General features: G+C 33.7%; 5 protein-coding genes across 6 annotated transcripts; 4 read left to right on the top strand and 1 right to left on the bottom strand.

Moving 5' to 3' along the window:
- Positions 1-3,142: 3,142 nt before the first annotated feature.
- LOC112688187 (intraflagellar transport protein 46 homolog) lies at positions 3,143-8,185 on the top strand. Of its 2 annotated transcripts, XM_025561259.1 has the most exons (7): positions 3,149-3,719; positions 3,795-3,913; positions 5,465-5,536; positions 5,604-5,832; positions 6,660-6,769; positions 6,913-7,028; positions 8,037-8,185. In XM_025561259.1, exons 1-7 carry the CDS (start codon positions 3,579-3,581, stop codon positions 8,165-8,167), a joined length of 918 nt encoding a protein of 305 aa, XP_025417044.1. In that variant the 5' UTR covers positions 3,149-3,578; the 3' UTR covers positions 8,168-8,185. The 2 variants fall into 2 exon arrangements, with proteins under 2 accessions (XP_025417045.1, XP_025417044.1); XM_025561260.1 differs by lacking the exon at positions 6,913-7,028 and having other exon boundaries at positions 3,143-3,719.
- Positions 8,186-8,969: 784 nt separating this feature from the next.
- On the top strand, positions 8,970-20,442 carry LOC112688188 (homeobox protein rough). Its single transcript, XM_025561261.1, has 3 exons — positions 8,970-9,299; positions 15,825-16,062; positions 20,020-20,442. Exons 1-3 carry the CDS (start codon positions 8,993-8,995, stop codon positions 20,060-20,062), a joined length of 588 nt encoding a protein of 195 aa, XP_025417046.1. The 5' UTR covers positions 8,970-8,992; the 3' UTR covers positions 20,063-20,442.
- Positions 20,443-29,116: 8,674 nt separating this feature from the next.
- LOC112688173 (angiotensin-converting enzyme-like) lies at positions 29,117-66,850 on the bottom strand. The gene is made up of 14 exons (XM_025561243.1): positions 66,363-66,850; positions 65,151-65,523; positions 58,214-58,372; positions 57,831-57,927; positions 57,577-57,720; positions 57,310-57,501; positions 57,137-57,234; positions 56,892-57,061; positions 55,978-56,102; positions 55,674-55,917; positions 53,414-53,512; positions 33,914-34,054; positions 29,890-30,056; positions 29,117-29,549 (listed from the first exon to the last, which is right to left on the bottom strand). Exons 1-14 carry the CDS (start codon positions 66,530-66,532, stop codon positions 29,410-29,412), a joined length of 2,319 nt encoding a protein of 772 aa, XP_025417028.1. The 5' UTR covers positions 66,533-66,850; the 3' UTR covers positions 29,117-29,409.
- Positions 44,481-48,153, top strand: LOC112688174. Its single transcript, XM_025561244.1, has 2 exons — positions 44,481-44,587; positions 46,060-48,153. The coding sequence occupies exons 1-2, from the start codon at positions 44,570-44,572 to the stop codon at positions 48,064-48,066; spliced, it is 2,025 nt and encodes a 674-aa protein (XP_025417029.1). The 5' UTR covers positions 44,481-44,569; the 3' UTR covers positions 48,067-48,153.
- On the top strand, positions 48,358-53,407 carry LOC112688175 (glycine-rich cell wall structural protein 1-like). Its single transcript, XM_025561245.1, has 3 exons — positions 48,358-48,600; positions 48,713-48,725; positions 50,590-53,407. The coding sequence occupies exons 2-3, from the start codon at positions 48,720-48,722 to the stop codon at positions 52,351-52,353; spliced, it is 1,770 nt and encodes a 589-aa protein (XP_025417030.1). The 5' UTR covers positions 48,358-48,600; positions 48,713-48,719; the 3' UTR covers positions 52,354-53,407.
- Positions 66,851-72,089: the final 5,239 nt, after the last annotated feature.

Below are 72,089 nucleotides of genomic sequence, written 5' to 3'. Positions count from 1 at the left end.
ATTAAAAAAAAAAAAAAAAAATACATGGTACTTTATACGAGAAATTGTCACGATCTTCCTTTTTATGATATTGTTTAATGTTTTTTTCAATTTATACGCCTGGATGTGTTTGCATTGAAGTTAAAAAAAAAAACGAATGTAAAGGTAAATACTATTGTAATCCTTGGATTTGTAGTTTAAATAATCGTCCGCATCAATAAAGTTAAATGTTTAACTTTCATCTGAGCTTGTTTATAACAAGTTTACAGTACACTTCTTATTAAGAGACGGTATGTATTATAGTAACCTATAGATGGTAAATTTTATTTTCATTTTGCACGCATTTAATTAATAAATTCCCTGTGTATTGTGCATATGCATTTTTATTAGAGATAACGAAGTATGTTCAATCTTTAAACATTAAATGTCTTGTGAACATTATTTTCTTATTGTGAAGTTTAATTACTAATAAAAAAGTTAAAGGTATGTGATACATACATATATTTATTTATTGAAACGTCACTATTGAATATTATTAACTTTAATGAATACATTTATGTTCAATTGTTAAATATTTATTATAAATGCATTTATATTTTGAAATGGCATTCGCCATAAAACACATCAATCACGAGATCAGTGTAAAAATATCTCATTACAATTTGTAATTATATAGTTTAGACCTTTGTGAACAAGTTAATTATATTAGGAATTCAATTTTATTTTAATGGGTCTGTACGAGTAAGCTGTTTGTTTCAATACAACTTAGAGTCTTGAACATTTCACTTTGTTTTGTTAATGAGTTATTTTTTTAACTGAGAAGCGAATAGTTTCGTCCATCGTTTTCTACAGATTTACATATTTCGAGCTGTTATATTTATTTAATAACTATTTTAAATGTAAATACTGTGAATGTAATTAACTTATGATTTAGACTGGATTGTTTTAATTTTAATAAATAAATGATAGTAATTCATTCTAAAGGCGCATTCACTCTATTCCTTAGCACCTGTTCTGCCATTTCTAAAAATAATTTTGACAAATTTAATTTTCTTAATTTGTTCAACTTTTTTGTAAAAAAAAAAAAAAAAATGAAATATGGATAAAAAACTAATACAGACGAATAATTCTTAACTATCGTCTACGAAATATTTAAATAATATGTACTCTCATAAGTATAAAATAAATAATTATATTCCTTACAACGATTTTAGAATATTTTAACAATGCGAATTACTGATATCACATTAAATACAATTTATCATTAAAAAAATAACTATGATTAATGATATTATAAAAATGTCAATAAAATATTGATGGTTATAATTAGTAAAACGTAAATCGAGTCAATGCTTTTACAATAAAGTAAATAAAATTTTAGTAACATTATTAAAATATCAGTTTTCCACATAAATATAGTATTAAAGGAGTAAGTTTACTACCATACATACATTTATAACTAAATATTAATTTTAGCTTGATTTATTCATTTCTTTAGTCGATTTACAAAATCATTGAAGTTATATGCATCATAAATATAATATATATTGTTAAATACTTATTTTAAATATAATACGGTATGTAACTGAGTACTTGTCAACACAATGTTTTTTATATTACAAATTAATTTCATCAAACGTATTTGTTCCTTCTGTTCATAGCGACAGCAACACAAGTAGCACACTAACAACAAGTGGCCACCATTTTATTACACTTTAATAATGTTCCCTTAAATATTGTATACCTTACAACTATTTATACATTCAAGTATATTGTGTACGTTGTACGTGATTTGAGCGCCTGTGGAATTGATATAAGTAGAGAGCGGATCTTTAGGTTTTTACATATTTTTATTGGGTTTATGCAGATTTACGAGGATAAAAAATGTGGACGATTTATCCATCATAGAGTTCGTAAGAAAACATTTATTTAGTATATTTTAGTATATTTTGGACATTAGAGAATATTTAGCCTATTTTTCATATTTTTGAATATATTCAATTATTGTTCATAAAAAAAAAAAAATATTTTATTAATTTCTCGAGTTGTGATATTTCTGGGAAAAAATATTTAATTGTTATATTTATATTCCCATGTCCATACATGGGATAACATAACTGTTATAAATTTTTTCCATTTAAATAGTTTATATTTTACCAAGAAATGGTGCATACAAGTTGTTCATTGTTTTTATTTGATTATTCTGTTTTAACTAAATAATTTTATTATATTTATACTCCTATGTATGAACTGTTTTAAATATTTATATTTAAATAATTTACCTGTTACTTAAGAAATGGCCCATAACAGTAATTTAATGTTTTAATTGAACAATTTAAGAAAAAAAAAATCATATTATCGCATATTTACAAGTTTAAAGAATATTTAGACAATATTTAAGAGTTTTCTTGGAGCATATTATCTGCATATTTACAAGTTTAAAGGATATTTAGAGATTATTTTAGGGTTATTTTAGAGCACATTAGCATCATATTTTAAGCTCTTAAGAACCTAAAATCCGTTTTTTAGATATAAGTTACGGTATTGATTATAGAATATACTCTAACCTAAACAAAATGTGTCTTAATTAATACGTGCATTTTACCAAAAAACTAAAACGCATAGTAATAAGTAAAATGTTATTTATTTTTGAATAATAAAAATTAAATTCGATCGATTAAAAGTAGTCAACCACCGACGAATAGTGAAATAATTCATGTAACCCGTTTCAATCGAATGTAATTGGTTATTGTCGACCAAATAAGGTATTGAAAACGTATACAAACGATGATTGTATCTTATGGAAAGGTGTTTTTTATTTGTATTACCGTACGTTTATGTTTACACGTTCGGTAACAATTTTTTACGATTCATTTACAGAACAGTAGTTATTAAATCTAGGTACGTAATTCGGTCGTTATGTTGCAGCCGTACAAGCGGATTACCTGCGACGGTGTACATTATATCTACTTCGTTATAGTCGATTATCGATGAAAAATCCTTATCGATAAAATTCTTTTGGTTTGTATTTATTTTCAATTTAGCAAAGTTATGCAATCCACGATAAGATAATATCATATTTAAAGTGGTATCGGGAATAATGCCATTACACTTAGACTTTCTCTATTATCTATTAAATCTGTCGAAACATTAAAAATCGGAATGCACTTTTCCTGAACGGTATTTGCCTACGAACGCAACTCGTCCGGCTATTTTCTACGGCAAACGAATTGTTTTGAAAAAAAAAAATAAAAAAAAAAAAAACACATAGGTCCTACAGGTCCGTTTGGTTCGCGGAAGCTCAAACGTTAATAAATGTCCGTCTGTACCGAAAATCGGCGGAAGACTTGTAATGACCGTCTAATATCACCGCGGACTAATATTTTCCCGGTCGAGAGTTGACGATTTGTCGAGGAGTACCGAAAACACGAGGCGATCGATCCACGACGGTTGTAACCAACGGCAACGGCCTGTCAAAACAATGCGGCCGACGACATCGGGCGGACGAGCCGAGCGTGGTCATTCCGGAGACCCTGGAGACCCTGTTCGCAGTGCCAGGGATACCGTACCGTGTTTAGTGAATCGCGCACGCACCCGTCATGTACGACGAGGAGATCGACGTCAGGGATGCCGAGGATGTGGACAGCGGCAGCGACGACAGCGGCAGCAGCAGCAGCAGCATCGGCAACGACAGCAGCCGGGACCTGAGGACGCCCAGCGCCAAGCAGCGGAAACTCCTGGTAAGGTCTGGTCCCAGGATCGACTGCCGGTAACGGTTTACGACCCGTGTGTTCATTTTACGCGTTCTGTCGCAGATGTCCAGCGGTTCGGGTCGAAGGTCACGGTCCAGGCTTCGGGCCGTCGATTGCGCAGACCCGGACGAGGCGGCTAAAGAAGACCCAGACGACGACTACGACGTGCACGAGGCTCAGAGGTTGAATGGCCAAAATCGTATTTTATCGTCTCCCGTCGGTTTATACCTTTTCCGGGAAATCGATTCTCGTTTTCGAGACGCGATTCCGAAACGTATAAAAAAATATCGTAAATCGTATTGCTGTTCGTTTTTCGCAAGTATTCGCAGTCATGGTTATCGGATCGGAAACACCGCCACCGCCATATGCGTTTTTCTAATAAAATATATACTGACATTTCGGATAAAAAAAAAAAAAATTAAGTAACCGAACGAGTTCAAACCTTATGTTATTGCAAAACTGTTATGACACACTTATTATGACGTTTGCATATATTTACTCCTAAACGGTGCACAAGAGAATTAAAAGTTGTAATTTTTTACGAGAATATTATCGTTTTTCCTTTGATTTGGTCTTACTGCATTGGCTTAGAAATTGATTTGTAAAACATTTATAATCGTGTAATAACATAGGCTGGTCTATACGTGAAAATAATTAAAAAGTTATATTTTCCGCTGGAGTTACATAGTTATAGACAGTTCGAACCTCTCCTAAAATTCAAAAACTTTAAATAATGTTACGCTGACAAGTCATATTAAATTTATTCAGTTACGTGTGTCTTATTAATAAATTACAATAAATGTATAATGTCGCATCAAGTTTCGCAAAATTGTTAGACATTATTTTATTTTTTGCTGCTTTATACATTAATTATACATTCAGTATCGTTTAGTTCATGTAAAACAGTCTTAAATATCTATATAATTAGTGATAATTCTTTCCTCAGCAATCTTAATATCATATAAAAATTAAAATATCTTATATAAACAGATATTGTCATGTATTTTGTTACGTTATGTGAATATTTGTAATAATTAAATTAATGAAGCATAATAATTTATGAATATAAATATTACAAAGTACATACCACACTTTATTATTAAACCATATTTTTTGGCACATTTTGTATGCATATATATGATGATGATGAGAAATGTAACTTAAACAAGTAAATAATGAAGTTATGGGTATAACTTAACTCATATAGTTGCGATTTGACTTCCAATAGGTACTTATATTAAATTGATATAAGATTTGAAATTTTATATAAGAGTAAAACTAAATGATAAAATTATCTTTTATTTGAACAATAATAATAAAATAATGTAGAATTATTTTCTTATTGTTAATTTGACCACATACTATATGTATAGTAATTATTTTTAATCCTTCATATGAAAGATAATTTACCTTTTTCGGTATATGATCATTTTTCAATCATACCTTTTAATTATTTTAATATATTAGTAGATTTTTTTAATAAATAGTTTAAACGGAATATATAATATAGCATGAATATATCAACTTTACATTTATTAATAATAAATTGATACGCATACCAAATATATTACCAATAAATATATGTTAAGATATATTTATTTATACGCTCATTTTGCTTTCGAACATGCCATTTGGAAAAAAAAAATCATGATCTGATTTAATAATAATAAGACGACAGTTTGTGAGTTTTTTCTGTTTTAGTAGATAAACTTTTACTTTTACCGTGTTTATAGGGATTTCAATAAGGACGTCGATCTCTTGCACTTGTCCCAAGACATTAAGGACGTATTCAAATACATATCAATGTAAAAATATACTCATCAATATTGTTCTCGAAAATGTTTTTTAACATACATGTCACGTGTCGTTCAGGTACTACCCTCAAAAGACCAAACTCGAGTTCAGACTTCAACCATTCGTACCGGACTACTTGCCAGCCGTCGGAGATGCCGATGCGTTCATTAAAGTGATCGCGCCCGATCCTTCTGTGCAAGTGGGTTTAGGATTGGAATACTTGGACGAACCAAGCCTCAACCAGAGCGATCCGTGCCTGTTGAACTTGCAGCTCCGGGCGTCGTCTAAGTCGTTATCCAAATCACTGGTAATGAAACATGACGCGTAACGACAACAAATAATAGTAATAATGTAAAATGTTATATTGTAAACACGTATAGGTAAGACCATCCAAAGGATTCTCAGGATCTGAGGAAAATTAATTCGGAGGCGGATTTAATAACATATTAAAATCAATAATGTGTAATGAGCAATGCCGAGTATTTATCGATCTGTAATCCAAGGGGCTCCCTTTAAATTTTCCTAAACTGGGTCCTTAGGTAAAATAGTTCCGTACCCCCTCCTCCCTGGTAACGGCACTGCCTTGTTTTTATTTTTTATTTTTTTTAATTAATGCGTGTCACATACATATGTGATTACTTCCAAAATTCAAAAACAAGACTCGTAAACTAATACCGATGCGACAATGTGCATCAGTTATATAAAATAATATGTCATGTTATGAATTAGAAATATTAATTATGTGCGTAGACACTTGACATTGTATTCATTTGTTTACATTGCTTACAGGTGTGTACGCTACCGTAGTCCAAGAGTGTATTTGTGTTGTGGCCATGGGGGGGGGGGGGCGAAACTAATTTTTCCTCAATACAAACTTAAAAATAATTTACAGTTCATTACCTACAGCTCATGTTCCTGTTATAATGATAGAATAGTAATTTATATTCTTAATTATTTGTATATTACATTTTTCAAATAAATTAATGTATTATATTTAAAAAAAATACGAGCCATGGGGGGGGGGGGTGGCGAATGCCCTCTTCGCCACCCTCAAATACGCCATAGTCACGTGACAAAAACCTACACACGTGATTTGTACTATGCGTTATTATGTTGGATTTTTAAACTTCATAGGTAGTGAAGCGATTAGAAAATGCCGAAAAGAATCCAAAAGTCGTGGAGCAGTGGATACGTGACATAAACGAGCTGAACCGTGGAAAGTCTTCGACGTTCTTCTATTCCAAGTGCGTACAACCAATAATCATTAATATTATAAACATAGCGCAGTTGTGTAAGTGCCGTCCGGTGTACACGACATCACATCACACGTATTGACGGTGCGATGCAATGTTCAAATGATGTATTTTCATTTAATGCGTGTCGACAGAAAAATGCCAGACGTAGAAACGATAATGGAGTCGTGGACGGGCGGCGACAAGCGGGACAAAGAAATGCCGGATTTCGAAAACGCAGATTTATTGACTTTAATTGATGACGTTTCCGGTACGTGATTCAATTATTTGCAAAATTGGTACACATACGAACAATAATCGTTGTACAACACAACGCGGTATTACACGTTATGGGTTCGCGTATTGCTTGTTGCACTGCGTACGCGTCAATTATCAGTATTCATTACAACTGCGAGAGGACAATAGAACTTTATTGTCCAAACAGGAGTATGTAGGACACGCATGATATTTAAGCTACCATATGTTGATGTAATAATTGTTTATTATTGAAATTTCTCGACCCGATAACAATGGTGAAGTTTTTGTTTGATCTTGCGAATAAATTGAAATATAAAAGAATATATAAGAGAAACGTATGTGATGATATTCTGTTACACGTATCGTACAAGTGTACACCCCTTGATCGATTTTCGTTTAAATTTAACTGTATTATGAAAATATTCCTTCCTTGTATACCTGCGTACGAATTTTTTTTTTTTTTTTTTTTACGACAACTATATTTAACACTTATTATTCCTCCCATCACATACATGAACCGTCATGGTTGTCCGGTTGAAGTATAAACGTTTTCCGTGAAGGCATTTAATATTATATAGGAAAATGAAATACGGTTATAGTTATACGAGGCAACTAATAGCCGTATGAATATGAATTTAGGTGTGTTCAAACTCGTTTCTCGTGTCAAAATATGGTTTCGCAGCTGGGACCCCGGGGAAATAGTAGTACGTTTATGAGTTTAGCATTCGTTGCGTAAAACTGAAAAATATATATATTAAAACATAATTTGCTAATGTACTTCTTTGATGTTTCGTTATCTTGTAATACTGCCGACCTGCTATTGGTTTCCACGCACCATAGGTATTCGTTAAAACATTTGGCATGATTTTATTTTCATATCTAGCAAGTCAACCGGAAACACAACGCAACGTTACCTGTCTTAATATAAAATTTATTTATTTTTTTTTTGCGTAGGTTTTCTTTTCGTTTCGCAATTCTCGGGTACAACGCACTAATTAAATCGAATGATTGGATGTTTCAGATTACTTTGGGATTCCGAGGACCGACACCAAAATCGAATCACTGCACCTGTTGTTTTCCGTTTACGTGGCCATCAAAAACTCTTTGGCTCAAGACACCACTGTGCTGGCGTCATCGGAAAGTAGTAGTTAATCACATCACACGCGCGCGCGCGCGCGTACAAACAAAATCACAAACACTCACGCGCGCGCGCAATTGAATGACAAAAAAAAAACCTGAACGCTGACAGCATATTAATGTAAGTGCTGGAGTGCATACAATCAGAAATATGTAAAAATGCATGTACTATATGCAATCAAATATACAAAATACTCAATTAGTACAATATTTGATGGTTAGAATCCTAGAGGATTTCGAGTTCCGCATAAGAAATTCAACTGCTCATTAGAAGTATAACCGTAGTGGTTGATCATTCACGGGATCACCAAATGGAATCGATTTGGTTTGAGAATATTTTACTCCGTAAAAAGCAGCCAAATCTAATTCAGAAAACATTACACGCCATGGAAAGTTCTATAAAACTGTAAATAAATGTATGTATATTAAAAAAATAAGAGCATAGTATTACGAGGGCGATTGCGAGAGAGAAGAAAAATGTTCCATTCACTTTGGCGTCCTCTGCTGCACGTAGTGTATCACGATCGTGTCGAGGCGTACTCGTGTGTAATACGTGAAACGAAATGGCACGGCGATGCGCATGCACGCGCAAAAACACGGGGCAGCACCGTGTGCACGAATGCACGAACACCCTTTCACCGGCCGTCCCTTGCCGGATCGGATTTCGGTCTCAACCCCCAGAGAAGGGGTAGGAACGCGGGACACGCCCATCGGTCAACGTAGGTGTCGTCGACCGCAGACCGCGTTGCCGCTGGTTTCCGCCGCGGCCAGTCCCTTCGGGCCCGTGCACGGTGCGCGCATCATATACCCACGCCGTGACAGCCGCTGCGACCTAAAACAATGACCGAGTGCGGAGCGGCCGTCGTTGTCCGTAGGCCGCTGTCGCCAAGAAAGTTTTTCGCCATGCTGTACGAGACGGACGCGGTGACGGACGTCCGTCGTCCTGGGGTCTGCGGTGACGAAGATCACGACGACAACAAGGACTGCGGCAAGCGACCGTGCTCGGGATCCAGGAAATCGCGGCCGCCCGTCCCTGCCACGGTCACCGCCACCACCGTGACCAATCCCGCGCAGCAGACCGTCGTCGTTGTCCGGCCTGCCGCCGCGTACGTCGAGCACACGTTCGCCGCCGGTTTGACCGCTTTCCGTGAGTATACTTCTCGTGTTTGCACGCGGTTGAACAACCGCAATCTTTAAATGCTTTAAATTCACGTATCGTAGTAAAAAATAAATGAAAATAAATCCCTGGGCGACCAAAAACGGATGGTAATTAGTAGTCTTAGATTTAAATTAATGTGTAAAATTACTTACTATTATCTTAATTCATTATCAATCACTGACTGCAATGTTATAAAAAATATCTTAAGAGAAAACATTTTTCAACACCCCCTCCCTCAAAAAAGAAAATCCTGGATCCGCCACTGGTCGTTTGATTGCAATATTATACCACCGACGATGCACCGATCGGTCCTGGCGGACGCGCGTAGATCTCCCGTGTAGTACGTTTCGGCCTATCTTCGGATTGTATCGAGTGGCCAACGACCGTCGACGCTGCGTGTTGCACCTTAAACGTTCCGACTTGTGTGAGCGTTTTAAATTCAGAGCCCAACCTGGACGCCAGTAGGATGAATCCAGCACCTGCTGCTATGGCGTCATCTAAATATCTGTACTGTTCGCCGGGTCGCTTACGGGACACGAACGGTCGGAAGATACTCCGATGCCGTTTTGTCCCCGGTTGTTCCGAGACCAAAATGGTTTCACTATGAACATTAGAAATAACGCGATTCCGAGTCGCATTACTCGCTCGAAAAATTCGACTCCATACCAGTTGACCCGAATTCAATATTTATGAGCGGATTTCCGAACACAGCTCAGCTGTATCTGTACACCATATTTTATTATTCGTTACGTATATGAAACAGTTTCTATCTCGAACGAATACCTACTGCGTATCGCATAAGCTTCCATGTCAACATAGATAAAACGTCCTTTCAAAAATCTAATATTATTTCATTCATCAGTTCTCCATCCTTATTAGACCAAATTTGTTGAGGATCTCGGTGTTCAAAACACATATTTCAAAAGTTTACGTGAAATCTCAGCGGCTCCTTTTGAAGCATAGGGTTTGAGGTATACAGATTTAATTCTATGATCTTTATAGTCAATAACCCGTCCGTAATCCCCGTACAATGTTAACTGTAAATCTATTTCGTTAGCTCGTACATCGAAATCCAACGATGTTATTGGCTTTGAAAAAATACCTTTATAAGATATTTTTCAAATTTCAGGTTATGTAAACATTTATGAATGACGATTACTCGAATTACTGTATGTGAAAATTTTTGTTCGATTTTCTTTAATAACGTTGAACTACATTCCGTTGACCATGACCTTTTACTTTATAAGATTCGTAAATGCTTTTGAAATCATTTTCACAAAATATTGGTGCGACAAGGATAACGTTTTAAAATACGGTTTGGATCTCAAAAATAATATACTCGACATTTGCTGCTATTAATAAATCATGTTTACGACATAAAAAATATTGGTTTCTTTTAATCATTGTTGTTTTGGGATTTAATTTTCCATATTTCATTTGATTCAGTGGTTTGCCTTAATCGCCCAGTGCCCACGAGTAGTTTAATATTGATCGCTACAAATTGAGGTTAGTCGTCTATAATATAATTTCGTATATTCTCATGGCTCCCTAGAACTATATTTCATATTTAAAGAATGTTAATCAACATACGATACTCTCAACTATTTTATAATTCAGTATACACGTACGTATAGTAAACGATTTGCACCAAAATATTTAAACCACTCAATATTACAAAAAAGATTATTGGTATTTAACATAATATAAAAATCCTCATTGTTGTATTTATATTTTCTATCGTCATCAATAAAAATCATAGGTGTATACCTAAGATTACACGATTGATCATGCAGTTGACACTAAAAATAAATATAAAACTACCATACATCAAATTTTTCCTACCTGCCATCGAAAATAATTTTAATTCTATAATAATTCATTAATGGTTACATTATTAATATATGAATTTGTAAACAACTCAAGTATTATAAATAATTTAAAATAATTACGAAACATTAATGATTTTTAAATTAATATCGAACAAAATATTTTTATTATTTATCAAATTTAAAAAGTCACTGAATTACACTTTCAAATTAAAAGCTAAGGGAAATTGTATAGTTATGTTAAATCGTGTGTAATAATGTCGATTATTTGCGTAGACATTTAATAAAAGCTTGATTTTACTACACATATTCCACTTTTACTATCTAATAATAAATCGTGTGAATATTAAATCAAGTAGAAATTTTTGAAACTATTTCTTTTATCAGTTGTTTTAGCATGATTTATTTTAGTAGCCTAGATTACTAAAATAAATCATGCTAATATCATCTGGCATCCTATGTAGATAACACCGAAACAGATTTTTATAATTTTTATCGTTTCAAATACAATTCAGTTGTTTTTTGGTAATTTATTCGAATTTCACATAATTCAATTACAACATAATTAAATGTTTATGATTACGTGAATATAACACTACAATCTTACTTTGTAAAAGTTTTAAAATAAAATATTTTTTTTATGTCGGCCTTATGAATTGTCAACTTATTGGTTTTCTGCTCATCGACCTTATTCCAACTAGATAACTGCATTACCTACATACATTATTATTGATATTTAATATCATGTGGGTATGACATTTCATTTTATTTTATAAAAATTTAGAATTTAATTTTTACAATAACTATTTGGAAATCTTAACAGTAGTTTTTCTTTAATGGTTAGTTCAGTGTAATGTATTCGTATAATTACGCAATTACGTATGTTATTCATTATATTCTTAAGATGGAATCTAATTTAAACTCATTGAATACTGGCTATTATTGAATTTTCAATTACAATACGGAATAATCATACCAGAATTAAAATGAAATCATGAACTTAATTGTGAATAGAGCAACCAGTTAAACAATGTGTAATCGGGACTAACACACTCACACACATACAAGCACGTTTACACGTTTGCTCATGTACATTTTAGACTAATTTGTTCTTTAAAATCATCAATCACCATAAATTGTATTTTAAAATAAAATATGCTCCAATTAAAACACAAAACTAAATGTTTTAAAAACTCTGTAAACGTATATATATATATATATCTATAGAATGATGAATGTATAAATACAAATATTGTATATGTATATATGTATGCAAGGCCATATCTAGAAATTTTTTTCGGGAGGGGTCCAAAGGGTCCAAAACATGTATATTGTAATTTTATTGAATTTAGATTTTAACTTTTGATATTTGGTTAAAAATAAGACAGAAAAAAATTTAATCTTCTTTTATTAAAATTAATACCATATTTTTATATGATATTATGTTATAAAGCTAAAAGCAGTAAATGGTTAATTTGAGCTTAAGTCATTTTTAACTGAAAATATTTATATTGGTATTAAAAAAAAAAAAATATTTTAAACATTCGTAAAAATATCGAAAAAATTTCGGGGGGGGGGGCAGACCCCCTGGACCCCTCCAGATACGGCCTTGTATGTATTCATATATTTATTGAATTATTATTCACTTAATACTTTTTTATGATTGAATATGGTTAATGAGCTTAAACGTATTATATACACTACCAAGTGTTATAAATTATGTTTCGAAGGTCTATATTTAAATGTCATCTTCAGTTTTTTTTCCGTTTCATAATATAGTATAATATATATTATTTACCTTCAAGTGAAAAGAGACTCTTTTTTTATCACCAAAATAAAATTTATGTACATTTTAAATTAGAATATATGTCATATGAAGCATCAAGTGTGTATAAAATTAATTATTCCGAAACCGCATTTTATGTTATGCAAAGTTCCGCATAATTATTATGTTGCACATCAAACCTAGGACGATTGTAACCGATGATTTATAATATAATATATAAAATAAGTTCTTGAGCTTTTATTCGTTGTATATTATCTTGTAGATATTAATAATAATAATACCATTCTCATTTCACTGTGCTAGTTTATTTTTTATTATTTTTCATTTAATAAATAAAACGATTTAAAGTATGTAGTAATATATTATGAAATGTCCAAATAATTATCTAAATATTATAATGTGCAAATACATAATGTGTTGTGTAATGTCAATAAAATAAAAAAAAAATAAAAATATAATATGAAGATATTTAATATTTAAATGTAGAAATATAACCATCGTTACATTAAATTGCTAGCGTTGTATTAAAACTATAGCTATAGTCAACAATATTAGTTCAGTTGTTTTCATAATTATTGTAAGCTAGCAATGTAGATTCTTGAAAATAAAACTAAAATAATAATCATAATAATAATTATAATAATTATAATAAATGCCAATTACAATAAAATTATATTTCACGAACGTGTGCTTACAATATTGTATTGAAATACTATTCGTTCGAGTTGAATTTAATTGTTCGCAAAACATCCGTGGGATACATTATACGATAATAGCGCGATACAGTTATTAATACCGAATAAAATTCTTTTGCCGTTGATGGTATCATTGAATTACACCCGTTCAAGTATCCGATTTATGTAATGAGAACAAACACATTTACCGTTTTCATGAAAATATCACGCTCGTTGTTGTGCAACGCTGCGTATTTGTACGACGAACACCTTCGTAACACATCGAGTACGTCACGTTATTATTCACGAGCATAATGACCGCTGTAGCAATGCACCATAATGGTCCGGTGTTGTAGTACAAACGTTTTCTCGTTTTATGTGCATAATACGTGCCCGTCAGTTTTTTCGAATTTTAATTTTTATTAATCTGTATTCCGCTACGTAAGATTAGGCGTATCTGAATGTCGGCAACATCAATGTTCTTGACTCAGCAGTAGGTAGTTATACATATTTAAAAGATTCGTGCAGGCGTTACCTTTCGTTTTCAATAATCTGTCAGCAGCATACTTGTTTAGCCCGTTCAATATGTTTTCTGTGATTCATATAATTTTACATTTTTTTTTTATTAATTTATTATAATACGTCATCGTATGTGTTTAAATAATCATAAAAATTTATCAAATCTTTAGTATTGCACGAATAACATAGCACACACAGTTATACTAACACATTTGAGGCGCAATGTAATTATATATTATAATGAATATATAATGTATAAATATAGATATAAATATGCAATAAAGAATTGTAAAAGTTTAACTGGCTAATAAACGTTTGGGTAAAAGTAATACCTATTCCTACGCTTCGTCAAATTTCGATGACAGCAGTGAAGTAGGTTATTTATGTTATTTTTGTGTTCGCAATAGTAATATACATGACATGGCATCAACAAATTGTAACCACATCAAGATAAATCATGTACGAGTAAATTATTTAGGCATTCGAATATTTGAGTAGGATTTTAACGGACAGACAGATTTTATGTGCATCCTAATATTTGAATGTTAATCTCTTCAGATTTATATAAATTACAATTATATTGTTTACTTTAGTCATTATTTATACATGTATTCACGGGTGATAATCAATCACAAATAATTAGTGCGTTTACCAATAATTCATGATAACTTAATATGTACACAACATTGATTTTTATAAAATTCTCGTAAAGCCATTGCAATTAATTATAAGATTATAAGATGGGTTAGAAGAAAAATAACCATATTGTAAATTTTGATGACTTAGTTAGGTATACAATACTTACTGCATAAGCAATGTCGTTGTTAGCGGGTAAACAACTTAGGCAATTGTCTAGGGCCTCGCACTTAAAATCAATTTGGCAGCCCACAATTTGCCATATTAGTATAGTTATGTTATAATAGATACAGAATAAATACATTTAGGCGTGAGGACATTTTACTGCTTGTAAAAGTGTATAAATTACACACGTCCATAAGTACTACTTACGACGTGTAGCATATTATTGTGAACACTGTTATTTTATTTTATCCCTTTGTTTTATATATAGTAAATCAACGATACTATATCAGTGATTTAAATGATACATTTCGTAAACTATCGCCATACGTAAGCATGCTTAAACATACTTATCGTAAAGAAAGGAAATCTTTCCGTTATTAACCCCAGGGCACGAACCGGCATGCCATCTTAAGTTTCTTAAATCACATCTTACAATGTACGGAACACGATACTCGGAAGTCTTACAGTAACCTCGGCCGACTGGTATGGACGTATAGTCTTTATTGACTAAGATACATTGTATTGTGTTACAAGTTGATATAATACACCGTTTGCAGTACGTAATGCCGCAGCACACGACAATCAACCCTCGTCTACTTAGCCGCCGAAAATATTTCGTAGGTTTCCTAATCGACTGCTGGCGAAAAACGTGAACGCGATCGCGCACCTTATTCGATTAAAATAAATACAGTACACGCATAGGATGCGAGCGTATTAGGGTTGCACACGGGATAGCAGTGGTGGTGTTACGCGTAGAACAGCGATTGCCACGAACCGCCAAATCGGATCGATCCCCTCGACCGGACACGGTACGACCGACGGCGCGCACTTGAAATCTTTTGCTATCCCTTGCGTCCGTCGATCGTCATTAAAACGCGCGTACGCGTATCATATTTTTGTCGTTTAGTGGAGAGGAGGCGACGAAAAGAAGGCCGAGCACCCCGTCGGCAGCGGACCACGTTCAGTCCGGAACAGACGCTGAGCCTGGAAATGGAGTACAGGAACAACGAGTACGTGTCGCGGAACAGGAGGTCGGAGTTGGCCAACGCATTGGACTTAACTGAAACCCAGGTGAAAATTTGGTTTCAGAACCGCAGGGCCAAGGACAAGAGGTTAGAAAAGACTCATTACGACCAGCAAATCAGGTGAGATCACAACGTTGTTACTGATAGATGATGGGGTAATATTTCTCACTAAATACTGAAAACGCGAAAAATTATGTGCATACGATTAGCAAGCGTTTTGATTTAACGTTACTAAACGATTTGAAAACGTGCAACTGATGTGTGCACAAAACATCTATTTAAATTAACATCCTGTTACCGACTTTTATAGTTTTAAATAATATACAATACGAGTATTATAGAACCCGACCACTTCATGAATATTTATTACTTATCTTGCAGCTTATACAGAAACGAATCAAAATGATAATTTCGCGATGGGATAAAAATTAGCTAGGTTTCACGTTATGATAAATTATTGAAAGAATCATTTTAACAACACATTTTTTTTCGGACACGATTACCGTACGCGGTTTTTATGAAATAAAAACAATATCGTTAAATCTTATTCTTGAATACCAACATATGGATGCTTAACATTATTATCTCTATAATACACGAGTAAAACACACCACGATAATTACCTGTTTAATTTATACAACTGTAATTTATGTATGTATATAGGTATATAAGACATTAATATGTTACTATAAAAAAAAAAATAAAAATATTATAGGTAATATTGAAACATACCTTACTAATAATTACTTAGGTTCAACGTTTTTCTAAACTATTAATCTGTAAAAATGTTAAATATGTATAGCTATTTTTTTCCGTATAATATAATTTTGATTTTTTTTTTTTATAGAAAATTTTTTTCGACAATTCATTTCAATTTTTTTTTTTTTTTTGAAAATTGTTGAGAAATTGAAAAAATTACTTTTTGGAATCGACAACTAAACAAAACTTTTTGCGTGATAAATAAAATTGATGGTGAGAGCAATAATTCTAGTCGAAATCATGTAGATGTTTAAAAAAAATTATAATCCATAACCAATCGAAGATTGTAATTAGAGTATCATAAGTACCTCGTAAAAAGGCTAAAGTGAGAGATTAAATGTATTTTATTTAATCATTTTAAATTACGAAAACCCGTAAAATGTGTATTCTACAACACGGTGTTCATTCGACATAACATTTTAATTTTAAATAAAACTAGTTAATTATTATTATTATTATTTATGAATAAATGGATGATTCGTAACCAATATTGCAGTTGGTTGCATATTCGTTTGGGACGACATTGTGTAAACTTAGTGGTTTTAACGTACAATATTAATATGTTTTGGTTGACAACACGTTCATAAGATTATTCGCTGTATAAATTACAACTGTATACGAGTACCTGTTTATCATACCAGATAGTACATATATGCACGACATACCTTCGAAGCGGTTATTTTGAAAACCATTTCGACTCCAATATTTACGTGCACTATTAGATAATAAAAAAGTAAATTAAATCAGTTTTAATGGTAGTATTGTGTACGCAATATTGTGTTGGTCTGAAACACATTTCTGTGACCCAAACAGTTTATCGGTTCTCCGCTCGACCAAAAATATTTCTTAAACAATAACAGTCACTGAACGTTGTTCCCGAATGGTCTGATGACACAAGCATTTTGGTCAATCCATAAACAGCCAACGTATATTAGAGAACTCGGAGTACAACTCACCAACATGATACTGTACATTCTGTAAAACGTGATAACGATTATAGATATGTAGTGTAATAACCCAAAAATACAAAAAATAAAATAGATGTAGGAGAAGTAAGGATGAGTGGGAAGTAAGATGGGGGAGATGGTATAAATGTGAATGGCGGTGAGGTATTAATGGGTTGTTACCTTCCTCCTTGTTTGAGGGAGGGCTTTCAGGGTTGAGAGGGTTCGAGAGCCGATCAGGGCAATTATGCAGTCTGCCAAGTTAAATAAAGCAGCACTTACTTATTTTACCGTAGACCTTCTGATGTCGATGCGAGGTTGAAAAAGAAAGGACAAATGCAGAATTTAATTGCACTAGAACCGGATACTCTTCAACACTCGTACGAAGAACATAAGTCGAACGGATTAAAATAATTTAATATTTTTTTATTTAAATTAAATTTAAATAAGTCAAAATAAATCGCATGTATAAGCTCGTCGTTGATCGGTGCGCATGCACTGACGACCTAAGATCAAGAGCTCTGTGAAGGGTGGTGTGTGTCCCTGTGATATAGGCACATGCGGCGGCATGGACCTTGGGCCTGTCCTTTGAATGTAGGGATGTCAATAGTATTTATTGTTCGACCCGTGTCGTTCGCGCGGGTACCGAAGATACCGTTATTTATTTATTCGAAAATGTTTAAAAATAACGTACATATGAATGGTATGCATAATATAATATTTGTGCCGTCTTTTACAGTCGAATGATGCACATCATTACACAGTAATCCTGTCATGTCCATCGGTTATAAGAGTATCCAGTACGACGGGAACGATTAAATAAACATCGAACTCGAAAAATTACGCGAAATCTGAATTATATCGCGTCAGTATTCCAAACGTATTCAGCAAAAACTGTAATAACGATCGAAAATAACGATGACGTTGTGATCGACGACGAGTAATACACACAACGCAATTCGTACTGGTACTCCGACTTACCGCGAAACGAGACGTTTTCATCAAAAAAAAAAAAAAAAAACGTAAATCAGTGAAAACATTACAGGAACGATGCAATACGTTTTTTTTTTTTTTTTTTTTTTTATTCGCGTCGCACCAAACACGTGTAATCGTCACGCGCGCGTGTGCCTCGCAACGCATAATTTTCGCTTATCGCGAGCGACGAAATACTTCCAAAAGTAAATAAAAACGTCCAAGTCACGGGACGGTGCACCGGTGTCCCGTCCGAGAACGTTTAGGATTTACGTCGGTTATCTCATCATGTACACGAATTCGTATGAATGTACGCGCCCGCCGACCGTTCCGGGGTAAAGATTCGCTGGCGCGCGCGTTGTACTGCACCGGAACGCAAACAAAAAGTCCGCGGAGCGAATATGATTCGGAATTTTTTTCTTTCTTCTTTCGCTGGTATTTATTTAAAAAAAAAAAAAAAAAATACCGTATCCACAAACGATGTTCAGGTGTGCGTTGTACGTGCGTGCACATGTTTAGGTGTGCGTACGGCGTACGTATTGTACTGTTCGCGCACGAACGTTGAACGCAAAGCCGATTCCGTTCCGCGTATTTTACTCCGCGTCCGCCGCAAAAGCACTGTGCGAAAGTTAGTCAGATGTCGTAATATTTTATGTTCGTATTATTTTTATTGTTATTCCCATGTTTTTCGCGCGCGCCGCGCGGGTTTCACGGTTATTTTCATCGGTGCTCATCGCCGCGTCCTTTGAAACGCATTTCCTCCGCCGCGGCCCGACGCGTAATCGAATCATCCGGCCCGGTTGGTCTTGTGTACGCCGTCGACAGCTGTTAAAACGTTAATAATTATCACGTCGATCGGCCACTATAATAATAACGATAATGTAGTCTGCACCGTAATGCGTTGACGGCATGCGCCTCGTCCGTATCTACGGGGCGGCATTGCGGGTCTTGCTGCGGACACGAGTTCTGAAAAATCGATGTAAACTTCGTAAACTTGTGGACCATGGCGTTTTTGCAAAATAAACGAGAAACGAAACGCAGCACTCGTTCGAAGTGTGTAACAGTAATTAATGGCATTGGACACCTGGCAACGACGAGGGTGTTCGTTTCAAAACTTGTGAGGCTGAACACTATTTTTACGCATACGTCGGACCGAAATATGTTGCAAACTTTGATAAAAAAAAAAAAAAAAAAAAAACAATCGATCATGAATTGGTTGGGAATTATTTCTTAACGAGTAAGACATCAAACCTAATAGTTTTATTTCATTTCGCATTTGAGTTGATGTTACTTGATTGTAATTGGGTAGAACAGTAAGGAAAATCTACAAAATAAACGTGTTAATTTACTACCTACGTGTTGGCACATTGTAATTGATTTACCTATTCTTTTGGTTTTTCAGGCAGATGTTCCAGCAAAACGGATTCATTTTGCCGAAGATTTAACGGCTGTCGATTATAACGTACGCAATGATAACAATTACGATGGACGTTGTAATATACCGTAGTATTGATAAAAAAAAAAAAAAAATTGATTATATTATATTACTAGCCGTTGCTAGTCGCCCATTCTACACGTTTCCACGACAGACATGCTGCACGAAAAAAAGCAGAAATCTTATTATGCACTTGTGTCAATACCAAATTCAGATTAAGGGTGAGAGGAAATCTTGGATCTCAAAGGAACGCTTTCGGCGTCCAAAAATAAAAGAGGTCCATTACACAATCATCCTTATTCGTTTGTTGTGGTCGTATTACGTATGTATTAATTATTTTTTCATAATTTTTGTATGAATATGTTTTCTATTAAATGTCGATTTACTCAACTCCTGTATCATCATTCTAAAACATAATTACAACTGTACTCAAAAGGTACAATTTTCAAAAGGTTTTATTTCATTTTCAAAAGTATTTCAATTAATGAAATCCAATAACTTAAATATTTTCTTTATTTGTTACAATTGAGCAGTCGTTTAATTAATGTCGATCGTATGTAATAAGTCTTAAGATTTTAGTAAGTTTTTAAATATTTTTATTTATACTATTTATTTAACCGAAAAAGATATCGGGAGATTAGAATTGAAAAATTTTTACTGAAAAAAAAATCTATATTTTCTAGAAATTGAATTGAAATTATGTACTCCAATACGTTTTCCGTGTAAAATCACGTAAGATTTGAAATAATCGTCTATTCAACACTGGAATAAATCAAAATACTCTAACGATGTGTAAGATTACGAATGTGTACTGCCTTACGTTGTGTCCAATTTTTTTTAAATATTCGACCGCAGAACAAGACCGGGTCTGTTTGTGATAAACCGAGAGACATTTGTTCGCGCAAAATTGCACGCGCCTCAAACCTCCGTTGGCTTTAATCCGGAGATCGATTATTGGTTAAAAAAATATATATATATATATTTCATAACCGAATCGTCACCGTAAGCTGTCTGGTTAGTTTTAACGTTACGGAATCCGATCAGATCGCGTATCGTTCGTTTTTCGCGCGCTGGAGCGTGATTACACGAATATTTGCTGTTTTACCGCGTTACTTTCAGCGCACAGGTGTCGTAGCATATCCTCACGGATACGGCCGGTCTGTACAAAATACTATTGTGTGCCACGAACACCGACGAAGAATTTCCTAAACGTTCGTTTTCGCGAGATCTCTCTTTGCGCGCCGTTCGACTTTTGTACGTAATATCTGTACAGGTATTTATATATTTAATGTGTGTTGCAAGCGCGAGGCGACGAGTGAAAATGTTACATATTACATTGGTCTACGATTTTACTACGTATTCGAAATCATTACGCGGCCGCAATACAACTACGTAATGTCACACTAAACGAGATAGTTTATATACTATATATATATATATCGCGTATCGTTTTGTTGCTCGACGAATTGTCGTGTACAGCAGGACCATAGACGGATATTCGGTCGTTTCTGTAGGGGGAGGACGGCTTGACATTTTTACATCAACCTTACTTACTCAATAATAAAGTTTTTCACTTAAACCAACTAATTGCGTTTTTATTAACTGCGTTAGGCGCCAAATATGTACAGGCAGTAGTCTAATACAAACATAAATAAATAATATCTGCTGTACATTTTATTTTATAAATCTCTTATAGGTAAATTTTGATATTTTTTTTTCTGTGCGTAAAATAGAGGCATTTTAAAATGTCTCCTGAACCGCTGTGGTTCGAAGCATGTTTAAATTGATCGCATTGCAGAAAAAAATCGCGATTTTGTTGACTTTGTATGCACCTGATGACGAATTTTTAATTCGAAATCGGTCGTATTTTATAAACTTAATAATAATCCAGGATAAACATGTGTTCATTTATTTATTTGTATTTATCAAATATTTGATTTTTTTATTTACATATATTAATTATTTTTTGGTCCATTTTATGTTTAATTTAGTTGTCAGTAACTTATCACTCTTGAAAATTAATAAAATAATAAAATAAAAAACGAACATTTTTAATAAAATTAATCATACGAATAAATTAAGAGCAATAGTAGACAATTAATGAAAAACTAACACGTATTTTGAAAGTACTTGAATCTTCTGAGGAGGAACGTAAATATTTTATGAGGGGGGGGGGATTTTTTCCCCAAAATACTCTCCAATATCTGCTTATGAGCAGGACATTATCCACTCGCGAGGACGACGGCGACGATACGCGATATGTGCAATGATATTGCTGCACACTGCGGTGTTATAATAACGTTATGCTCTTGACAACGGCGTGATGGTCTTGCGCGAATAATATTTAATTCCATATACCTACCCTGAATGTATACGATATTGTACCTTAATGTGCAAGGAGAATAATTTGTACAATAATGTTATCTATTATAAACTATTAATAATATTAAAATCTAGTCGTACGATGCATAATGTATTGTTTTGTATTAATTAGAATTTAAGTGTGTTGATTGATCAACATTTTATTTGTACACAAACACATAAATGTATATAAAATTAAAATATGTATTATTATTATTATTTTATTATATGTATATAGATTTAGTTAGATACGAGTTATACGGTTTGTATGCTTATAATCGAGCGAAATATTCTGTAAGATGTGCATTTATAATTTAAAAATATAAAGTATGTTTAATCGATGTTTTCAACAATGACGTTAGTGTTTAATTAAATCACACTGTTCGTACATTTTAAAATGTATGAAATCGGTACAACGGTAATATATATGTTCGTCTGTCGACGAATGTTAAAGATATTAACACTTACAGTGAAGCAATATGCGTAACGCAGACCAATAGTAACAACATTTTTGTATAAAATATTCAATCGAGCGTATTCATCTTTCTAAACTATTTAGACGATACAGTACTATGTTTCGTAACAGCATACAAAAATACGACCGGAAAGACGAAGTATGACGTACATACTGTCAATTGTTAAAACATAGATTATAATTGTTGCCTGAAAAAAAAAATTACACTTTCTGTCGTTGCGCAATGAAACGAAATGAACATTTTCCATTGGTTCGACCGAGTATCACGATCAAATCGACCGCGAACACGAGTACGCCGTAGAAAAACGTACGAAAATCAAATACACGATAGGGTGTACTAGGACTCGTAGAAACGTGCAACGACCCACCTGCAGCGGAGTCGTTACGATCGCGGTTGTTTGATTCGCATCGCGTTCAAGCAAAAACGGGGATGGAGGGCGCACGCGCAGGAGCGATGAGTCCTCCTCGTATCCTTTTCGACGTTTATTACTGTTGGCACGTTGGCAACGTTACTGATATATTTGTGTGTGCGCGTGCGTAAAAGAATGTTAGTTTATAGCTATACGAGGCTCGGACAATGTCCGGTTGGCGGTGGTCGTGCTCGACGTAGAGACAATCCGAACTGGTCCGGTGTCACGGTGCTCGGGACGATCGGCCTCCGCTCCTCGACCACCGCAAACGCGCAGATACGGTCGACCGCCGTTGCTACGTTACACGTTCTTGCGGTGGTTGTGCCTGCACCGGACGTCCTTGGACAAGTCCTCGCGACCAAGGTCCGCCTGCCGACCAGGATTCGTTTTACGAGACTGCGACCGCCGTATACATATATTAGGTGTACCGCTGAAAACGTACTGCGACGATGTGTCGCTAAGAATAGCACTCGGCACACGATACGGTATGAACTGCGATAATAAATATATATACATATATGTATATGCGTATGATGTGCGCGCACGAGAGGTTAATAATGGCGACTTACACGTAAAACAGCCGACGGGATGCGGCAACCGGTTTAGCGCAAGTCCAAATGGTCCTGCGTTTCTCAAACTTTTTCGTTCGTTTACGCGATGTTAAAAATATCCGCGGATCGCTCCACGGGAAAAGAAAAACCACCAGAAATGCCGATTTCGAACCATGACTCGTAAAAAATGATGTGCCGGCGATTTGTCGATTTTTGATACGTTAAAAACGCGTGGGTTTGTTAAATATCAACGGTACGACAAACACTTGAGTAACTTTCAGACGGTGCGAATAGAAATGTTAACCGATTTACAATATCTATAAAAACGAAACAGCGTTGTAAATAATACTTGATTTAATTCTTAAGCGTCCGCGGAGTTCCGAGACGGTTTCGAAATACACGTAACGACGCGTACACCCAATACGGGTTAGTATTGATAGATCAAGTAGATCAATACGATCCCGATGGTATGTTACCGAGTGCGTATTATTCGTGTACCGCTATCATGGTGTCCGGGAGGCTGCGGCGAAATGACCCTTTTTCTAAAAGTCCGTATGTAAGCTGCGACAATAGAAAATTTGATGTTATACGGTCTGCGACAAAACCGATAAGGAACATCGTACAACCTACGAAAATTTATTTTATATACCTACGATAATATATTTACTATATAGTACCTAAATCATATATACCTACCTATGTGTACCCTTATGTTGCGTCTTGCGTGTTCTCATGTTTTATGACCACTAATTTTTGATTCGTATTTAAATTTGAATTTAAAATTGTTTGCCATTCTGGCAAAATATTATTGTAAATTCCATCACGTTCTAATCAAAAGTTAAACTTTTAACTACTTCTACTGACATCTAAAACTAGTAGGTAGGTGATACTTTTTAGTATTATCAAGTGTAAAGGAATCGTTGATTAGTAGTTTCGTTAAGACCCGTGCCGGATCTAGTATATTTTTTACCCGGGGCAAAGTATAAAATTAGCGCCTTCACCCTTTGTTATGCTCACAATTATACTTATGTAGCAGTTAAACTCTAAAGAAAAAAATCGAAGAGGATAAAAGAAAAAATATATCTATTTGTTAGATTAGAAAAAATATGTATTAAATAAAAAACTTTAAATACCAATTATTACAAGCTAATACATGAAAATAATCATTATACAATAATCAAACAAATTATCATTAAATTTTGATTTTTCTTGCTTTTCTGGTAGCAAAATCGTTAATTATATTATCATAATCTAAATTTTTGGCAATTTGATTTTCGATTGAAATAATTGAATTTGATAGTTTTTACATGCCGAAGAAAAATTAATTTATCGGTATTGTTAATCGGATTTTAACATCATGTGTTGTCTGATTATCATAATTTATAGTTTGTAGATATCCTACTAGCAATAAAATATACTACAATGAGTCGCAGAAAATATATTTAGTAGACAATAATATCCATTGGGTTTTTTGAGTTTTTCCCATTGTTGTTATAACCATAAAGTCAAATGGAAATAGAAATTGTAATTTGTATAACACTTTGAATAAAAACTATTAATATATATACACAATTTATTTTGTAATTTGGCGTCCACGACCAAAACTTCCGGGGCAAGTGCCCCGGTCCCCCCCCCCCAAGATCCGGCCCTAGTTAAGACTTAAAAATACATTTGGATTACCCTACTATTTTGTACGCAAGACGCAACATAACATTATTCATTAAACGATACACGTACGTACACATAACGTACTATATAGTATATAATATCGTAGGTATATAAAATAAATTGTCGCAGTTTGTTTAATGAATATTATCGGTTTTCTTGCGGATTGTTTAATTTTTTCTTACCGCAGTTGCCACTTTGTTTGCCTAAATTTAAATAAAATTACATTCGGATCGCAACCGAAACTGTTAACCGTAACACTAAAATATAATGGACGGAGGAAAAAATTTGGCGTGGTTAAATGTTTAATTTACTAAAGAATAATTTAGTAAAGGTTTCTGTTAACGATCGTGATCCTCGTGAATATTATTTCCTATTAAAAATATCATCGTATTAATAACGTTAACATTCGGCCTTGGAACAGTGTTTATCCTTACGAGGAACAGCAATATTTCAAACAACGACAATGAATAAAATGATAATACGGTTTTCGTAAACAATTGTTTGATTTACAACAAAAATATGAATTTTAAAAATGAAAAATATGAATATTTCGTGAACACACGAAATGTTCAAATTGTTTTGCATTCGATTGCGTGTTTCCAAAGTACTCTTCATTTCTACAAAGATGAATTTCAAACAAACGCAACTGAAACACTTTCATGTCCATCAGCTTTTCCGTAGACGAATCTTTTATTAACGATATAAAAACAAAAGGCTTATTATAACATACGTGTTACGCGACGGTTATAGTACGAGAAATAATTGTTTTCAAAATGTAAATTCGTCATCGCAAATGTTAGACGAGCGGTTGACGATAAAATAACCGGGTGTAAGAAGACCGAGTCTGCTATCCAGGTCTTCTACACGGTCCGCATGATAAATTTTCGCTTGAACAAAATCCTTACGCAACGACAAGTCTCTTTTTTCTTCTTTTATTCCATAGGCAACTGCGCGTAACGACGACAATCGCATTACGCGTATAATACAACGCTGCTCGTGCCGTCGGTTTGTACTTTATTATTGTTATTACTGTTACCAACATTTTTATATACCTACGCGGATATATTTTCGTCCGAATATAATGTTATATGCTAATTCGATCGTTGAAAAAAAGTGCGTAATGTATTTTAATCTGCACACGTGCATCGCCTTAGTTTATCATACGATATTAGCCGATTTACGTTATTGTATTATATTACCCTTGCGCATTAATACCGTCCGCGTGTCGTGCAAATCAACATATTTTACGAGTGTAGAAACATTAATAAAAAAAAAGAAAAAAAAATGCGTGCGTATATAATGGACATATTTTTAGAACGAATATAAATAATATACGTAATAAAAACATTGTTTTATGCCCGACTAAATACGTTATAGTTTTTAACCGAACGATATTTATTGTATCCATTAGCTTTTTTATCGGCATGTGTAGAGACGTACGACATTTACACGTATATTATACCGGTCAAAGCGAATAATCGAAACTTTTAAATTGCGAAAAACGTAAGGGTTCAAACGTACATGCATGTAGAATAGTTGTCCTGCGTAAACATTTTAGATGGTGTTCTCCGTCGGCCAAACGTTCGTCGACCAACGGCCGGGTGCCTTGATGACAATTTTATTTTCACCCCACAACTTTCGAATAACACGGACGATGAGTTTTCTTCGACGCCTTTGTGCACGAAGACGGATTTCTATCTTACGACTTTTATTTTTTACGACTTTATTTTTACGACTTTTGTCGTAATATTTGCCGATCGTTTCGTTACAATTCGTGTGCCCGAGAACACATGTAACATACGACGACAATAATAATCACGATTAATTTTCGTGTTCCGCGCCCGAACGGATGCTGCTGGACGGACACTGACAAATCTCACATGTCACTGACGCATTATCTTGGATCTAATTCACTCGTTAGTCCGGACGTAGTTAGGGTAACGGGGAAAAAAAGGGCTCCCTTTTGATTCGTGCGTACCAAATCCTCCGATTAGCGGACAACACGCAACAGATTACACGACCCTCTGGGAAACCGAGTGCATTGTTGTCCAGGTCGGCGCTATAAATGAGAGTTAAGTGAGCTATTATATACGTTTTGTAAACGACGGAGGGGTGCAATGGAAACCGCAAATCGGTTCATTCATGGCGCACGTACACACGCGCTCGCGTACGAACGCGTAGTTGAGCACATAATGAATCGGTCATAATGTTTTCGGCGGACCTCCGATGTCGGGCGCACGAAGGGTGCCGGCAGGATCACAATAAACGCGATTAATTCAACCGCGAGACACAGATATACGTATAATTATTACCTACGTCCGTGGAAAAAAAAAAAACCCCTCTGTACAATCGTATGTAATATATAAACATACATATATATACGTATTGTAGTGTACATGCGCGGTGGTGATATAATTTTATTTTTTTTCCATTTGCTATACGACATGATTATTGTGTGTGTTGAATAAGAGCCAATTGCGAGATCTCGTGGTACTATGCCATTAACACTGAATTATTGTATGTTGATTGTATTGGAAAAAAAAAATTTATTCTGTGGCAATATCTAATAAAATTATTTAAATTCGTACCGGCGACATATTGTACAAACAATACACATAACATTTCATGCAAGATGGTGTGTACTGTGGTATTATTTGTTTCGCGATGTGCGCGTGTTTCAGTATAAATGACACTGAGACGCGTGATACCATGAAATCGTACACGAATGTGTTTAAAATTCATACATAATTGGCCGGAGAGTAAAAAAAAAAAAAAACCGGACAAAAATATGATCTTCTTCTCGACAGTTGAAGTAGGTAGACATACATAATGGATTTTATGTGTATAAATATTTATATGCATATATATGTTTTTCAATTTCAATATTTTTATTTTAATAGGGGTTTTATTCTTGTTAAATGTTAAAACGATACGAAATTCATGATAAATAATACATTATCGTTCGTGATTTATTGCTAAGATAATCATTCCGAAACACAAATGTATTACAAATTTGAAAAAAAAAAACATTATATTTTTTTTTTATTATTCCCTAGAGTATATTTATGTTATTTTGTTAAAAATCAAGTTTCATGATGAATTAGTGGCATAAAATTGTAGTGACGTATTTTTAATACTTTCATACTTGATGTAATTTAATATTTTTTTTTTCTTATAAACGCACCAACCAATCTAATAATAACCTCATAAAAATGTTACAAACGTTTAATAAAAATATAATTAAAATATATTTTAGAAGAATATTAAATAACACTCGCTATCCATAAGCATAAAATATTAATGCATTTTTTTTCAATTTGTCATGTATTGAAGCAATTATTTATAATTCACAAAGTTCGTGTAACTATAATATGGTTATATATTATATAAGTATACAGCATTATATTTTTCTACAAAAAAAAAAATAAATATCGCAACACACTAGCTCCAGTCTTACCGTCTACAATTATCTATAAAACTAGAAAACATATTTTAAAATATAATCATAATTAAAGTTTAAGAAGTAATAATAGTTATAATATGTTTCCTTAAAAGTAAATTAGTAAACGTAAAAAATAATTATTATTTATGTAATTACAAATAGTTACTTTTTTTTTTTTTTATAGATAAATAACATTTTTATTTTGTAAATTTACTACAATAGACGGTTGAGATTTACGAAATTGTTCATAATTTTGAATGAAAGCAATTAAGAGACAACTCTCCGCGTCCGAGAAAAACTCAATTTATACGGCTGAAAGTCTGAAACTATACATGCAAATCTAAATGCTACATGTACCATGTACCCATGGACATTTTTAATGTATATAAATATATGTATTATTACTATGTACAACATTTGTGTAAAAAAATCCATAAAATTGAATATCCATTAACGTATTAACAACAATGATAATAGTGACGTTAATAATACTAAGGTCGTCGTTAAAGGAAATGAAGTGGCTCCGTTGTAAAATCCTCCGTACACCTGTAGATTAGCCGTTTCTATGCTGTGTTTGCAGTAATCTCCATCTGGAATCGAATGAAAGATTGTAAAATGAACTTTTGAAAAATTCCGTGTAAGTTATATAATCATAAGTACACTTAAGATTGGTAAAAACGACCAACACTTTGTAAGTATATTGACAAACAAGTATATAATGTTTTATGCGTATACTATTACAGACGAATATTGGCAATGGTTTTCTAAATTTTTTTTTTTCAGATATATATATATTCCAAGTTGTGCGAGGTTAACCGGTCGCACATCTTCATTTGTTTTTCATACATTTATTAATACTAATATACTAAAATATATGTAGCCAAAAAAAATATCGAAATAACATTAAACATTTTTCGTAATATAGCATACCATAAGTCCATCCAATGAACTGTTCTGTCCTGAGGTTTTCGTTTCTCAACCATTCTTCCAGTGGCTGAAAAAATTCTCTCAAAGCCGAACCGTCGAGCCTATTCTCTCCGATCGCTAACGATAAAGTGTCTCTCCAGTTTTCTGACGATCCTGTTTCCATAAGTTTTCTTTAAAAAAAAAAAAAAAAACCAAATAATATTTGAGCCAAATTTTGAAAAAATTAAGATTCATTAAATTTTTTTATTGGTGTTAAACATTTTCTTATAGTACGAGTGATCGGAATTTGTGCGATATCTCAACAAATCACCAAACATAATGGTTAAATACCGTATTAGCTAGAAGGAGGTTAGGTTAAACGACTCTGAAATGTATACCGGAGAACTTAGATTATTATACTACAAAGTGGATAGTGCTTGGCAAGCAAAAACAACATCAAAATGTATCCAAGATCCATCGTCCGATCATTCGAATTCTAATCACCATCTATAAGGGTTTTCAAGACGGTTGAACGGTGAGGAAAATAAAAATGGGATAAAACAGTTCTGTAACGTTATGCTGCGGGTTATTAATTTGTTGGCGCGGAGTTAAAAAAGAAATAAATGTACACGTAAAATAATTTATTACGTAAATCGCGCAGAGAAGACACGCATGTTGTTCCGAGCGCCCACGCCCGAAAGAATATTTTTTATGACGGTATTTTTTGAACGAGAAAAAAAAAAAAAAACCCATCCAAGGAAACGTCCTTATAGAACGCCACCGCGAGCCGCGTCGGTCGTACCGTTGACGATCTTGGTCCGTTTACGATAGAAACGTATTGAAATATATTTTTACGCGCATGCACGTGACGATAACGTTCTACCGTCGTTTGCTACTTCGCCGGCAATACCGCACTGGTTAGACCGTACACCGTCGTTATCTTCGTCCGTTTCCCTAATGATCTTATATCGCGAATCGATCGCGTCGCTTTTGTTCGCGACCACCACATGATACGCGCGCGCACTGTTCGTACACCGTATGTATGTCATCGGGACGTTCGAGTACATTATTATTATGATCGTTACTGTTATTATCATTGTTGTTAAGACGCGAGAACGACCTCGTTGCATCATCACTCGTTGAGCGTTTCCCCGTCGTCGGGCACATAACAATAACAATGATACGATACAACATGTGATAGCATTTCTCTGCAATTATAAAATTCTCCGCATTTCGGTCTGCTGCTGCTGCAGGAAACGGTATACATCCACCGAGCGTTTCACTTTTAATAATTTTCTGTTATTCTTTCCCCGCGGACAAAAGATTCTCATCGCACCGCAGACCGGACGCGCGCGCGAGACCGTCGGACAATAAACGGTCGCGTCGTTGAACGCGGTTCGCGACGTCCGTCGGTAAATTACGGTTTTAAATCGAAACGTTTCCGAAAGTCCGACGACGACCGGCGGCGGTCCGCGCCCGTTCGCAATCGTTGGTCACGACTTGCGTAACGGTCGGATGTTCCGTGTCGATATTTATTCCTTAGGGGTAGGCCGATCCTGGAACCGATTCTTGGTATCGGCCGATGTTGATGGTATCGGTTTATTTGAACCGCAAAAAACAATTTTAGTATCGGTTCGTGGTTTTTGCCAAAAAAAGTTGATTTTTTCTATGCATTATATTAAAAATCAACTTGGTTTTTACTTGTGATTATTGTATCGGCTATCGGTTTTATATCGGTTGCATACACCGGTATATCGACTCGTGTCGGTAAAATGTAGCGTCGACCCATTTTTAATTATTGTTGTACACGCGGGTTCCCGCTGACGGTGTACGACCGTCGTGAGCCGTCCTCATCGCTGTCGTTATTTAACACATCTCGCGAGTTTCCGATGGCGCAGAACGTTTACTAGATGCAATCGTATACATTAGAGGTATGTGGTCACGGGCAATGTTAACGTTTGGCTATTGTCGACATCAGTCGTCTGAATGTAATCGGTACCGTCCGATTAGGATACCATTAGGATACCATATCTACCCGGAACACCGGACCATTGGCGTACGCTCGGTAGGTGTCAATGTCCTGAATGGGGCCTTTATGTCTCAGAGTAACTTATACGTATATGCTGTATCGTAACTGGTGTTGCTCAAATCGAACGTAATTTATTCTGAAATATTTGGCGAAAAATAAATTATGTTTCGTAACGAAAATAAATAAATAAATAGTAAAACCATTTTCTCTGACTTTTCGTGCAAAAACTTATGACAATATAACAGTTACCATCGACTGCAAAAGTGCTATCCGAGAAAAATTCACGAGATTCCAGGGAAACATATTCGTTGAGAGTAATATGCCGCATTAACAAATAACAAATTAACGTTACTTTAGTTAATTATCTATACATTTTAATTTAACGAATACACCTACAGGTTTTGCTAAGGTAGGGCTCAAAAGTATTGTAGACACCTTTTGACATACAGGTTCGCGCACGCCTAAATAGTAGATCTATTCATTTTTCTATGATGAGATAGATTATAAGTCGAGATTTATTATAGTGATCCTATGGTATACAAACGGCTAGCAAAAACTGTTATTTAATTTTTTTTTTTTTTTTTTGAATGTTACCCGAATAGAATTTTTTATTTCATGTTAAAACGCAAAAAGTCATACGTTATGGTGACCGCACACTGGTAAAGCAAAACTGCTTTAAAGCGCCTAAAAGCGCTTTATTGTGATCTATGAAAAATAAAACATTTATATTTTGTGGAAAACACGCACGCTGATAAAGCGCAGTCAAAACAGAACATTTTTGACTTTAGTCATGACTAATATTGCTTTATTAAAATAGAACGTGCGCTATTTTGATTAGTCATAATCAAACAATTACTGGATGGTTATATCAAAATGATGCCAACATTTATATATTTATGTTAAATTGTCAACCATATAAAGGTACTTGTATATATTATATTTATACATGTACATAATTTTGATACATACTATATACTATACGTATCAAAGTTTTAAAAATTAAGTAAATAAGTAGAAGGTACCATATTATTTGTATAATATTATTATTTATTTTATTCAATAGGATTATAAAATGTCTGTGAAGCATGAAATCAACCTCGAACATTTAATATCGTTAGTCCAAAAGCGTCAGTCACTTTATGATTACAAAAACAAAATTTATTTTCTTCCTGTTCGATTTCTTATGAAAGAAACCGTAAAATAAGAATAGCAACGTCCTCCCCGTCAGGTTACGACGACTGGCTTTACTTCGATTTGACTAACTACGTTTTATCTAGTGATCATAATGCTTATCATATATGTGTGTGATCATAATGCTTTATTTTCACTAAAAGCAAAATGACTAAACATGACTGTCAATTTTGCTTTACCAGTGTGCGGTCAGTCAGCACTCATGGGATAACGCCGAAACTTGCAAAATATTAACATTGCCCGTAACACGCGTGCACGTTAGTTGTTTTCAGTGTCGTTACGTTCAAGTCACCGAGTCCCCGATCGGAATCGACGGATCGCACGCGATCTCCGCGACAACCAGTTTTCGTGTTCACGACGTCGACGCGTCGACGGAACAAAATGTCGTTCTTTTCTCTACACTTTTACCGTAATTTATTTGGTTTACACGAAAGTCTTTTGATCCGTTGTCGCGATGAATACAGACGGTCGGTGTTTACGTAAATCAGTTAAGTACATCGGCGTTTGATGTTGGGAAATGGTTTAGAACTTTTAAACCACCGTACTGCACACTCACGATTTTTGATACCCAGTCTACGTGTAGTTATGCAATGTCCGTCACGAAGATTTACGGTAGAATTTGACCGGATAAGGTCAAATATTTTTATGTTCTCCGTACGTTATTTATGTACTCGCGGCGGTATAATCGGATATATTATATTTATACGCGACTTATATGGGAAATCCATCTAAAGTCAGCGGTGTAAGGTTACGATGAAAATTTGGTCATTTATACAGTGTTGTTCAAATGGCCCACGCGAACTAAGTACTCTTACAAACGTCACTTACTTCACTATCGTGCCCGCTTCCTTGCTCCGGTAAATGTCGCACTTGTGCAATAGTTTATTCGGATCGTTTGGCCTGTACTGTCCGGAGGCCAAGCACATAGCTCTGTGGATCTGGAATTGCAGGATTGTTCCGAAATAATACCTAAACAAACGAGAAATATTTTAACTTGGTAATATATTATTCAAACGAAATACACTTGACGGGCTTTTTTTAAGTATAAGTAATTTTTTATATTTCTCTAAAATTATTCAGTTGTATATTTTACATTTCTGTGTTTTTTTTAAATGTTTTATTTATCATAAAAACATTGGATATAATTACGTTTTAATGTGCCCAGTCTAGTATTGTATATTTTTAGTACAATCTATTACTAATTTAAGACCTTAAGTTCTGCTACTTAAATTATAATTTCGTACAATTTGAATTGACAGTTGAAATTAAGCATGTATGAAATTTTTAAGATTTAAGATAAATAGTTTTAATTTATTGATTTTTTTTTTTTTTTTTTGTTTTGATTTGTGTATGGAGATAAAAAGTGGACATCCCCATCCAATAAGTATTTAAAAAAAAAAAAAAAAATAACTTGATAATAAAGAATAACCAAGTGACACAAAATAATAATAAGAATAATAATTATATTTTATTTATATTTTTGTTTATGCTGACGATGGCACGTATGGTATTTTCGTCCAAAACTCGTTCTACTCCCGTGAACGAATGAATTAATATGTAAAAAACAAAAATATACTCGTTTAAGATGTTTTTACATAATGGTCACATTTTATGTGACTGAATTAGCATGACCGATCTGGAGAAAATTTATTATCTTTAAAGTGCAAATGTCAACGACCTTCCCTATATTTGGATGTGTTTTCAAATTCAAGGTTAAGATGGTTTTTTTTTTTTTAACGAGCCTATTACAACACCTGCAAAAATAAAATAAAATCATCTGAACAATTTTCGAATAATACACGAATTTAATGTCCACTTTAACAAGTCACATTTTCAGGCAATATATTTTAAAACTGGTTTTTGTAAGTCAACAAAATAATCTACAGAAGTCCTAAACTCTTGTTGGATTATTCTACCGTTTATTTGGGTGTAAGTAATCGCCGTACATGATGTCTCGCTAGGATTCAATCGTTCCTCGAGGTGTGAATTAGTGGTGTTTTCGTTCCATCGGTAGCGTTTTAAAACAGTAAATTCTCAAGATACATATTATGCTTGTACGCGTATAATTATGTATTACGCTTGAAAAATTTAAAAAGAAGAGATATTTCCATTTCGTTAAAAAAAAAAAAAAATCCAACTAACCATAATAATCTCAAGTATTTTTCATATTAATATATAATCGACTACAAATTATCATAATAAGTCTATCGAACCTGTTGTCGTTATTACAAGGTCTATTACTAAAATAAATAAATAAATAGCATTATTGAGTATTAGGATAATATTGATATATTGTTGTGTTAGAAACGCGTTAGGTTTATTGAAAAAGTTTATGCAATACAATGTTAACCTAATAAAACGTACAATTGACAAATAAAGAGAATAATGATCGTGTTATAGAAAACAAACGTCGTTATTGATAAAATGGATAAGGTGGATGGAAAATTGATTTTCTTTTATAGCAAAGAGCTATGAGAGATACTCCGTATAATAATATTATTATTTTTCGAGCTTGTACACAAAGCAATACTTAAGTATACTTATATATTTAATTATACAAATTTTTGTATTAAAAAAAAAAACACCTATTGCGTTTTCCAAAGAAAGTTAGGAATAATGTCATTATTGATGTATTTGAATCTATATATTATTTATTCTGTCTTTCAACAGTTGACACGTAGGTAGTAATAACAACAATACCTACATGTTTTTTATGATCACGTGCAGACGCCATTACACAATTTGAGCGTACCACAAAAATTAGTTTTGTTGTTTAATTTTTTTTTTTTTAATATATATATATATATATATATATATATATATATATATATATAAATAAATTATGTACACGCAACCTCTGTAGACATACTAGATAATCACACAAACCTCTATATATTCTCAAATTACTTGTCAATTTGTTAAAATTTCCATCGATTTACAAATCTAAACGCTGTTGTCACTGTTACAGTTTTGTATTCAATTTGTATTAAACATTTGCCTAATAAGGTTTCCAAACAAGTATAGCTAAACAATGTTACAACATAAGCATTGAAAAATGTATATAAACGTTTTTAATACTACATGGAAAACATTTATTAAATAAGAATAAAAGATTGTAAAAACTACTAAACTTTTCAGCAACGTATAATTGTATCAAAATCAGTACATAACTATCCATGTATAACATTACGTAATAAAATAGATAAACATTTTCCTCATGATTCTGTTCAATGATCCACACATGAGATATTTTAAAATAGAGATGAAGAATTTTAGTTTTACCGAGACTATAAAGTGAACATTGTAGATTGATAATATTATATTTTATATCTCTTATGGATTTTAATGGAAATTGTAATTCGTCAAGATAGCATACGTTTTTTAGGTTCATTCATATGTACTAAATTTGTAATGTATCTAAGTAACGATCGATTTCCATAATAATCAATGTTGTTCGTCGAATATAGTAAATAGGCACATACATAAAAGAATTAATTAAATTATAGATTACATAATTCGTGAAAAGTAGGACATCGATTCTGAATATTTTCAAATGTGTATACATATATTTTTTCTAGTAGACAAGCAAGCAGGTTTTGGGACACAATATAATAACAAGCTATAGTTATCCATTTTAAATTTACATTACTGTTTATTCAAGGCTGTGTAGTTAATATATGTTAAAATTCACATTTTTATACAAAACCAAAAAAATTCCTAAGCGTTTATATCGATTACGTTTTAGAGCGACTCTTCAAAATATAAATTTACATGCGTAACGCATTACGATAACTATAAGCATTCGACTATGAACGTTGTAATTCAAGAGTTGAATCGAAAATTAGATTAAGAATTGAAAAAGAAACGTTTGAAAAATCAAATCAACTAGTGGTTCATTAAAAGTATTAGGAATTCGATAATTCTTATTGTTGCATATTCATACAGTTTTACGTTAAGTCGCATCAACAAAATCGAATTGTTTCCCGGCGAATCGCCTTGAAAACTCGGTGTATTATATTGTCTTGGTCAAGAACAGACTTCTGCTTTTCATCGCTTTGGTACGTGTAATTATCATTATCAAGCACGTACACACCTACATTAGAACTGTACAAAATAACTTAATACCATCGCGTATGATGTGCACAACGATGTTTATTCACTTGTAACGAATTCTAACCGAAACGTATTCATGAGCATCGACTGTAACGTCACTTTGTGCTCCGTATAGATAGGAAACATGTTCACCTATCCGTACGTAGATACATGCATATGGATACATGGCGTATCGTATTTCCATAGAACACGTACGTGCAACTTGACGTAAAGTTGAGCAATATTTATGGTACGAGACTACGAGAAATAAACAAACGCGACGGGTAAAGGATTAACAAATCGATCTCACAAACGTATAACGGTTATTATCCACAATCTTGTACACGATTCGTCTTGTAGGTTAATAATTATCAGTGCGCTAAATACACGTCTCACACGCGTGTAAAACGCGTGTACACAATTATATACGTGTGTTCGAGAATGTATAAATACATCTCATTGATGTTATTAATATTTTTTTGCCATTACATATCATTTATGTCATTATTATTTATCATGAAATGCCGTGTACGTGGACGATTAACCTTCTTACTTCGAGTTCTAATCGTCCAATAAGTTATATCATGATCGATTACCTACCAGCTTCGGACACAAAAAAAAAAAAAAAATAATAATAAAACCATTTATCCGGATGAAACATTTCTGCAAAGCAATGTAACGTAGGTACTATAATACCGGCATGTAAAACTACGGTCGGTCAGTAATCCAATAAATGAAGTTCGTTTATACGAACACGAGAGGAAAACGATTTCAACTGTTTTTACGATTGTTCGCGACAGCGCTGCAGTACACGCGTAGGTTATTATATTCTAAATTCATCGTAACAGTCGAGACTATACGATTTGTTCAAATCCTCCGGCTCGATTGTAGTCATTGTCGAAATAGTTGTATTATCTAACGACAGGCGTATTTTTTTAAAAAATTTTTTTGACGAATTCGACAATAATAATTAATACAACTGAAATATTTGCCAAACAAAAGAGTATCGGCATATTATGTAAAACCGATTTTGAAGAGCTAAACTTAGCTGTATCTAACCATAATTTGTGGTCCAAAAATACAAGATGCAGAAGTCAAAATATTCAGTTCAACATAATAGAGGAAAGGATAAAAATAAATAATATTATATGAATAACAAACGAGTAAATCATTAGATTTCATAGATATACATATATATATACATAGATTCATAATTCACGATTGAACTTTTCAATGTTGCACTAGAGAAGATAGTAAAAATAATACAGGACAATGAAGGTGGTGTATTAATCGGTTAGAATAAGATACGGCTCTTCGGTTTCGCTGACGATTTAAGTATAATAGGTGATCCGCTTGCAGACACTGCTAAAGCCAGATCATATTTTAATATACTAAGTACGTGGCATTAGTGCCTCCCAGTAATAATTGAATGCTACCCAGTGGTGAGTGATCCGTGCCACTAACCAATACATTATAATGACGACCATAGTGACAGGAATTGATTTTTCCTGTATGTTTATTTGCAGAAGAATACCACGACTATGAAATACAATGGTAGAACATTTTGTTGAAGCGCCACCTAGTAAAAATTACTTAAAATATGTTCTAGCTAACGCAACCAGAGTGTTAGAAGAAGCAGCGAAGAAAATAGGTCTTGAAATAACCATTGAGAAAACAAAAATAATGGAACTAATTGAGAGTGGGGAAGACCCCAGTGAAACGGAAAATTTAGCCTATAAAAAAGTTAGCGATTTTAAATATCTAGGAGCAACATTAAGTACAAAGAATGATTAGTCAAAGGAAATAACGAGTATTCGGATAAATAAAGATTAAAAAACGTTTTACGCATTAATAAAATTCTTCACATCCAAAATGTTATCTAGGAAAACAAAAGCAAGACTATACGCGGATATTATAAGACCGACTTTCAACCTAACCTGAGAGCTTTTGAGCATAGAGTATGAAGGAAAATATCCTGACCTGTTATCGATGAAACAACGAGGAGTTGGCGAAGGAGATAAAACAGAGAGCTGTACGATATGTTGGAACTAGCACCAGTAACAAATTTCAATAAGGGACAAAAATGCAATGGGTAGGTCACATAGTGATAAGATGAGAAAACGAAGTAGTTAGAGTAGCATTGAAATGGAAACCACGAGGTAAAATACCAAGATTTGAATTGACGTGGTAGAAAAAAACTTGAAAACACTTGGAATTGAGGATTGGAGAGAGACAGCCCAAGATAGAGATAGGTGACGAAATGTAATAATGGCGGCAAAAACTCTTAGAGAGTAGAAATGCCAGAAGAAAAAGATAGATTCTCAAGAATTCAATTAAACTACAGATAATTCATCGGTATGCTTAATTGAAGAACGTAGTTCGCATCACAAAGCATTAAGTTAAGAACTTAGATGTGAACTGGTTTTTTTGATAAAAAAAAATTAAACTCTTACACTACACAATGTTTGGAAAAATTCCAATCATAGTCAAACAACTTTATAATCTATTTTATTCGTTATTCTAACTTCTATCATTTTTTTTATAATTTTTCTACCGAAGCTATGGGAATTTGGACCTGACTTACGTACAAGATATATGAAATAAATTGGTTCTAGAAGCAAGGAGCCTGGATGGCTCGTAAAGACTAAAAATAAAAAAATGGATCTACCGCAAGTTATTTATAATGATTTTTTTATATATATATAATTATTTTTAATGAATTCAGATTTTATTTGAAATAGTTGAATTTAATAAAAATTGAATTCAAGGTAGTCCCTCAATCTAATTTACATAAAATTGTTTATGGAAATTTTATGTTATTAAACAATTATATCAATAGATTTTATTATTTTTCGCATACTCAGTAAAACGTGTTTTTTAGCATTACAAGTTATAATTTATAACATAGGCAATAAATAGGTAGGTAGTCAAAGAGTTTTTGTAACAAGTATTATCGAGCTGAAAATAAACACTTGACTCGTTGATCACCGTTACATTTAAATTCTATAATGTATGATCAATGAGCATAAACATGTTCTGACATTATTACAAAATTGTAAATTGAATTCCGATTATGAAATGAATATAATAAGTACATACCAAAAAGAATTAAGTACACTTTTAGCATTTCAAAATGAGCAAAATAAAAATTGTATACCACACATGTAAAGACTATAAAAAATAAAAATAAAACGAAGTAATCGAATGTGAAATGTTAGATAGGTATAATTATACTTAGTATTATTCATTACATGTTAATCACTGCAATTTGCATAATTTAAGATATGCGTAGGTGTTGATATTATAATAAATGTTAAATAACGGTAAGAAAGCACATTTAAAAACAAAAAAAACAAATCCAACTGTTCATGTTATGATGAAAGCTTAATATTTATGTAGGAATGGATTTGAAAAATGTTTGATGTGACGTCAAGGCCTAGAATACCGTCCGGTATTGGTAACGGATCAGTCATATATTTCATCGAATAATAGAACACCATATTAATATAATATCGCTATGCCTTAGTGGTTATTATATCAGTTGAACTATTTCTAGTAAGGGTGCACACTAGTATAAGTATATTTTAGTATTAATATGTTAACGGTTACTGTATACACACTATCGAGTTACATAAAAATCTATATAAACGTAATAGTTTTATTAAAAGAACAAGCGAATTGTGATAAAATTACATTTAAAATTTAAATCTAGTAGGTGACTCATGAAATTAAACGAATAAGAATATTAATCTCGAACAATAATTAAACGAATTTGTGCGGTTTATTTAAAAGCGCTCGAAATCCTGTTAACTAAAATGTATCCTTCTTTACTTTTGGCTTTCCATCACAATCATATTAGACGCAGTCATCTTTGATCACCAACAACTTATTGCTCGCACAAGCCGACTGTAACGAGTACGTATATATGATATACATACATATATTTTTAAATATTTTCCCCGTCCTTTGATTTTTATCGGTAATGTACTTTTCGTAAATTATTAGAAAATTGTAAAACCTTATTTATTCAAAATGCATAAATGTTATCGCGTTAACATCATCTATGTAGACATTTAAGATGTGTTAGTTTGGTAAACTAATTTATAATAAATCATTATATTACGAGTAAACAAATAATAAATATTATTATACAATAATAATGTATTAATTTAAAGTAAACGTCCATAAAAGTAAACTTTTTGGTATTACACTTACGAAGAATGATAACTAAACGATGGAACTGTCATAGATTTTATTTTTTTTAAATATTTTCGATACTCTTAAAAAAATATGATGTGTAGACTTAGGAGTCGTACTATACTAATTTTGATATTTGGTTAGTTCGACCGGTTTTAATACGATCTTATTTCTGGCTTTCAAAATAGATGTGCATAAATATAAATATGGACTTGAATAATGTAACAACTAATCAAACTAATAAAAAAAATTTCCTTGACCAAATTTATTTTTAAATTATACTCAGTCGAAACAAATAAATCTTCATAATTCAATATATTTTGTACATACACATGTTTATCCATTTTAATGTTAATATTCACTATTTAGCTTGGAAAAAGATTATCTATTAAGACGATTAAAATTTTGAAAATCGAAATCACTATTTGTATAATCTTAAGTTATTATTATTAGTTGTCTTATTGATATTCTTAGCATCAATTCATAATAAATGTATATAATTATAATACAACATATATAATATATATATATATATAGTATATTACTTGTTAACTATAATACAACATAGCAAGTTATATACTCAGAACATTTATTATATTTGTAGTCTTCGGATACAAATACTACACTTCATTAACTAAATTATTTAAATATTGAACACGATTCAAGTTTACGTCAAATATAAGGAATTTATGATTACCTACAGAAAAGATGAAATAATTTCATGTCTAAGAATATTGTCGATTTTATATTTTCTAAAGAAGAATATTTTTTCAGGATACCCGTAAATGTCAAATTAAATAGAGTATGTAGATTTTTTTTTAATGATAACAGTATAATTGTGATTAATATGTGTGAATAATCCACATGGACTTCTTTTTTTCAAAATTCGAAAAATGAAAGACGAAATTAATTAAATAAAATGTATTTATATGTAAATTTAATGTTAATTTTTAATGGTCGACGTCGGTGTGGTACCACACATATATTAGTATACCATTATTTGATAATGTATAATATTGTAATAATATGTAAGTATTTTTATAATTGATTTCTAACCAAGGTTGCCCAAGTTCTAGTTATTGTTTTTACAGAGTTCAATAAAAATTATTGGAAGTTATTTTATGACATAATCAGTGAGATTTTAAGAAGTTATAATTATTAAATTTATTTTTTTTTTTTGTTAACTCATAAAGCAATACTTATATAATAATATAAATGTTTGCGTTATAGTTAAAAAATTATAAAATATTTTACCATAAATATATTTACTCTTTAATATGTAAATTTGTAAATGTAATATGTAAATATATTTATAACTTTACAACAAGCTTGTCGTTGATTTTTTTTTACCAGAAATAATATCACTCTAAAATAATAACTTGAATGTTTAATTTACATTGTGCCAAAAATGCGTAAAATATAATGAATGAAGCAATAACATTGGATATTAAATTGGGTTGGATAATAATTTTAATTATTTAGTTACTAGGTATTCACTAACATTAAAATAAACTGAATTTTTTAATATAACAAAAATTAAAATAAATGTGATTTTGGAAGAATATAAAAAAAAAACATTCCGACTAAACTTGTTATTAAGGACTTGTTTCGGTTTCCTAATTGTGCAGAAAGATAATTATGTTTACGAGTATTACGGAATGATTATTCAATTTAAAGTAAATTAATTATAATTGAAAATTTAATTTACCGAAGAGTAATCTAGTTAAGCCGACAAAATTAATGTTTGTTGCGTGTGTTTTTATTTTAATTTAGTATTTATGAATTTAAGGTTAAGTTATGTAATGAAATAAAAATAAGAATGTAAAATTATCTCATATAATACACCGCTTATGTTGTATTTCTAATAAATTTAAATAAGTCGATGGTTTTTGTCAATGGATTTAGCCTTTAGACTTGAATTGAACTTTATGATAATACACTTAAAGCAGTATTATATGAACCCAAAAACTCACATCACATAGAGAAGACATTATAGACATATATTAGCTCTACTCACATGAGTTAATAATGAATTACACGTGAACTTATTTAACACTTTTTGATTCTCGCATCCAGTATAAAGTTGATTTAATTAAATTTTTTAAAAATATTTCACTTAATTTTACAACAGACATATCAAACCATAAGTAAATTTAAATAAATATTTTTTAATATTGTAAATAAAAACACATCAATAAGTTTTAGTTGGTCTAAGTGAAACGTAACAAAATTGATTCTTATTAAAAACGTAAATATGAACAGTTTGAAAATATTCCTTGAGCGTTCTATTGAAAACATATAGTAAAATCTTTTATAGAATCGATATTGAAAATACGGACAAATCACATCATTTATCTGATCACAATACAATAAAGGCCGGATCGTAATAGTCCGATACTATTTTTAAGCAATTCAAAATCCACCCCAAGCCAAAAAGAGCCGAACAGTAATTTGTTTTCACATAACGATTATGTTTTATTTGAGATAGCAAAAGGTAATTGTCGTACGCGTATTTAAGACAAAAAGTAATAACACTCACAGATCATAGATTATATGTATATATGTTTAGATGTAAAAGCAAACATTTGGTTTTGAGAAACAACCTCCAGCAATATTGAACAAAATCGGAACGAATATTGTTTAATATTTTGCGGTAAATGGCGTACAACTATCGTACGTGTTCTTCTACCTCACAGAAACGATGAGGAATAAACGCAAAACGATAGCAAGTGAATCGGACGAGTACGCGTACCTACGCCTGCAAACACGTGAAAGGGGATATGGTTGGTTCTTGAAGGTCGACGAGGCCACCGATCCTTCGGAGTCCATAGTTGTGCACCCTTGACTTAGCGCAAACAACCGGTTTAGCCACGAGATGAGCGAAAAAACGCGAGTGAAAAAAAAAAAAATTCTTACGTATATGTTTATAATACACGTACACGAAAGAAAGAAAAAAAAAATCATAATAAAAGAAAACAAATGTGAACGAATATCAACGGTTTATCGGTGGGAGGAGCGCGTTGTGTTATAGAGTTTGAGAAGAAAAAAAAATTCTCCCATTCCGGATTACTGGTTTTTGACCGTAGTTTTGCTGGATACCGTCCAAGAAGAAGCGCAGGTATATATAGTAAAGGCTGGTGCACAACAAGGTATCCAGTTAATCCGTCGCTGGACTGAAGCGAACAAACCACCAACATGGCTCGAAGTGCTATGGTAAGACTGAACATTTTTTGATTTTTATTCCGTTTTTTTTTCCTACACCTCTAAAAACATTTCGATAAATATAATTCGTTTTATCCGATTCGACTGATCTTTTTTTTTTCGTAAAAATATTAAACAGAACAATAATAATACTCGACATAAATTATGAAATGTATTCTAAAAGTACATATATCGCTTTGTTCGCGCACTGTTTACCAATGTACACTTTGCAGCAAGCACTAATTTATAAATTCAAAAAATATTTCTATATTTATATTTATAAATAAAATTAAAGTTTTTATTAATACTGTCAATTATCGACGGTCACTAATTATGATTGTTACTCAAAAATTTACTGAAAAGTTTGTTTGTTTCACTAGGTACTATGATAAATAATAATTTATAATACTTTAATCATCTTATTGGTTATTTTCAATATCATATTTATACTTATTTTTAAATTATTATAAAAACGAGAGTCTACTTTAGATTATGCACACATAACATTTCGTTAAAATATTATTATAATTTCAAATAAGTTATTCATAATTTTATTTGGTAATTTGGTAATTAAAAATTGTTTTGATTACATGGTGTATTTTATTATTTTTATAAATATTAAATACTATTAATTTATTTAATTTTTTTTTTATTTCATTGTCATAAGGATAATTTATTTTTTCACGAATGTATTTATAAAAAGCATAATTAAATAATTTTAGTTGTGTTTTTTAACTAGAATAAGTTAAACTTTTTTGAAATAATATTTTTAACTTACCAAAAAAACAATTTTAACGATAAACGAACTCAAGTATTAAACACATTTTAAATTAGTAATTATGATTCCTAAAGTGTTACAATTATGAGAATTCTTTTTCTTGCTCAAATTATAAAAATATTTATATATAGAATATATTGGACTTAAATTAAAATATGCTACTATCGGTAAAATACCTATTGATTATATTGATTCCATAAATAATAATTGAAATATGAACAGAGTTAGTATTAAACTATTTAATAGTTAGTTATTAATTTTAATATTATAATACAGTTTACTTTTTAAATTTTGAATTGAAATTTTTATTGTATACCATGTACGATTTTAATAATAAAATTTGATATTTCTTAAAAAAAATATCTAAGTATCAAAATAAATAATATACATAATATAAACAAATAATGTATAAATAGAAATAAATAAATTTTTTGTCTAAAATGCTTAGTCGCGATTTCATTGAATTTGTATCCAATTGATGATACATTTTTAATACGAAACCGGACGTACTTTATAAATATAATAATACTCTAGGATATTAATTTATTTATCTCTATATGTAAGCTACTTGTTTATTTATTTATATACTAATTTACGAATATTAACCATTTACTAATTTAATTTACTTAATTTAATTTTTGATTATTTAACTATCAAATAAACATTTGATTTCTATTAATAATAATTTAATAACTTTTTTTTTCAGATTCAAGCTGCTTTTCTAGGACTCTTAGTAGTGTCAACTGCATTTGCAGAAGACAAGACTCCTAGCAACAATGAAAAAAGGGACTCCATCAAAGCGAAAAGCTTTGGTGGTTTCTCATCAGCTTCTGAGAAGGCCAATTTCCCTTTCTCTAACCCATTTGCATTTGGTGCCAAGTCTTTTGTTTCATCTACTCCAGCTCCATTTGCATTCGACAGTTCGTTCTCAACGACTGCCGCTCCGTTCAAATCTATATCTTACAGCTCTTCGTCTCCATTTTCCTTTGGTAACGGATTATCATCAAGTGCTTACTCCAATGCTGCTGCTGCCCAATCTTTCGACGGAGCTTTCGTATCGTCTTCTCCAGCATCCTTCATTGGATCTTCCACACCAGCCCCAGCTTTCGACGGAGCTTTCGCTTCTTCTTCACCCGCTGACTTAATTGGATCCTCAACCCCATCGCCTCTGTTGTCCGGTGCTGCTGTGTCTGACGCAGGTTTCGCATACTCATCTACTCCATCAGTCTTATTGGGAGGTTCTTCCCCTGTTGTGTCGTCCACTCCAGAACCAGTGGTCTTAAACCGTTCACCGGCTTTCGCTACCTCATACGGTTCACACTTCTCTGCATACGCCCCGGCATACGCACAGGGAGTTGTCACCAAGTCCGAACAAATCAGCCATGACGCCATCGAAGTAGGTGCCGTACAATCTAGCGCTCCTGCACCGCACCACGAAGTTACCATTACCAAAGAAGTTCCAGTGCCGTACTACGTCCAAGTTGAGAAGAGAGTGCCGTACCCCGTGTTGGTCCGCGTACCACACCCGTACCCCGTCACGGTAGAAAAGCATGTGCCATACGCCGTCAAGGTCAATGTGGACCGTCCAGTTCATGTTCCACAACCGTACCCAGTAGAAATTGAGAAGAGAGTACCGTACCCAGTTGAGAAACCTGTACCGTACGAAGTGAAAGTCCCAGTCGACAGGCCATACCCAGTACACGTACCAGTTGAGAAACCAGTCCCGTACGCAGTAGAAAAGCCAGTGCCGTACCCAGTTAGAGTAAACGTTGACAGACCATACCCCGTAGAAAAACCAGTGCCGTACCCAGTCACGGTTGAAAAGGCAGTGCCTTACCCAGTAGAAAAGGCTGTGCCGTACCCAGTTGAAAAATTGGTGCCGTACGCAGTTGAAAAGAGGGTCCCGTACCCAGTTAAATACGAGGTTCCCGTCAAGGTGCCAGTTCCCGTAGAAGTCAAGGTTCCGGTAAATGTGGACAGGCCAGTGCCATACCCAGTAGAAAAGAGGGTGCCATACCCAGTTCAAGTTCCGGTTGAAGTTAAGGTTCCAGTCCCAGTCTCTGCGCCAGCCCAACGTTTCGCCACCGTCCACTACTACCAACAATCTCCAGTTGGTTTTGGATACGAATCCGCCCAAGGTTTTGCTGGCCAATCCAGCTACAAAGCATTCGGTGGTCAATCTTTTGACGGTGTCCCAAACATTTACTACAACACACCCTCAAACGCAGTGATCCTCAACAACCAAAACTTGAAAACTCCTGAACAGTTGGCTGTTACCGGCAGCAAAGTCACATACAGTGCAGGTGGATTTGCACCAGCTTCTGGCAGTGCATTCTACAGCAGCACCTCTGGCCCAGCTAGCTTCTACAGCTCTACTCCATCAAGCGTATTCAGCTCTACCGCTAGCCCAATCTCCTCATACAGCTCAACTGTCAGCCCCTCTGGATTTTTCGGCTCGAACTTCGCCCAAGACGGTTTTGTTAGCTCTTCAGCTGCTCCGTTCAGCTTCGGTCAACAATCCTTCTACGGATCTTCGACTCCAGCTCCATTCAACTCTTTCTTCGGATCTTCAACCCCAGCTCCATTCAACTCTTTCTCTGCCGGTTCAGCTTCAGCTGATTCGTCTTCCTTTGGACAAGAATCAGTTTCTATCGGAGCCAAGGCTCAAGAAAAAGTAGAATCCAAAACTGAAGAGAACAGTGTAAAGAAATAGATTAAAATGAAGTCTCAGATTTAACAGCAACGGAATTTTCTCTCTTTTTTTTTAAAGCTACTAATAGCAATAATGTCATTTTTAATATTTTTGAAAAATGATTATTATTTATTAGTAATTAAAATACATTTGTAAAGTATAAGTATTCATTTTAAAAATATTAAATTAAAAAAAAAAAATAATAATGAACATTAAATACAATGTTTTTTTTTATTATTATTATTATTATTATTCCATATTGTATCATCGTTTCTGGTACAATATAGTTGGGGGAAAAGAAAATGGGTAGAGCGTATAATAAAGAAACGGTTCAAAGAGAGAGGAAAATGGTCTTCTGAATACCACCGGAAGACTGTCGCATAGAAATGTACACGGATTGGTTACAATCATATTATGGAGGGGAATTTTCAAACAATATTTTTGATATATTAAGAAAACCAGCATAAAATATATCATAGTCTGAATGTGCATCAAACATAATTAGACGTTTGTGGAAAGTAAATTTTTTCATACACAGTTTTGGTTCGCGATAAAGTAAGTATTGCTTCGATAATGTTTTTTTACAATCCAACTTGAAAAATATACTGTGATAAAATACAATTCTATTTATTGCAATACTTTATTCAAAACCAACGTGAATAATCAGTCGTTCAATGGAAGTAAGTACACTTAATACTAATGTTTTTTATGAATACTTTTTAATAAATAATTTTTTCAACTTTACTTTTGTTTTTTAATTGACATGACATTTAATTTTATAATGTATATAATATTTTAATAAATATTTTTTTTAAAATTTTACATCAAATTAATAAAATAAATTCTATAAAGAAAACTAGAATCACTATAAATAATAGCATAAATAATACGTTAGAATAAGTTAAAATAACATGTGTATATAAAATATACACTTTTTTACTGTATGAGTAACATTCAAAATTCAAATTGAGTATTGATTTATAGAAATAATGTGGTAGTTAAAATTTACTATACATGATAAATACCATAAATAAAAATTTTAATTTTCAATTCTAATATCATTACTCCTATTTGTATTTAGAATAAATAACTTGATCATCTGCACCAAACATTTTAAACAAAATAAATATAAAAAAAAGAATCTTCCACGACTAACTAAAAAATCCGAGTGCTAAAATGTGTTAATTTTAATGGGTACACGTAAAAATAAAAAAAATAATTTCTAAATGAACAATTAACTATAAAATGAATCATATAGAAAAAATTCAAAATTAACGAAATTGTTATAAGAAATATATATTCAGTCAAAAAAGAAAATTTTAAATTAATGGATGTTTATAAAAATTACTTTAAAGTTTAAAACCTAGACGAATTTTATTCAAAATAAAACAGTTTATATGTAATTGATATAATTATATATTTTCAATATATCAAAATGTAAATCAAATTATGTTAAAATATTAACTTTATTTTAATTTAAAACTACTTGATAACTGAAATTCCTTAAAGCTCATGAAATAACTACCTATTTAAAAGTGTTCTAATTTAATTCAGTTCTTCAATTTTATTTTAGTTAAAAATGTATTTTTAAAAATATAAGTTTTATAAAATATATTATAAAAAAAATAAAGATAACATTCGAATATAATATTTTATATAAATATTTAACATATTTTTTTTCACTCGTTCTTAAGTAAGATAAACATAATTTTTAATGATATATAATACTATAACATAGTATCAATCAATTGTAAAACAAAAATAATGGCAAATAAAAAACTATTAAACGTAAACAATTATATTATATTTGTTTTCACTTAATATAGTTGTTATACGAAGTATACGAAATATCAAATGAAATTCCAAAAGGTTGTAAAATAATTTAGAACTTTAAGATAATAATCGATAAATTAATTCGTACCAATAATAAATGCCATAATTAATATATAATATTTTAGAAAACTTCACATTTTAAACCAATAATACATATGACTAATATTATCATTTTTACTTATATAATTATTTATTCTTTATTTATCAAGGAATAATTTATAATCAATTCCACTGAGAAAGCTCATGATGAATTTATTTTTCTACGAAATACATTAAGAAAATCCAACCAGGGCTAAACTTAAAATTAAATTTTTTTTTTAACCAGAACTATATATTTCATACAATAAATCAACATTTCTGAAACGAGTTGAGATTTTAGTAAGGTACAACTAAATGATTAAATCTTTTCGATTTCTAAGACATATTTTGTACAAAATAATAAAAATACCGACGTAGCAATCCATGTTATGTTCCACAAATAATCATTTCACTATGGTGTTTGCGGTTGCACGCGACGTCTTTGATGACACTAATAGTATAATAACTGTGTGTAGTTACGCTTACGAGTATATTACTGGTGTGCGTGAAATTGGGTGCACATGTTTCATTATAATATAGTTTGAATTTCTATGGGTTGACGAAAATGAAAACATTGTACGCACAGTTTTACGAAAATCAACTACTAAATTAATCCGTGATTTTCGTTCGCAGAAACAAAAATGGTTATTTTTAACGTTGCTACTGACTCACGCGTTAGCTGAACACAACAAGCCACCCGACGAAAAACAGATCGACTCCGTGGAAGAATCGACCGAATCAAAAAAAACAGAGAAAAGAGGCTTAAGCAATGCGTTAGGATACGGCCAAAAAACCAATTCACACTCGTCGCCAGACAATTCTGATTATTTGGGTCATTCGTTTGGAAACGCCAATGGTCGAAATGGAAACGAGGGGCACAGTGAAAATCCATTGGCCAACCACGCAAACCATAACAACGGTTACGGTTTTAACCATTTCTTCTTCAACAGAGGCGTTCAAGGTAATGGCAGAAACGCTGGTTCGGGTAATCACGGATTCCAAGGAGCGAAGAATGCCAATAACCATGGCTGGATGGCCAGTTTTTTTAACCAAGAAGGGAAAAACGATTTTTCCGGTGGAGGAGGTTTTTTCGGTCACAGTAACGGTGTTGATGCCGAACATAACGCCTATTACGGTTCACCTCAAGCGTTCCAAATCTACGGAGGTGACGGCGATTTCAGAGATGGCGGAGGGAACGATGACGCACACGGGACATCCAACAACGAAGGAGGCTACGGCGGAGGCAACGCTGGTGGTCACGGAGGAGGTGATCATGGGGGAGACGGTGGTTTCGGAGAAGGCAGTCACGGAGGAGGAAATTATAACGGTGGCGGCCACGGAGGAGGCGGCCACGGAGAAGGAGGCCACGGAGGAGGCGGCCACGGAGGAACCGGCCACGGAGGAGGCGGCCACGGAGGAGGCGGTTACGGAGGAGGCGGCCACGGAGGAGGCGGCCACGGAGGAGACGGCTACGGAGGAGGAGGCTACGGAGGAGGAGGCTACGGAGGAGGCGGCCACGGAGGAGACGGCTACGGAGGAGGTTACGGTGGAAACGGCCACGAAGGAGGCGGTTACGGAGGAGGATTCGGCGGACACGTCAAGACCGTATACGTGACGAAGGAAGTGCCCGTGCCGTATCCGGTGCACGTGGAGAAAAAAGTCCTGTACCCCGTCCGGGTACCCTACGAAAAGCCCGTGCCGTATCCGGTCCACAAGCCGTATCCGGTGCACATCGAGAAACAGGTGCCGATCCCGGTGCGCATACACGTACCACAACCGTATCCGGTGACGGTCGAGAAGCACGTACCGTTCCCGGTCAAAGTGAACGTGGACAGGCCGGTGGCGGTGCACGTGCCGAAACCGTATCCGGTTTACATCGAGAAAAAAGTGCCGGTGGCCGTCAATCACCCGGTCCCGTACCCCGTGAAGATACCGATTGATCGGCCCGTGCCCGTGCACATACCGATCGACAAGCCGTATCCCTACCCGGTGGAGAGGAAGGTACCGTACCCGATTAAAGTGCCGGTGGACAGGCCGTATCCGGTGCACGTACCTAAACCGTACCCGGTGCACGTGGATCGGCCGGTGCCGTACCCGGTCAAGGTTCCGGTAAAAGTGCCGGTCAAGGTGCCCGTACCGTACCCGGTGGAAGTCAAAGTTCCCGTCCACATACCAGTGCACACGCAATCCCACCACGGTTACGGTAACGAGCATTCGACGAAGAACAGCGACGCATACCGGCAAGGATCTGTCCAGGAAAGTTCGGGAATTGACACTGCGGGATACGGCACTGCGTTCGTGAACAATTACGAGAACGCCTTAACCGCGATCGGGGGCCAGGACCAAGGGACGCCGGACGCCTACGGAGGCAACGAAGATTACGGGACCCGCGGGTGACCGCCTTCGATTTTTACCAAATAGTAAGTGATTCGTTGCCATTTATCGAGCTCGTCGTGATCGGCACCAATAATCAAGTAGATTTTACTGTACCTTTATCCGTCCGACACGATACGCGTCGCTCGATCGTAATATTATGCTGTCGTAATAATATCCGTAAAACTTAAACGGACATTACCGTGTCTTATCGTAGTCGTAGCCGTAGAATTAGAATAGTTTGCTAGATAGTCAGTGCACTCTTCGACATCAACATTAACGTTGACTCCTTTAATCGATATATAAATCTCGTACCCGGTGCGAAATGTTTTGTTGTACACGAAAACGTGATACATCGGAATAAAATGGAAAAATTTAAAACATCGAACAGACAGAGAGTGTGACACAACGGTCGTGGATGTCATTCGGTCCATTCCGGCATGTGAAATGAGCTCATTATTTATTTACCGATCCGCACACGCCATCCCGCGTATCCGTGTTTTCCTCGTAGTGCCGGGTCGCGGAAAATGCAAAAGCAATTACCGATTATTTCGGTCGTTATAAAATGTTCGAAAACTGAAATGAATTCCGCTTTCGTTTCCCGTTCGGGTATGCCGCGCGCGTGTACACGTCATTTATTGTAACAATAACAACAACAACAACGACGACGACGACGACATACCGCATTACAGGAGAAGAAACCGAAACCGTTTGCGGATTGTGCGTGGCCCCTCCCTTGTGTCATGTACATAAAATTCATAAAACGAACATAACAATAATAATAATGAACCTGCGAAACGACGAAATCGTATTGGATATGTTGACAAAAATACACACAGTTCCATTAGATATTTGTCATTTTGTACGCAGTTACTGTACAATATTATTTACCTATTATACTGTTAAGTCGTATTATTACTATGAAATTATCCTATTGGACGACGGGCGTAATATATTGTCACGCGCCGTCCGTCGGTGAAACTGTTCCGTGAAAATGTAAAAACGAAGGTACTTTATTATGTACCTGTGACTGTGACCGTTTACACCCATTAACCGTGCAGATATGTACATATCGTGTACTTACCCGATGTACGGGATGTTGGCCGGTACGTGATATTTAGATCCTGGATCGAAATCGGTTTCGGATCTGAGCACAGGAGGCTTCACTCCGCCAAGACGCTCTCTGAGTTACATGAAAAATTAAAAAAAAAAAAAAAAAAAAAAACGCTGTAAAATCGTAATTTTGAATCGAATTCAAACATAAAAACAATTTTAAAATAGAACGTGAGATGAAAAATCCTTAAGACACGAGTACATTAATAATTTATGAAATCCGTACACTTGTTGCGGTATCGACGATAATCCCCCGGAGTATAAATATAAGTTTTTTTCGTTCTGTTTGAGACTAGGTATACTAAATCGTAAGAATCGTTTCGAGCTCTGGACAGACATCCACGCGTCATCTTACTTATGTTAGTTATTACATTTGTACATTGTCGCAGGATTTATGAAATTTAAATGATCACTTGTAGACGTAAACAAGATTTATCCGCCATATGTATAGAGTCCTGATTTCTTATCACTTTGACAGTGATAACATTTAATCTGTGGAGATTGTGTTGAAAACATTGAACGTACTTCACAGTTTTGATGCATATTGTGTTCATTAAACCGCATAATGTATGAAATGAACACAATGTTGGAACTCCACAACAATGGCCGAATGATTTTTGAACTTCCCTATGTTATCAGTTATCAGTGTAAAATCTTATCAGTGGCCATTCTGATTTCATAAATTCTGCGATATTATCGATCACAGAGTACACTTAACCTATCTCATATCCAACGTTTACCATTAAAGATTTACCTATACATATTTAGTGCAATTGAGTTCAACTTCTGACTACGTAAATTTAGTGATAAGTAAAAACAAAGTATGTACATCAATGAACAAAGTAGTATTGTTTTAGCAAATTATTTGTACAGACATTATTGTAATACTTTACCAATATCAATAATTAATTAAGTATGAAATTTACTCGTAGCAATAATACTAATAATATGTTATTAATACATCGCATATCATTGTTGTTATTTTATTATTATTTTTTTTTTTCACTCATTCTTAAATAACATCATAATAACATCATTTTTTAACGATATGTTTTACAATATTAAAACCTAGTACTTACCAATAAATTATAAAAGAAAGTTAATGGCAAATAACTGTGAAATTTTATATGTAATCTATGTGTAGGATATATGAATGTTTAATAATAACAATAAATTATTGTCCATAATTTTTAAATGTGATATTATATGTAAACCTATTCAGTTAGGAATATTTGTTATTTTAATTATCAATGGGCAATTTTATCCAAGGTTGGGCCGAATAAATTTAAAACGAACTATTCGAATAGAAACTCCTGTACTAGATGAATTTAATTCGACTCAAACAATGACTCATGAGGTTTATGTGAGGTGTAAATAATTTAGGAAGTGATTACAGAACATTTTTTATTTGAAAAACCTTGATCATTAAACTTTCGGCCACTCCTATTGAAGTATTAGTAATGCATTATTTAATTATTTACTACTTTGTGGTTGAAGTTAATATTTATATCGAGATTATATAATCGATTTGTTTTAAGAAGTATTATGACTACTAACCGTAGCTAATATCGCAATTGACTTATACAATGGAGATTCAATTGTATATACATTTTTTTTTTTTTTATGATTGTCAGAGATGAATTACAGCATTTCACTACTTAAGAGCTTAATTGTGTGCAGAGAGAATGAACAATTTTAGTTTACAACTGAGACAAATGATTTAATATTATTTAAATAATTCATTTATGATAAAACCATGTCACCATATCATCAGCATGTTTCCTATTGTCATTTGTTTAATGTTAAACCTAGGCATTGGTATATCGATAGTAATAATAATGGTTTTCCTATGATTACTGATTGATTTCAAATAAAACGGCGGATTGTCTGTCTACACCGTTTCCACAAAATTAGTGTTCATCATTTTTATGAATTGTTATTATAATACTGCTCATTACAAATGCGTAAAATGTGTATATCAAAGGTACTCACTCATCTTGAAAAATACATTTATTATTGTACATTTATTTATCACACAACTGTTTCTATACATCAGCTGATTTCACTGACAATACACATGTAAACTGAGTAATTAATCGTACCGTTACATATTAACATAAAAACACCAATTACACTAAATCATTACTAAGCGCAAAATCAGCAACAAAGCAAACAAAGCACGATAATTTGTCGACGACAATAATAATAAAAATATTCGAAACGTAAATTACCGTAAGTCCCACCAGTGACAATTATATCTTTCCTTGTGCGTTGTCCCTTTAAATATATCCCAGCGCCACAAGTCAAGGGCCAAGCTGAACGGTAAGAACGTGAGCTTATCCATAGCCAATCCGAAGAGATAATTGATGTTGTGGGGGATGTCATCGACGGAGTTCAGTATCAATCCCAATGTTTGCAAATGTTTAGGCGTCGATACGGAGAGCGATATTGCTTCGCTTATGGCCTCGTGGAAACCTTAGAAATCACAAAAGTTAAGTGATATCCCTTTAGAAACCAAATCAATTCGAATCCTACCTGGATTAGCACCATCGCGATACACTTTCGGCTGTTTTTTATAATTCAAAAAGTATTGTACGTGAGCCATTTCATGGTGAACAGTTATGAAGTCTTTCATATTGACTTGAGTACACATTTTGATTCTGAAAATATATCAAATCGTGATACTGCAGATACAAGAGTAAAATCAAAGTAAGTTTCGTTACAAGTAATTTTTAATGATTTATTAAAAAAATATTTTGAAACAACAATATGTTAACTATTTGAAATTTTTAAATCTTTTTCCTTGTACCAAACGAATATTTTAAAAACATTTTAAACGATTATTTTTAAATTTGATATTAACCTTTAAACAGACGTGTGGGGATCTAGCATACCCCACATAAAACAAAACGTATGTATTATGTATCATAAAAGGTAATATAATTTTTAGTAATGCACATAGTTTTGTATTTATTTTTATTTGAATTTGTATTATTAAATTTTTAATCATATTCATATATCATATGGTAACCCATTATGAATTTAAATTAAAAAAAAAAATGAACTTTCTATAGGTACATATATTACACATTTTTAAAAATGGGTCTGATAGACTCTCAAGCGACTATAAACATTAAAAATAGGCACGCGCCTACTTAAGAGTAAAACTTTAAACATTTTATCGGATTTTTGTTACAATGATTATTATAATGCTATATTAAAACAGTATACAAATACATTTATACAAAGTCTTATGTAATTGATTAATTGGTAAATACAGATCTGTAGTATTCGCTGAATTTCTATTTAAAATGTTTCCATCCTCAAACTTGATTATTTTATTAATTTTTCAGAACCTCTTTTTGTATACCATTCCATTTGACTTCCTCTGTTACGACCTACATGAATATATGACGGACACCGTGCACGATATCTGCACGAATAATTACCTATAGTCCTGTCGATTGCAAAAATCCCAAGCTGAAGGTTGACATATGATAGGTTGACCCGGAAGTTCTTCGGTCACAGAATTGGCCCAAAAAGATTGAGGCATTGAACTCATGTTCAACGATATGAAAAACTCTTCGGCCACTCTAAACATTGCAGCTGGCGTGTACCCCTGTGTAAGCGTTACAAGTTAATTGTACGGAAACTTTCCTCTTACTATTTTCCATCCATGACGAAAAATGTATACCTGTTTAATCATTTGTGGCGTGACGTCCAAATAGTTCTTTCCGGGATACGGTATAGTGAGGTCTAATATGTTTTCCCATGACTGGCCCCACATGTTCCCTGAAATCAATAGAACAGCAATCAAAACACAAATACAAAATCAAAAGGATTATTCCTTCGAAATATGACCACAACCTAAGACGTGAGCAGGCAATGGCGCTTCTCGGCTTATTCTTTCGGGTCCGTAGAGGTCACGTAACTTCTTTCTGACGTAGGCATGGAGCTGTTCGTACAGCGGTTTTATTTGTTCCCAAGCGTCTTCTAATTCGAACCGCAGCGAAGGCGACTCGTACGGGAACTTCCACATTTCAGATGCGTCGGACACGTCTAGAAAACATAAGTTGTATGCTCGTTATTGATACAGTCGACCATCGGAGAAATAATGACATTAATATGACATACTGTTCAATAAAGCTGCTTGATTGCTAACGTCTACTAACTGCTCGAACATGTCTCTGACTTTTTGTCCTGTTCTCCGTCTCCACTCAATCCAAGTGTGTTGAAGTTCGTTCCAATCACGGCTCCGAGACATTATTATGTTCAAGTCTAGAATATCAAATAATATTTGTGTTTCTTCTTTTTTTTTTTTTTTCTATAAGCGATTATATCTTAATGTCATCTAAACTACCTCAGAAAAATGTATTTCGTGAACGTACCTGGATCTAACCTGAGACCACATTTCAACGGTTCGTCAAAAGCGCAAATAGAAGCGCTATTATAAACAGCCAACATGTCATTAATAAGCCGGTTGTACTGAAAAAGAAAAAATTATCGTTATTATAAGTGGTTCGTACAATTATGGTTTTATGTTTCGAAACAACTGCTAAAGCGAAAAATTATGTAAATATGCGCAATTCACTACTGTCACGAGTTACAGAAGAAAAAACATATCGCTTGTTTTTTACAAAAACTTAGACCAATAGGAAAATGATAAAATGGACGAGTAGTTTTTTTTTTCGGTACAAGTTCATTCAACTCAGTGAAAATTACGCATTTAAGTACGTCGTTTAAATGTGCTGTATATAATTGCAACTCTCACTCGACTCAGCTGGTCTTGAGGCAGTGCAGCAGGTCCGGGCATAGACAAATACTTAAGCTGTCGTCTCAGATTAGGATCGATGACGTTTTCCAGATTCAATCTGTTTATGATGGAGAAAACTTTGCGCTGGAATTCGGAATACAGCAACTGTTGTTCCAACTGTAACATTTTGAAAACAAAATTATTGATTAACGGGATGTGTATGAACAATAATACGTAATATGTTTAGTGGCGTGTCCATGAGAAATATAAGTATTGCCACACTACTCTGTACTACATGTCTACCTGCGTCATATGGATACGATTAACATAAATTAGTTCCCAGTGGTCTAGGTTTCAAATAAATTTTAAATTGTTTTATTTGATATTATTTCAGCAACATACTACGTTCGAAGAACCAATTTCCAATACAGGTATCATCGTCTGTCCATCTGAATATTGTATAATAAGGTGTCAATAATTTGAAAATAAGAAAAGCAATGGGTCATGCTAGTAAATTGCATATACAAAACGCCTTGTTACAGACAAACGCGTAGCGAAACAAATTTGTAAATAATAATACAACAGAAATGTGTAGTTCGATTTGAAATCAAAATAATGTTAGAATTAAAATCGTCTAAATTTCAATTAACTAATAAGGTTTTCTGTTATTTTAATTAGGTCGTTTCAAATTCTAATAAAACGATCAAAACACATAAACATTATTTTCTATAATATTTTAACATTTTAAACATAAATCATATTGCAAATCAAAATTATTTTCATTGTTTTTATAGAGTCAGAAGGACTTTTACTCAGAGAATTGTATTTGTTTATAATCAGATATAAATCATTGTTTAATTTTTAGATAATTATAATGTTGGCATCGTTCATTATTTAGTATCAGATAATTACTTGTTGTATTTTAATTCATACAAGTTTCAAACGTTAAATTTTCTAAACACAATCATAATAATACTATACAAGTTTAATCTTATGTGGATAAAAACTAACTTTCAAGTTCAATAAATCATTTAAAACACTTCAAAAGTCGTTGGGAATCAACAGCCACGAGGTATAAGGTAAATATCGTAAAATTTACCGTGTAGCTTTAATAAAGTCGATAACAGTGTTATGTTTTCGTCATAATATAATATAATGCTTTTTCTTACTTGAATTTTATAAATATTTATATGGAGTGTAGATTTGACAGACGCTATTTAGAGAAAAGTATGACTTGACCAGTACTTCTAAACGTACCAGGTTTTTATATGAACGTAATATTACTCTAAAATATGTATTAAGTACAACGAAACACTTTGTTTACAGTAATATATATATATATATATATATATACATGTACACATTAATGGTATATACCTGCGATGTGGTAAGCGATACGCAACCATCCGGTCGGTGCGGGAACACCACGTCACTCGTGAGTCTAAACACGAATCGCATATCATCAAGGCTAGCCGCACGGGGTTCCCGTGCAATTTCGGTTGAGATTCACATACTCGTAACCTTTGGTCTCACGCTTACGGGATGAACAATGCGCTGCTGATAAAACGGAATAACGTTTTCGAATTGTTGCGTAACGGACGCTGCCATGTGCTAACCGGATTTTGTAATCCCATGCACGCGTAATGATTCGAGAATGATACGGGAAGGGATAGGCGAGTAAGCGAGAAAAAAAAAAGTAGGCACATATCGTTACAATGTGTCGTTTTATCATTTTTTTTCCCTTTATTATTTACGCGACGTGCTGGTGTACCTACGCGCACGGCGTAATCTCTGCGCGAAAAGAAACAAGGAAGCGTAAATATTCGACTGACTGCCGAACGAAAAATAAAAATAATTTTAATAAAAAAAAAAATAATAATAATAATGAAAACCTATAATAGTAGTCGCACATGCCGGAGACTTCTGCGGTCGTTTATTATAGTTGTCGGAGATCAAAGCGCTTGGTCACGACTAACCTCAAGCCGTAAAAAAGGTTCAAAAAAAAAAAAAAAAAAATCCTTATAACGAAACGCACCCGTGTATAGTGCGTATAATATTGTAATAAAGTGTCGGATATATTTATTTTTTTCTCTCCTATTATGTTTGACGTGTCGAAGGACTCTCCGGAGTCCAATTAGAAAACAATGTCACCCTTATGATAATAATGATAACAATAACAAAGTGTAAAGCGAATGGGGGGGGGGGGAAATGCCGATCAAAGTTACGAACAGCGTTACCGTGCAATGGTGTTGTAGCGTCCGAATACGTACACCGACGTAGCATTACGTGAAAAATATAATATCGTTTGGAACTACGTGGAAAAAACAAAAAAAAAAAAACCGAAAAAAAAAAACGCTACACCTGTATATGATATTATATACATATATATATATATGTATATCGTTTCTTCTATTATGTTCAACTGCGGTCGCGCAACAATGTCAAGGTTGTGCTCGCGTTAGTCATGCTCGTCCGTCCGACTGAACAAAATCGTCCGGTCGTTGCGCGAACGTTTTTCGAACGGTCGCGCCAAAAGCTAGAGCGCGCGTTGCCGCGAAAACGAAACGGTGTGAAATCGCCGTAACACCGCAGGACGTGACCATGTGCCCGCGTCGACCTTCCTGTCTCGCGTCCGGCCGGGCAGAACCCGATTCGTTTTATTGCCAACAACCTTTTCGTACCTAACTATAACGTGCAATATATGTATACGCAAGTTCCAGGGACTGTGGCGGAAGCACAGAAGTCTTTCGGTTGCTTGGCAAGTTTACCGAAGACGCGGCAAACGTCCACAACGAGTCAAGAACGATGAAACTCACTTGCTCTTCTGTACACGGAGAACGCATTGGCTTCGACAGTACATTTCGATGACATGATAACTGAGTTTGTTGAGCTCAAAGCCCGTAGAATAAAATTTTAACTTAATAAATAATAATAAAAATATAGTAAATATAAACTAATGAATACTTGTTTTTTTTTTTCATTTAGATAATATTTCGATAAAAATTAAAAAAGACATTAATACTGTTAAAATGTTTACGAATCTTGATTTTTTTTTTTTTTTATAATTAATGGTAAATTGTATTATTGGAAGTTTTGTAAAGGGCCCGGAAAAACATTTAGTATAAGGGCCCAGAATTTGATGTGGAAGCCCTGCGTACGTATATAAAACCGCATCGTGATCGCGCGGGCTCGGCGAAAATTCGAATAAAGTTTTCGATCGGATCGACGATCACGCGGCAGTAGCTTCGTACCTGTATGTATTAACCGCGTCCTCCGATCGTCCGTTAACGTCGGTTAGCCGACGTGATCGACAGTGTTTCTTAGAGAGAGAGAGAAAAAATCCAAAACCGTAAACGGACTTCGTCAAAAGTCCCGGACGTCTAACTTCGTGCGACTCGACGACGATCCGAAAGACACGTATGAGAATAATGATCGTAGCGATTCCTACGGGGCCTCGGGTTCGCGATTTCCCTTGAGGGCGTCGAAGAAAATTCTTGAGGGCATCCAAGAGAAAATTCGGATTCACTTATTTATTACTGTGTTTTTTCTTTAATATCGTCCTAAATATTTTATGTACCTAAATCATAAAAGCTTTGCGGCGTAACAGAAATTTTTCGTAACAACAGCGGGAAAATATGATCCGTAACGATTGTTCAAATTTTTACTTTTCACGTTAATATTTTTTTTCATTTTTTTTTTTTTTTTTTTTGTATAACGAATTATTGATGTTGAGCTTAACAATTACAATGAATTACAAATTTGGAAACATCCAATGTATGTCGCTCGTTTTTGAGACTTCAATGGAAGTGAACGTAAAATAAAAATAACAATTTCAGTTGAGCTAAATGTTTAATCCAATTATTGGACACGCTATACGGTCAAAATTATGATTATATTTCAAACGTTTTCGAGTAAAACATTTACGTAAATATGCGTTATTTTTTTTTTTTTTTTTTTTTTTAATTACCTTAAAAATGTTAACAATGAAGTAGAATATTTATCAATAATTTTCTTTTGGTCTTTTTTGCAAAAATTGTGAATAATTTAAGCGGGTTTAATTATAAGAATAAAATAATACTAATCAATTCTAAATGCTTATAAGTACTATCCATATTTAGTCCAATATAATATAATAGTGACATCTTAATTAACATAATATCATTATAACGTTTTAACTGTATACGATTATAATTTGAAACTTGTCAAGGCGCACCCTGTTGATTTTCATTACTTTTACTTTTAAGCTAATGTTTTTCGGTGTAGCAACATTTCTATTATAGTCTTACCCAGCTTATATATTAATCGGAAACCGAGTGCTGGACATTGTATTTCAGAAAGGTCGTATTTTCGTATTCTCCTAATACCAACCTACCTATATCTAGTTTAAAATCAATTATCAAGTGTGGTATACCACAAACTGTGATTGACACGTTTCAATTGAAACAATATAACTCTATTGTGTATTTTACACTAAAACGAATGAAGCGAGACGATATCCAAATTCTGGCATCACGTACTATTATGATCAATAATATTATTATTATAAAAATACATTTTAAGATAATACTGTTTATTTACTAAATTTTGTTTTAAAATATTTAAATTTACTGTACTCATTAAATTATATATACAACCATTTATAGTACGATTTTCAGTAGTGGAAAATCACTAGACAATATATGTACATATAAATAATTTACTCTCATTTATATTCTAAAAAAACCAAAAGTTAAACGCACCAAAGATTATCCAAAAACCTAAAACGAAAATGTTTTAAATGAACATCTAAAACTCTGACGTAGTGTTGTAACTCATTTTTTTAATAATATACAAGTGTATATATAAGTACCTATCTAATAAAAATAAAATATTCAAGAATCTCAATTTCTCCTTTAGTAAGCAATACTAAATTGATTCTCTTCACTATGACTATATAATAGTCGATAACTCCGAGATCACTATAATCAGTTATAGAAATAATAACTTTAACTAATCAATTAGTCAATAAAAATTTAACAATTTGAATGTGTTCGTAACGAAAGTAAAAATGCATTTGTCTCTTTAACCATTTCTAAAATAATTATACATACAGTACATTATTCAAACCTTAATTATTGTATAATCATTAATATTTATGCGTAACCATTAAAAAAATAATAAAAAAATTACAAAAAAAATATTTTTTAGTATTTATTTCTACCGAGCATTAAATTTAATAAGGTCCTTAGACTAGTCTTTAAATTCAAAGAAATATTCATGGTCAGCTAAAGTTACACACGCATTTATTGTTGACTAACTAATTTTTGAAATTAATTAATTATCGTCGGTGTATTATTTTCTAGAAGCATTTACGTAGCTTTGCCACATAACCTACTATTTGAAACTAAACATTTCGTGATTACCGTTCACTTAAAACATTAATCAAAATCGAGAATTTAAAAATGAAATAAACATTTATGTTTTCAAATACTACAACTATGTATACCATTAAATCTTGTAAATTTATTCGAAGGTGCAGTGTACTCGTATATGAGAAAAACTAGTAAAATAAAATTATTCAAAAACGTTTTTACAATTGTATCAACACGTACATTTATCAAATATTTTCTCTACGTCAACAGAATACTGATTAGTGTTATTACAGTTTTTATGTGTTTACTAGTTTTTTTATTCAAGTCCCAAGGCGACTAACTGAAAATAGTCAAATAAAAAGTTACAAAAATTCAAAATTAAATGAATAATACATACTTTTAATTTAAACGAAAGTTTCGATATCAAAATAATTTTTCAGTGTACTTATTTTAAATTTTGATGAGTGATTAAAATAAGATATTAAGTACTTCGTTACACACGCACAAAACTATTTTAAAGTAATTCGTGTATGGAAAACCCAATTTTATTTTACGATTGTGGTTTTATGAAATATATGCGTATATCCAAGTGTATATTTAAAAATGTATATAACTTAAATTTACTAATTTACAGGTAAATACAAAATATATGTAAATAAAATATTCGATTATATTTGTATACGTATTACTTGTTACCTATGTTTATATGTAAATAATAATACATTATTCAGATAAAATTGAATTATTGATTGATGACATTTTAGTTGACATTTCTATACTGATTCACTTTAAATTTACTTATTACTCTGTATAGATGCAATAAAAAAATAATTTCAAATTCGCACTTTTAGAATCAAAACAGTTTTGGGTTCTGAACTGGATGTGTAGATTTTTTTTTTTTTGCCTTGAAAATATTTTATTTTGTTTAATATGTTGTTTATAAACTATCAACTGAAGTTCATATAATTCAAAATAGTAATGACAAATAAAAATAAATGTCATTAAAATAACCGACAATTATGCGATTTTTCCATTCTAATACCATTTTTGACGTAAAAATAATAATTGCCCTAATCTAAAAGTGACTAATACATCCCGGAGAAGGCTGAGTTGTTCAGCTAGTATTTCATTAAGTGTAAAAATGTAGAGAAATATTTATGTATATAAAAAAAACAATAATCTTCGTACGTTTATTGCAACTGACCATATTTGTTTAAATTAAAAAATTATAATGAGGTACATAATAAAAAAAAAAATATTAAAATTAAAGAAAATAATTTTATTATTTTTAAAAGTATTAACGTTTGAAATGTAAAATCATTGGGGTTTAAATAAATGTCGTAAATTTATAAAAACAAATGGACTAGAATCATGTATATTTTTACTATCGACGTCTCAAAATCACATGCACGCTGTGGTTTCACTTTTCATGTAATATGAACATACAACAAATATTGTCATTCGGGCCAGTCACGTTCCCCAAGCGGAAAAGAGATAAAAATGTTAAACAGCGATTTAAACCAAACAAAGGATGTAGTTAATAATGATAAGAATAATTTAACGAATTTCGCCGTTTATACACAGACACGAGTTTGTTTACGTACCGCTCTTATTTGCGTCCCTTCGTTGACGTTCGTCTCGAAATCCCATTGCGCTTGAACGTTCAGATTGCACTGTTGCGATCCGGCCACGTCGAGCTGCTGCAACAGCTGTCTTATGTTGCTGTTGGACAGCGTCAACGGTCCCTGTTGCGAAGGCGAAGACAGCTGGGGGTCGGACCTGGACGTGAACCGGCCGGACGTGTCGAAGTTCTGGCCGGGTTCGTCCGTGGTGAATTTTCTGCCACCCCTTTGGAACCCTTGCTGTTGCTTCTGCTGCTGCTGCTGTTGCTGTTGCTGTTGTTGCTGCTGTTGAAATATCCCGTCGAAACCGATCTGCGGCTGCTGATCCTCTTGCTGTTGCCGCTGTATAGCGTACCTGCCCAAGCCACACGGTGTACCGAAACACGTATTATTAATGTATTATTATTACCATATAATTATTATCATCATATCGACATGAGCGTGATTTTGAATCACCGCAGACCATGGTTGGTCTTAAATACTAGTATAATATTTATACATTAGAAACCGAACGGTTTCTGAATGGATTATTCGTATATTTTGTTTTCTATTTTCATAATAGGTTTTTATTTTCGATTGTTAAATACTGACCACGATTTTTAACAAACATTTGATTTATAACAATTAGAATTACGTAAATCATAGCCGATCTAATGTGTATCGTGCCTGATCTATATCTAATCTACCCACTGCTGTAAGTATAATCATGTATATATCATTGATTAATTACATGTATTTGTCTTTTGAAATATATTAGTTCGTTTACCATAAGACAAATATCAACGCAATAACGGAATTTCGATTATTGTAGACGATTATCGTTTAAAATAAACAGTGGTAAATGACAAAAATCGCAATTATCAAGTATCGGGCTTAATAAAAACAGTATAGCAAATGCGATACTGTTCATCGCGTTTACATATGGAACTAATGGCTGTATACGCAATAGATTGGGTTAGAGGTCATTTAGACGAGAGAATTTCGTTCGTTTATTTCTGGTTCAGTTTTCTAAAAGATGTTTTAAAATGTATAAACACGATACGGGTCACCACGACAGCCCATTCAATATGTATCGTTATGCTATTTGATATTTTCCAAACATAAAGAAGTGCTTATAATAATTATTTATCAGATATTTTCGCTAATCGAGTTAGGACACGAAAACACGTAAATTCACAGTAATGAAAACCGTACCTGTTGAACGCGTCTTGAATACGACGGCGGTCTTGTTGATTTCCGCCGGCAAGGAAATAGTCGTTGGGATCTAAGTATTTGTTGTCCACGCGGTCGGTCTGGCATCGGACCGGCTTGGACGCGAACAGGACCGCGGCCGAAACGACGACCACCATCGTTAAGGCGTTCATTTTGCCCGCGGTAAAAAAAAAAAATAAAATCGTGTGTATTGATACGTGTACGCGTTTATTACCGGTATACTTATTTCCACAATAACTCCCTGGAACGGGTTGAAAAGAAGAAATACACACGATGATTATTTATTTTTTTTTTATAAAAAAAAAAAAAATAAAACAACATAAAAAAAGTTATGGCATTTGAAACGAGAAAATTCCTACGGCACAAACCAAAACGCGAGCACTGCGATGTTCGGACTGCGGAGAGACTAATAATGCTCGTTGCATATATGAGCCGACCTAATGAGTCGTATGTAGTGATAACAACGGCGACGACTAGGAGACTTGAACGCCGCCGCCGGGCTTCCTATTAATAATAATAATAATAATAATAACAACAGCCAGCGCAGGTGGGGAAACGATGCACACATAACGCTTCTCCTCCGCAGGACGGCGGCCGCAACGCGTGTCGAAAGCTCGCCTTGAACCGTATAACAGTCAACGAGATCTGCCAACAAGAAGTGGATATTTTTTTAGGTTTTTTTTTTCAACGCGTCTTTCAAAACATAATTACGAAAAAATATAGTTTTACGAGGAGCATTTTATGTATAGTGCATTCAAATGAATGAAAAAAAAAAACAATAAAAATTGGATTTTCGGAAACGATAATACAATATTGTATTGAAAACGTATTTATTTATATGTATATATATATATATTTTTTTTTTTTTGTTCATTTTGTCAATAGCCACCGTGATATTATCGATCAATTAGTTTGTCCGTCACATATGTTCTATGCGAATAATAAACAGGTACCTCTTGACTCATGTTTCCTGATTTATGAAGACGTGTGGATTTAGTCTAATATAGACGCTATATCATTTGCCCCCAGCGCGTGTTACAATGCAGCTATCGATAATAGTCATTTGTATCGTAACACATCCGCCTTCTTACCATCCAGTTGAAGTGGCGAAAATTAAAATTATCAAGGCATTGATATCCATATTATACACATTACGGTGTAATGCATTACAAAATTTCTGGTGTATGAACTCCAATAACGTCATTAGTTCAAAATTATATCGAGCAGTACTCGAAAAAATATATTGTACCAAGTCGATCTGTGGTTTTACCGTGTTTTTTAGTTATAAAAAAAAAAAACTCGATCATTGTGTACTGAATAATTTAGTAAAATAATATTTATAATATATATCGTTCAAGTAACTTAAATAAAATAATTATAACTATTATTTTTAAAATGGAAGGCAATACATTTTTCTACGGACGTTCTACTTACATTGTGAGATATTTTGTGCACAATTCGAAATAAAGAAAACATCGATGAAAAAAAAGAAGAATTTTAGATTTTGATGAATTAAGACTAATGTATGATCAACAAATACCGCGAAAATAGTATAGTGATCGGCTATTTAAGATTCTGCTAATGCTAAATAATACTACGACACGGTCATCATTATCCGAGAACAATAAATTAATAAATGAAAGAAAATATTTTTTATAGTTTAATCGTTATTAAATCACGAAAGAAATATATGCATAATCCAATTAATGGTATTTACATATTTATAATAAATATATTTTTTCAAAATATGTCGTATATGTTTGATCCCTATTTGTTATTTATGCATGATATACAAAATATTAAATTTGAAGCAAAATTAATTTCGATAACGTCTCGAAATCGTCCACCAAAATATCCAATCATAGCAGCCATTGTTCATATCCATATGTATTATTTATTGTGCGTAACAAGTAAATTAAGAACCGGATACCATTATGATGTACATTAATAATATTATACTAATATTGTAATATGATTAACTTTGATATGATACTAATATGCTCTTTTCTTCTATTTTTTAAACAATTATATAATGTTTTCAAAGAACGGTCTTAAATCTTACCGTGTACCTATAATTACACCGTAATAATAATAATAACACGTGCGATTAACCCCATAATGAGAATATGACGTTATTTTACCGGGACAAAGATTGCTTTGTCGTGTTCTTAAAATAATGGAACGATTAGAGTTACCCTAAACTATGAGTTGAGTACCTACGCGTAGCTCGCATACCTGGCGCGAACGGTATTGGAATATAAGTGATTCGATTTTCCTCGTTTAACGTTTTTATACCTACCATACGAACATCAACCATTATGTAATTATTTTATCGTTTGATGAATATTTATTACATCATAACGACGTATTTGTATCCGGACTTGAGCTGTATACTGAACACTTTTTGAGTATCACATGTCATTCGTCGGGAAAAATTAATAAATATTATTATTATGATCCTACGGGTAATTTTCTTATGCCTCAGCGGTGGATGTTCAATACATTGGTATATTTTTAAGATACACACGTCCCACCTCAAACTCGAATTGAACTTTGCGGCCGATTTCAGTTTTAAAATGAACTGTAAATTATTTTATTTCGACTTCTACCTGCTTGTAACAGACATATTGTTATGTGTACAGGGACATCTATGTACTGTACAGATAAACTTATTATGTGTGTCGTTAAATCAATATTTTTTTCTTAAAAAAAGTTAAATAAATAAACAGTAAATATTATAGTTAGAATTCGTTGAGCTTTGCGTATTTACAATACTACAGTGTCATAAATATATATAAATATAGTGTTTTTAACGTCGAAATGAAAAGATTTTGTCGTCGTCAGGTCCAGATGACCAATGAAAATATGACCGAATCGCAATAGTCGCTACAGCACTTGCAGCGCAGACTATAGTTATATCAAATGCGTAATAAGGTATTAAATAGATACGATTTTCCGGTAGTTCGGATTACCAACACTGATAGATCGCAGCCGAACGATAAGTATCAGGGGTGTATCCTATCGCGTTTTCCGTCTTCCAAACGTATAATTTTGTGTTGCTATTGTAATGCAGTGCGCGTAACCACAAGCAGCCGCCGTAAACCTATAATACGATATGCAAATGCTTGTCGATGGGTCACTGGAACGTTACCAAGTTGTTTGTCGCGGACGCGACCAGCAGTAGCAGAATAAACGTTTTGAAGAGAACCGATGATAACAGCAGTGATGTAAATTAGTTGCACTGTTGCGGTCGAGCAAATGCAGAAGACGAGCCGTGGCTGACTCTGACGAGGACGTAAAACGCGTTGATTTATGTCACAAGGCTACTTACTGAAATGACGAAAGTCGGAGCAATAATCGTAAGAAACGTACGAAAAAAATCAGAAAAATATACATAATACACACACGACGGTGGAATTATTTTTTTTTTTCTCCTATTTTTCTTAACGTTCACGTACGCGGGTTATGAACAGAAGGTCGCATCGTACCGCGTGTCGTCGACCAGGTGTGTGGGAACGTTTCGGACGATTGTTCGGGCGTAAGGACGCGTTTTGCACGAAGGTCTATGGAAACCGGACGGTTCTCATGATAAAAATATTACGCGATTGAAATGTGTTGTTCGCGGCGCAGTCAAATGCTGAATCACTAGCAGGAGCTTTTGTTCGGTAGCGCGATTATGGGAAAAACGACGCGACTCGATGTTCCGGAAACGGTGAAAGCAGCGAACATATGTGCGTGTAAAACGTTCGATAGAAAGCGACAAATATTGTACGAATACTATACTGCACAGGAGGAATGGTGACTACGGTGCTGGGAAAAATTATTTTTCTTCCTTTTTTTTTTTTTTATGTACCGAGAATTAGAGTTCGATAATATGACATGACGGGTTTTTCACTTGATTATCATTACTTTAAATGTGTCTACGTCTTGTGTTTGTAACGGTGAAATTGGACGACGAATGACGGACACAGCGAGTACAACCGCAGAAAAATAAATATTAACCTTTTAGCTACACGAAATTGTATTTGTTCGCTCACTGCTGGAGTTAAAGAAAAAAATTTCGATTACATCGTTTTTTAAATGGAAATCAAACATTTCAAAGCGTCGTGCATGAATATGCATCTATGATCTCGTGGATAATTAATATAATATAATATAATATATAGGTATATCAAATATTAGTGCGGAAGACTACCCTATTTGACACGAGATATTACAGGTTTTGGACCCACGTTTGCCACGTCACTGCACGTGTTTAGAAAAAAAAAAAATAACTCAACGTTTCATTAAAATAACAAATGAAAAAAACTGTTGAACGGTTAATAATGCTCGTAAACGATTACGTAAATACCTAGACAAACAAGAACTAGAGTATTTATCCATACTCCGAAATTTTAAACGAGTACGTTTAACCGTGTGATTTCAGAAACAAACGCACAATAACAATGATTTCTACGGTACCGGCCCTGATTTAATTTAGTCGCAGATATAAATGTACAATTTAAATCGATTTTTTCCACCTCCTGTAAGGCACAGGTGATCCGAAAGGATCGAAGGGCGCTACTGCGCGTGGTTCACACTCGTACGACGTGTTGTCGGACGATGGCCAAAAATCGCTGGAGCCGCGTTGAACGAAACGGTATATTATCGAACGTTGCACCGTTAAACCGTCACTGGAATTCGCGACGAACATTACGTTTCCAACGCTGCGACAGCGTTATGGTAATCTATGGTATATGGTAATCTAATAACGCGTGCGCTTGATTCGCACCGCACGCTAAACGTTCAACCGGGCGCTAATCGAAGCCCCTAACGTGCGTTCGAACACATTTTGCGCGGCTCTAATTCCAAAAATTCGCATTTGTGAATACTGTTCGTAAATGAAATTTCTCGCAACGTTCAATTGTAGTTATCGAGTTTATGGCCAGGAGTGCCGGTAAAGGGTCCGTCAATCATTAGATTAGGTTTATTAAGACTGTGTTATTACAATTATTATTATTTTATATATCACCGTATAATAGCACGACCGCAGCACAGGGAGTAATGATTGCGAAAGTATGGGGAGGGGGTCGAGTTCTGAGTTTTGCGCACTTGTAAAAAAAACCTCGAAATAAGCCCTGTGGTCGCCCACGGCGAATGCCTTCCCAGCAGCAGCGGCTAGCGCGGAACACGGTGTGCACCGCGACGTGTTTTTTTCACGTCCTTTAACCCGTTCCTTCCCCGCACTACTCGACGAGCACCTTTGACTCGACCGGTTCCTACGCCACTCGTACACTGGTCGATCAACGAAACGCGATCGTCAACGATTACTTCGACTCGTGGTCGTCGCATTCGCCGACGACCGATGGGAGTCCGCGAGCGAGTGACGACTAGACTCTGTCCCTCGTACACGGTGAAGCATCGCGGTCGACGGGATTGTTGTTCGCCGAGCACGCGATTCGTGCGGGACCGGATTTCCGCGCCGCGTGCCCCCGCCAACGATTTTATCGGTTCTCCGTCCCCCCCCCCCCCCCCCCCCCCCCGTCCGCGGTCGCAACGATCTTACGTCCGAACGCGTGTTGCGGGTCGTCCGACCCGACCCTTTCGGTCACGTTTTTCCACCAGCGATTTCCCGTCCGTCGCGCGCTTCATCACCGGACGCGTTCGTTGTCGGCGCGTAAAACGGCAGGACGACATTCGACCGTTCACACCCGTGTGCGCGCATTCCGA

Source organism: Sipha flava, unplaced genomic scaffold (genome assembly GCF_003268045.1).
Source record: "Sipha flava isolate LNK unplaced genomic scaffold, YSA_version1 37_pilon_pilon, whole genome shotgun sequence".
Taxonomy (NCBI): domain Eukaryota; kingdom Metazoa; phylum Arthropoda; class Insecta; order Hemiptera; family Aphididae; genus Sipha; species Sipha flava.
Note: the sequence above shows the minus strand (reverse complement) of the source record. Positions and strands in the feature narration are given on the sequence as shown.

What these genes read in the sequence shown, in the direction of transcription:
- LOC112688188 (XM_025561261.1), top strand. Translation starts at nt 8,993, where the DNA reads ATGACCGAGTGCGGAGCGGCCGTCGTTGTCCGTAGGCCGCTGTCGCCA. An exon ending in CGCCGGTTTGACCGCTTTCC is followed by an intron (nt 9,300 to 15,824) that starts GTGAGTATACTT and finishes TTTGTCGTTTAG; the next exon opens with TGGAGAGGAGGCGACGAAAA. An exon ending in CATTACGACCAGCAAATCAG is followed by an intron (nt 16,063 to 20,019) that starts GTGAGATCACAA and finishes TTGGTTTTTCAG; the next exon opens with GCAGATGTTCCAGCAAAACG.
- LOC112688173 (XM_025561243.1), bottom strand. Translation starts at nt 66,532, where the DNA reads ATGAACGCCTTAACGATGGTGGTCGTCGTTTCGGCCGCGGTCCTGTTC. An exon ending in TGCAATCGACAGGACTATAG is followed by an intron (nt 56,103 to 56,891) that starts GTAATTATTCGT and finishes ATATATTTTCAG; the next exon opens with AATCAAAATGTGTACTCAAG. An exon ending in TCGCGATGGTGCTAATCCAG is followed by an intron (nt 55,918 to 55,977) that starts GTAGGATTCGAA and finishes GTGATTTCTAAG; the next exon opens with GTTTCCACGAGGCCATAAGC.
- LOC112688187 (XM_025561259.1), top strand. Translation starts at nt 3,579, where the DNA reads ATGTACGACGAGGAGATCGACGTCAGGGATGCCGAGGATGTGGACAGC. An exon ending in GACGTGCACGAGGCTCAGAG is followed by an intron (nt 3,914 to 5,464) that starts GTTGAATGGCCA and finishes CCGTGTTTATAG; the next exon opens with GGATTTCAATAAGGACGTCG. An exon ending in TTTAATTGATGACGTTTCCG is followed by an intron (nt 7,029 to 8,036) that starts GTACGTGATTCA and finishes TGGATGTTTCAG; the next exon opens with ATTACTTTGGGATTCCGAGG.